This window comes from Mchenga conophoros, linkage group LG17 (assembly GCF_057382185.1).
Source record: "Mchenga conophoros isolate Kocher_MC1m ecotype Shallow Benthic linkage group LG17, M_conophoros_male_GT1.1, whole genome shotgun sequence".
Lineage (NCBI taxonomy): Eukaryota > Metazoa > Chordata > Actinopteri > Cichliformes > Cichlidae > Mchenga > Mchenga conophoros.
Window position 1 is genome coordinate 3,108,678 of NC_140542.1, and position 67,718 is coordinate 3,176,395.

At 41.6% G+C, this 67,718-nt stretch overlaps 7 protein-coding genes and 1 long non-coding RNA gene across 20 annotated transcripts; all 8 read left to right on the forward strand.

Annotated features, from left to right (window-relative positions):
• The first annotated feature begins 1,241 nt into the window (after positions 1-1,241).
• On the forward strand, positions 1,242-4,909 carry LOC146554883 (uncharacterized). 3 transcript variants are annotated; one of them, XR_014889299.1, is made up of 5 exons: positions 1,242-1,278; positions 1,400-2,016; positions 2,385-2,537; positions 2,899-2,986; positions 3,567-4,909. It is a non-coding gene; the product is annotated as an uncharacterized LOC146554883 (long non-coding RNA). The 3 variants fall into 3 exon arrangements; XR_014889300.1 differs by having other exon boundaries at positions 1,249-1,532; positions 1,953-2,016; XR_014889298.1 differs by having other exon boundaries at positions 1,249-2,016.
• A 10,519-nt stretch (positions 4,910-15,428) lies between these two features.
• Positions 15,429-19,644, forward strand: LOC146554884 (serine/threonine-protein kinase pim-2-like). Of its 3 annotated transcripts, none has more exons than XM_085252743.1 (10): positions 15,429-15,617; positions 15,719-15,898; positions 16,145-16,333; positions 16,599-16,693; positions 16,779-16,826; positions 17,135-17,356; positions 17,438-17,618; positions 17,708-17,884; positions 17,974-18,089; positions 18,212-19,644. In XM_085252743.1, the coding sequence occupies exons 1-9, from the start codon at positions 15,545-15,547 to the stop codon at positions 18,063-18,065; spliced, it is 1,257 nt and encodes a 418-aa protein (XP_085108869.1). In that variant the 5' UTR covers positions 15,429-15,544; the 3' UTR covers positions 18,066-18,089; positions 18,212-19,644. The 3 variants fall into 3 exon arrangements, 2 of the variants coding, with proteins under 2 accessions (XP_085108869.1, XP_085108868.1); XR_014889311.1 differs by having other exon boundaries at positions 15,447-15,617; positions 17,974-18,411; positions 18,921-19,644; XM_085252742.1 differs by having other exon boundaries at positions 15,447-15,617; positions 17,974-19,644.
• Positions 19,645-22,288: 2,644 nt separating this feature from the next.
• Positions 22,289-25,994, forward strand: LOC146554885 (serine/threonine-protein kinase pim-2-like). Its single transcript, XM_085252037.1, has 9 exons — positions 22,289-22,475; positions 22,577-22,756; positions 23,003-23,191; positions 23,457-23,551; positions 23,637-23,684; positions 25,019-25,240; positions 25,322-25,502; positions 25,592-25,768; positions 25,858-25,994. The coding sequence occupies exons 1-9, from the start codon at positions 22,403-22,405 to the stop codon at positions 25,947-25,949; spliced, it is 1,257 nt and encodes a 418-aa protein (XP_085108163.1). The 5' UTR covers positions 22,289-22,402; the 3' UTR covers positions 25,950-25,994.
• A 161-nt stretch (positions 25,995-26,155) lies between these two features.
• LOC146554886 (serine/threonine-protein kinase pim-2-like) lies at positions 26,156-34,922 on the forward strand. 4 transcript variants are annotated; one of them, XR_014889210.1, is made up of 12 exons: positions 26,156-26,295; positions 27,775-27,976; positions 30,782-30,890; positions 30,992-31,171; positions 31,416-31,604; positions 31,870-31,964; positions 32,050-32,097; positions 32,406-32,627; positions 32,709-32,889; positions 32,979-33,155; positions 33,245-33,682; positions 34,192-34,922. XR_014889210.1 is itself a non-coding variant. In XM_085252034.1 (12 exons), the coding sequence occupies exons 4-12, from the start codon at positions 30,818-30,820 to the stop codon at positions 33,334-33,336; spliced, it is 1,257 nt and encodes a 418-aa protein (XP_085108160.1). In that variant the 5' UTR covers positions 26,156-26,295; positions 27,775-27,976; positions 28,616-28,649; positions 30,782-30,817; the 3' UTR covers positions 33,337-34,922. The 4 variants fall into 4 exon arrangements, 3 of the variants coding, with proteins under 3 accessions (XP_085108160.1, XP_085108161.1, XP_085108162.1); XM_085252034.1 differs by adding an exon at positions 28,616-28,649 and having other exon boundaries at positions 33,245-34,922; XM_085252035.1 differs by having other exon boundaries at positions 33,245-34,922.
• A 3,647-nt stretch (positions 34,923-38,569) lies between these two features.
• Positions 38,570-42,740, forward strand: LOC146554887 (serine/threonine-protein kinase pim-2-like). Of its 2 annotated transcripts, XR_014889297.1 has the most exons (10): positions 38,570-38,718; positions 38,820-38,999; positions 39,244-39,432; positions 39,698-39,792; positions 39,878-39,925; positions 40,234-40,455; positions 40,537-40,717; positions 40,807-40,983; positions 41,073-41,510; positions 42,020-42,740. XR_014889297.1 is itself a non-coding variant. In XM_085252666.1 (9 exons), the coding sequence occupies exons 1-9, from the start codon at positions 38,646-38,648 to the stop codon at positions 41,162-41,164; spliced, it is 1,257 nt and encodes a 418-aa protein (XP_085108792.1). In that variant the 5' UTR covers positions 38,570-38,645; the 3' UTR covers positions 41,165-42,740. The 2 variants fall into 2 exon arrangements, 1 of the variants encoding a protein (XP_085108792.1); XM_085252666.1 differs by having other exon boundaries at positions 41,073-42,740.
• A 3,646-nt stretch (positions 42,741-46,386) lies between these two features.
• On the forward strand, positions 46,387-50,560 carry LOC146554888 (serine/threonine-protein kinase pim-2-like). Of its 2 annotated transcripts, XR_014889301.1 has the most exons (10): positions 46,387-46,535; positions 46,637-46,816; positions 47,061-47,249; positions 47,515-47,609; positions 47,695-47,742; positions 48,051-48,272; positions 48,354-48,534; positions 48,624-48,800; positions 48,890-49,327; positions 49,837-50,560. XR_014889301.1 is itself a non-coding variant. In XM_085252670.1 (9 exons), the coding sequence occupies exons 1-9, from the start codon at positions 46,463-46,465 to the stop codon at positions 48,979-48,981; spliced, it is 1,257 nt and encodes a 418-aa protein (XP_085108796.1). In that variant the 5' UTR covers positions 46,387-46,462; the 3' UTR covers positions 48,982-50,560. The 2 variants fall into 2 exon arrangements, 1 of the variants encoding a protein (XP_085108796.1); XM_085252670.1 differs by having other exon boundaries at positions 48,890-50,560.
• Positions 50,561-54,236: 3,676 nt separating this feature from the next.
• Positions 54,237-58,388, forward strand: LOC146554889 (serine/threonine-protein kinase pim-2-like). Of its 2 annotated transcripts, XR_014889308.1 has the most exons (10): positions 54,237-54,366; positions 54,468-54,647; positions 54,892-55,080; positions 55,346-55,440; positions 55,526-55,573; positions 55,882-56,103; positions 56,185-56,365; positions 56,455-56,631; positions 56,721-57,158; positions 57,668-58,388. XR_014889308.1 is itself a non-coding variant. In XM_085252717.1 (9 exons), exons 1-9 carry the CDS (start codon positions 54,294-54,296, stop codon positions 56,810-56,812), a joined length of 1,257 nt encoding a protein of 418 aa, XP_085108843.1. In that variant the 5' UTR covers positions 54,237-54,293; the 3' UTR covers positions 56,813-58,388. The 2 variants fall into 2 exon arrangements, 1 of the variants encoding a protein (XP_085108843.1); XM_085252717.1 differs by having other exon boundaries at positions 56,721-58,388.
• A 2,705-nt stretch (positions 58,389-61,093) lies between these two features.
• Positions 61,094-65,242, forward strand: LOC146554890 (serine/threonine-protein kinase pim-2-like). 3 transcript variants are annotated; one of them, XR_014889313.1, is made up of 10 exons: positions 61,094-61,223; positions 61,320-61,499; positions 61,744-61,932; positions 62,198-62,292; positions 62,378-62,425; positions 62,734-62,955; positions 63,037-63,217; positions 63,307-63,483; positions 63,573-64,010; positions 64,520-65,242. XR_014889313.1 is itself a non-coding variant. In XM_085252752.1 (10 exons), exons 1-9 carry the CDS (start codon positions 61,151-61,153, stop codon positions 63,662-63,664), a joined length of 1,257 nt encoding a protein of 418 aa, XP_085108878.1. In that variant the 5' UTR covers positions 61,094-61,150; the 3' UTR covers positions 63,665-63,688; positions 63,811-65,242. The 3 variants fall into 3 exon arrangements, 2 of the variants coding, with proteins under 2 accessions (XP_085108878.1, XP_085108876.1); XM_085252752.1 differs by having other exon boundaries at positions 63,573-63,688; positions 63,811-65,242; XM_085252750.1 differs by having other exon boundaries at positions 63,573-65,242.
• Positions 65,243-67,718: the final 2,476 nt, after the last annotated feature.

The following is a 67,718-nucleotide window of genomic DNA, read 5'->3' on the forward strand; positions in this document are numbered from 1 at the left end:
GGTAGGGGGGTGAGTGGAGGAAGACAAGACAGAGAGCCAGAGATGAATAACAGCTAATGATTAAATGGAGATTGGTGTATAAATACATAGTGTTGTTGTCTGAAGTATGAAAGATATCATGTACCCGACCTTGTGGCGGCTGAGCTGAATCAGTCTGTCTGCCTGTCCAGCAAGTGGTGCAGAGGGTGGTCAGGCTTATCAGGTGACCTCTTCTCCACCGCAGCTTCAAAAGAGTCAATTTTGTAGAAAATCACAGAGCCAGTCTTCCCAATCAGTTCATCCAGTCTGTCGCTGTCACCTTGTGCTCTCCCAGCACACCACAGGAAAATGCACTGTTACAAAATCTCCAACATTTTGCTGTACACATTGAAGAATCTGATTTTCCTTAGGATATAGAGCCTCGTACACAGCCTCAATACTGGTCTTTGATTTTAGTCTTTATGAGTGTGGAATGTCCTGGTACATTTAAAAAGATTAAAGCCGCTGGCTTATAACAATTAGCTGTCGTTATTTTTTGGGGGGGGAGTTTAATGAAAAATACAAAATGGGCGGCTGCAGCTCGGGAGTTCGGTTGTTTGATCCCTGGTTTCTACAGTGTTTTCATATTTCTTAAAAGCATAGAATAAAGTGCTGTATGAATGTAGCTTGTAATAAAAAGGGCTTTAAGCACTTATGTAGTGTTTTGTTTTTTTTATCTAAGTCAGTCCGTTTAGCAAAGTAGCAGCTATGACAGACATTTTACTGTAGTTATTCCAAGGGAACACTTCTTGGCCTCATTTCCCCCAGTACAAGTGCATGCATGTTAGTAATATTACTTACTGGTATTATTAATACTGCTTTTAACATGATTGTTGCTGCTACTGTTATAGCTACTGTTACTACCATTATTATAACTTAATTTCCACGGTGACCCGAGAGGTCAAACGAATTGCAACTTCAAAAAAACACCAGTAATTAGAAAAACACTTCATAAGCAGGCAAAACACAGCATTAATAGAATTATAACATCAGTCAAAGTATCAAAAAAACTGAACAGAATCGTGGAAGTCACAATTCAGTTCGTTCAATTCAGTTTTATTTATCACAAAAGTTACCTCAGTACAGTTGCACAATCAGATGAACCCCTATGAGTAAGCACTTGGCAACAGTGGAAAGGGAAAAAATCTTTTAACAGGAAGACCCTTGTGATTTTTATTATGTTGCTGTGCATTCAACCTCTCACAGTCACTGTAAATTTCCCACACTGAAAAAAAGGGACTGGCCATCTCTTGGATTTATGTAAGCATCTTGCATGTATTTAACACAATTGCCTCATGTTTTAAAGATAAATGTAACTATATAGTGTAAAAACTACATGATATGCAGAAAGGGTGTATTAAATTGTTTATATCATGTTCAGGTGAAGTAAGTCAATAAGATAGCAACGTTAAATCTCGTGAAACCACGCGTGATTTCATCTCGCGGGCTTTGGATCGTGGTTTAAAAAATGCATCCATCTCAGTCAAGTCGAGCAGCCAACTCTACGTTTTTTGGTATGTCTTGATTTTTTGAATTAATATTTACCATATTTCAGCCAAATGTAGTTAAACGTCTAAAGTGCCGCCATGTAACATGCTAAAAAAGAGCCGTTAGCTTATTTGCTGTTTTATCTGTTATCAAAGAATTGGCGCTTTTTCATTTGAATTTGTCTTTGGCACAAGAGCCATAATATCACATTAAACCTAATTACAAGGCACTCATAACATAATTTGGTTTTCTGTGTGAATAGATTTGTCAACTGACTCTTCAGTTACATTGTGTATTTACTGCACCGTGGTGTTAGTGAGATTTTGGACATCGAACAGCTTTAGCTAATATCATCAGCGGCATTATGCTAGCTTACATCCCTACCCCTCCTGCCCTCACCTGCTGTCCTTTTGTTTTTGTTTTTGTTTTTGTTGATGCACATTGAGAGACCACATCTATTCTGCATTTCACCAGGAGTCAGCTGATGGATTGTGGGTTCAAGGTGTTATGGTAAGAAAGTATATTCTATTTTCGCTTAAGGTTTCTGTAACTTAATTATAATAGGTTTTTTATAATTATTAGGTGCATGCATACTCAAATAGACCACCCTATTAATACAACTGAGAAATCCAAAATCTGCCATAGGTTTAACTTATACCTGTATGTATTGCCAGAAAGGTGATTACTGGACTCACATTAATGCACACTTGAACTAAAATGAGGTTGTAACTTGTGGGTTCTTGGGTTGCAAATCAGAAATAAACATTTTTTTAATCCCATAAGATCTGGAAACACAGTTTTTATTCAACAAAACATTACTGATTATTAACCAAGCACAGTGCCTGCTGTTATTTCAAAATAATTTTATGTCATTTCAGATGAAATGCAGCATTCCAGTGCATCCCAACCATGCCTTTACAGTCAAGGTTTCTGACGGAGCTGAGTTTCTCTCTGACAGTCTGCTGAAAGTGTTTGCAAAGTGATCGGGGGAACAGGGCACAAAGCTAAAGGATGTAGCTGCCATGATGACAGTAAGAACTTTAAAATTCTTTAACTACAAAGTGTATATGTATTGCATTAGGTCAGTAAAAGATTTTTATGCTGCATCCATTGAAACAGTCAACTATTACCTGTGAGTACTGATTCCACCGAAAGGATGCCATAATTTTCGTCATGCATTTACTGGCCCACTGAGAAAAATTGATCTTTTTAAAAAAATAAATGTTCTGGAAACTATATATCCATAAAGTGGATGTCAAACAGGAACTTTTGATATTGCTTTGTAGATGCTGGTGTTGCATGTTGACTGGTTTAAGTTTTGGTCTGGGATCATTTTCTTCTGTGCTACTGAAAAGTTCACAAATCTCTGTTTTCTTTGTTATAATACTTTAGGATGACATTAATGCTCAAAGGGAGTCTCATCAAAGTGCTCCGCATCTGTGTGAAAGACAATTGCAACATCTTGGTGCAGGAGTTCATGGTGAGTGTTTTATGAGTAGATTGTGGCTTTGCAACATTTAAAAATGCATTTAGTTATCCACTTGATCCTCATTGGACCAGTTAGGACCAGTAGTCCTCTTTAATAATTTGAAGTTCACATGAGGCCTGGTAGTGAACTCAGCCGCCGGCCCTTGAGGCCCCACCCCTGTATTAGGGGTCACATCAGTGTGAAAAAACTTTAAATTTGTCATTCTAGTGAACAAAGGAAAATCCCACCAATATTTACATTAGCTTTTGTTTGAAAAAAAAAAGACCAACAGCTAACCAAATTGTGGGGCTGAAAGTCTAAATTCTAACATCTTCTGAGTGACAAAACCTGGATTTCTGATGGGCCAGTGTCTTTCTAAGAAAAACTAATGTAAAGCATTTGAAATTATGTTTTTCACCCTCTCTTAGAAACTCTGTTAGACCATGAATGGCAGCATGGCAGGCCACTCTTTGGCTATAGCTATTTACTATGTTGCTTGCATTGGTTTAAATTACTCTAACATTAGAACTGGTAGATTCAAAAGAGATGAGTTTAAAAAGGAATCTTAAAGAAATGTTTTGTTTTTAACCAGGACTTGACTGAGGCCACTGCACAGATTGAGAAAACCACAATGAACATCTGTCTCCAGAGGATGCACCAGGCAATGACTTTTCTGACGTTGGCATCATCATCGAGGGTATAGTAGTTCTTCAAGATCTGGATAACGTGACCTTTGCAGTAGCCATGCTGTTTGGACCTTTTTTATTCCTTCAATATGAGTTACCCATCACAACTCTGCTACACTTTTGAGGTGATTCAAAGGGTGGTAATGGAGTTGGAAGCAACTCAGCTCTCAAGAAAAGCTCACAACTAAGACAAAACTGCTCCTGCAACGAAGCTCACTGTTATGCATGTGAGGTGACCAGCTCTAGGTGAGAAGACATTTAAATCTCACACTTGTTCTGCTGCATTTTTGAAGCTCAATTCCAGGAACAGATCGCAGGGTTAATTTTTATATACACTGCAACTGCCATGAGGACGAGCTGTTTTTTTGTTGTTGTTGTTGTTTGTTTTTCCTTTTGCTCTGTACAAGTTCTCTGTCTGTTTGGCAGCATTTTTAAATTTCTCTTTGTATTTTTTCTTTCTTTTACTAGTGAAGAGATGTAGCGTGAACAGTTATACAGTCTAAATATCCCATATGGGCCGTGTGAAATGGTATTTTCAGTTTCATTCAGTTGAAGTAAGGAACGTTGAATATTTCTAAGCTTGCTGTTTTGAACCAAGATGTCACAGTATGATCAGTGCCGTAATTTTTGACAGTCACTGTATCAATGTTATTTTTGCATCTCTTGAATAAAGGTTTTGACCTGCAAGTGCTAATTTCTTTAGTTATTGGGGTAAAATGGGTAATGTTAATAGGAAGGTGTTTGCCAATTCAGTAACCTAATTTAATGTTAATGGAAACTAACATTACCTCAAATTGTTTAGTTATAATTGTTGTTTAACTGAATCTTGACGTTAGAGGCCTTAAATAGAATGTTTTGTATTGTTCTTTCCCAACATTTTTCAAAAGAAAGAGTCTAATTTCTTTGCTGTGATTGATTCCAGAGAACACGGAAGAACTGACATTATTTAACTGTTGGTTTATATAGATTCAGTAGTGGAGTAATGTCAGTTTAATTCTTTACCTACTGTCAATGCAGTGAAATTAGACATTTTGTTTTGAAAGGTTACTGGTGGATGCCAGCAACCATCTTGGAAGAGAACAATATAATCTGTTATAAGGCCTCCATTTGAAAATTGTGTATTTGATACTAGAATATAATAGCAAAATGTAATTTGAAGATAACATGTAGTATTTAAGTGACCAAGTAGTATTGGGTAAAAGTTATTGAATGGTGTTGGGATAAAGTGAGAAAATTGTGAAGGATTAAAATATTCCAAGAGATCAAATTACTTCATCAAAACATGTTTAAGTCACATTTTATCAACACAAATTGCACAGGTTTATTGAACATGAATAAATTGTGTTAATTTAACTCAATTGTTTAAGTTGCTGCCAAAGCAAAACATCTGTGTGCAACAAATGTCCACCATTGAATTAAGTAAATCCAACAACATATTTTTTTCAGTGCAGGAATGAGACAAATATTCCTATTTTCTTCTGTTATCCTGTAATCCTCTATCAGGATTACTAAAGCAGAAAATAAACGAACAAACAACCAAACCAACTGTGAAATCCCACTGAACATGCTGAAAAAAGACAGCATTTGAGATTATTCTATCTCCAAGCATGAAATTAGCTTTTACATTAATTTTTGGAGGCTTCCTTCTGCTTTGTAGCAGGTACTAATTTTGTTGCAGCATGTCAAAACAAGAATGGCATTTTAACACAATTAGGCATTCATTTCAATGATGATGACACCACAGACCTTCCAAATAACACAGAGCTTTATGACTCATTTATTCCTGTTACTATCTAAAAGTCTAGAACAAAATGGCAAAACAGAGTAAATGCACTACCAAAAACCAATCCAGTGAAGAATGTTCAGTTACGTGTTCAGAGTTTAGATCTGTCCTGGATGTTGATGCAACTGTCATTAGCAGTTTATAAAAGAACAGCACAAGGGCCAACAGAAGACAGGTGATGGACAAGGGAGGCGGCAAAGCCAAAAGGTTTGGCTGTGTTGAGTAAATTTATCGTCCCGTCCAGGAGCCTGGAGCTGCGCTGCTGACGGGCGAGACAGTTCAAGGTGCACCTGGCTGCTCCTTAAGTTAACTGCACTGCTCATCAGTGACAGTCCCAGAGGCCGGTGGGTTTTATGGACCCTGAAATAAAGTTAGTTTATGAGGCCATTTCCTCTTTATGTGGAATAATCGTGTCAGTAAGCACTCAGAGCAGCACAGAATTTTAATACAGAGTCTAAACAGCTGTGGCCCTGTCCTTGAGGTTGAATGAAAATGACCTGCAAATGCTCCAATCTGTCAACAAGTATTAGCTCCTCATCTTGCCTCAACCTGCTGGCCACTCAGATCTTTCTTCTCTAGAGCACTCAGTCAAATGAATTGCAGTCAGAGCAAAACTGCTCCATTTGTATTCACCATTTCTCTCCAAGTGTTTTAATATAGGGTTAAGTGTCTGTCAAATTATTGGAGGTTGGGCCCAAACAACTGCATCTGCAACCTCCTTCTGGTTACATACTACTGCCTCTGCACACTGTTGTAAACTAATGCAAGTGTTTTAGGAGTAAACAATGTTGCTGACACCATGATCTGGATTTTTTATTAATTAATGTTAGGTTCTTTTTGCAGTGATTCATGCTCTTTATCTAGTCCTCTTGAGACATGAACCAGTGCAGCAAATTTTGACTGGAGCACCATTTTTGTGTATTAGCCCAAATGCAACAGCTGTATTTCATCTGTAAACTTGCAAATATACTTATATTTTCTCATTTTTGTCTATTGAGAAATTAGAGGACTGGAAGCTGAGCTGGAGATAGCATTGCTCAATATGTTAAGATTAACATTAAGATTGGAAATTAGAACATCAGAGGGAAAGCTTTCGGGACAAAGTTAGAGAGTCAAGATTGAAATGGTTTGAATATGTGCAGAGGACGGATATAATGTTGAAGACAGAACAGTGAGGCAGGAGCAGAGTAGCCACAGTCGCTGGCCACAGTATTTTATTATGAAGTACCTATGTTCAGAAATGTCAGTTTTGCACATGTAAAAAGGACTTTCATGCTTATGAATAAAAATAAAATGTCAAATCTGACGTCATCTTCAAGATCAACAGATTTATCTGAGGGTCACAGTGACACTAATACTACATAGAGCTATTTAAACATTGCTCAACATATAGACATATAGGAAATTACACATGGAGGATTCTAAATATCACATTACTTTGAACCTTTGACCTCTGCGTCAGTGTCACGTAGTCAAAATTTCATAAAACGTCTTATTTAGGGCTAGACAGATAAGATAAGATAACCTTTATTAGTCCCACACGTGGGAAATTTGTTTTGTCACAGCAGAAAGTGGAAAGTGCAAAAGTTATGAGGCAAAAATTAGAATACAATATGAATAATATATTGTACACAACTGTACAGAACAGAATAGAATAGAATAAAATACTATATACAGTAGAATAAAACAGAATAAAATATACAACAGGATAAAAATAGAATACAAATACTATATACAACTGAGTAAAAATACAACTTTGTCAGAAAAGAGTATTGCACTTAGTCTTATTTCACATGTGTGGGTTTGTGTGTGTTTGATCAGCTGCAAAAGTCTTTGTTGTGGAGTCTGACACCATGGGGGAAACCTGTGAAATCTCTCCGTCCCACACCGTGGGTGCCGCAGCTGCCACCGAAGGAGCTGCTCAATGCTGTCAGAGTCTCCTGCATGGGGTGGGAGATGTTGTCCAACAGGGATGACAGCTTAGCCACCATTCTCCTGTCACTCACCACCTCCACTGAGTCCAGAGGGCATCCTAGAACAGAGCTGGACCTTCTGATCAGCCTGTTCAGTCTCATCCTGTCCCCGGTAGAGATGCTGCTGCCCCAGCAGACCACACCGTAAAAGATGGCAGAGGCCACCACAGAGTCATAGAAGGTCTTCAGGAGTGGGCCCTCCACTCCAAACGACCTGAGTCTCCACAGCAGGTACAGCCTGCTCTGCCCTTTCCTGTAGAGGGTGTTTGTTGTTCAGATGAACACCAAGGTACCTGTAGGTGTCTACAGCCTCAATGTCCATACCTTGGATGTTCAGTGGTTGCAGTGGGGGATGTTTGTGCCTGCGGAAGTCTACCACCAGCTCCTTGGTTTTACTGGTGTTGATCTGGAGGTAATTCTGCTGGCACCAGTCCACAAAGCCTTGGGTCAGTTCTCTGTACTCCTTGTCGTCCCCATCAGTGATGAGGCCAACTATTGCAGAGTCATCAGAGAACTTCTGCAGGAAGCACTGGGTGGAGTTGTGGGAGAAGTCTGCAGTGTAGATGGTGAAGAGGAACGGAGCCAGAACCGTTCCCTGTGGGGCCCCCGTACTGCAGACGACCCTGTCCGACACACAGCCCTGAGTTCTCACATACTGTGGTCGGTCGGTGAGGTAGTCCAGAATCCAGGTAGTGAGGTGATGGTCCACTCCAGAGTTCTCCAGCTTGTCCTTCAGGACTGTGGGAAGAATGGTGTTGAAGGCACTGGAGAAATCAAAGAACATGATTCTCACAGTGCTCCCAGCGGTCTCCAGGTGAGAGAGGGAACGATGCAGGAGGTGAATGACGGCATCATCCGCTCCAATGCCAGGTTGGTAGGCAAACTGAAGTGGGTCCAGTGATGAGGTTCAAGGTTCAAGGTTCAAGGTTCTTTATTTGTCACATGCATAGTTATACAAGTATAACACACAGTGAAATGTAGCCTGACACGCTCCTCGACATGTTCAAAAATTGGGGGGGGGGGGGGGGTGTAGAGGAAGAACATTATATATATATATATATAAAAACACCCAGCACGCCCCTGCGGGCGGTCTATCCTTCCAGCTCGGGTCCTCTACCAGAGGCCTGGGAGCTTGAGGGTCCTGCGCAGTATCTTAGCTGTTCCCAGGACTGCGCTCTTCTGGACAGAGATCTCCGATGTTATTCCCGGGATCTGCTGGAGCCACTCGCCTAGCTTGGGAGTCACCGCACCTAGTGCTCCGATTACCACGGGGACCACCGTTACCTTCACCCTCCACATCCTCTCGAGCTCTTCTCTGAGCCCTTGGTATTTCTCCAGCTTCTCATGTTCCTTCTTCCTGATATTGCTGTCATTCGGAACCGCTACATCGATCACTACGGCCGTCTTCTTCTGTTTGTCTACCACCACTATGTCCGGTTGGTTAGCCACCACCATTTTGTCCGTCTGTATCTGGAAGTCCCACAGGATCTTAGCTCGGTCATTCTCCACCACCCTTGGGGGCATCTCCCATTTTGACCTCGGGACTTCCAGGTTATACTCGGCACAGATGTTCCTGTACACTATGCCGGCCACTTGGTTATGGCGCTCCATGTATGCCTTGCCTGCTAGCATCTTGCACCCTGCTGTTATGTGCTAGATTGTCTCTGGGGCATCTTTACACAGCCTGCACCTGGGGTTTTGCCTGGTGTGATAGACCCCAGCCTCTATGGATCTTGTGCTCAGAGCTTGTTCTTGTGCTGCCATGATTAGTGCCTCTGTGCTGTCTTTCAGTCCAGCTTTGTCCAGCCACTGGTAGGATTTCTGGATATCAGCCACCTCCTCTATCTGCCGGTGGTACATACCGTGCAGGGGCCTGTCCTTCCATGATGGTTCCTCGTCTCCCTCCTCTTTCTTGGGTTTCTGCTGCCTGAGGTATTCACTGAGCACTCGGTCAGTTGGGGCCATCTTCCCAATGTATTCTTGGATGTTCGTTGTCTCATCCTGGACTGTGGTGCTGACACTCACCAGTCCCCGGCCCCCTTCCTTCCGCTTAGCGTACAGCCTCAGGGTGCTGGACTTGGGGTGAAACCCTCCATGCATGGTAAGGAGCTTTCTTGTCTTTATGTCAGTGGCTTCTATCTCCTCCTTTGGCCAGCCTATTACCCCAGCAGGGTACCTGATCACGGGCAGGGCGTACGTGTTGATGGCCCGGATCTTGTTCTTACCATTCAGCTGACTCCTCAGGACTTGCCTGACCCTCTGCAGGTACTTGGTGGTTGCAGCCTTTCTAGCGGCCTCTTCATGGTTCCCATTTGCCTGCGGGATCCCCAGGTACTTGTAACTGTCCTCTATGTCTGCAATGTTGCCTTCTGGTAGTTCAATCCCCTCAGTTCTGACTACCTTCCCTCTCATATATATATATATATATATATATATATATATATATATATATATATATATATATATATATATATATATATATATATACACATATAGTATATACACTGGGTGAATGTGCAGTAGTAGCAGCAAGCAGGTGAATTCTGTACATTAATATGAATAGACATCTGACTATTTTACAGGATAGACAATATAAACATATTTAAAATTAAAGGAATTGAAATGTACATTGTGCCTTGGTTTAGTGTCTGGAAGAGTCCTGTCTCAGTCAATTATAGATGATGTGAGAGGGCGGGTGTGTGTGTTTAGGGCACGGATGGCTTGGGGATAGAAGCTCCTCTTGAGTCTCTCTGTCCTTGCCCGGATGATGCGGAACCTTCTACCAGATTGCAGAAGTTGGAACAGTTTGTTGCCAGGATGGGACGGGTCCTTCAGTATCTGCGCTGCTCTAGTCCGGCATCTCCTGGTGTAGGTGTCCTGAAGCGGGGGGAGAGCAATCCTGCAGCAGTGTTCTGCTGTACGGATCACTCTCTGGAGAGCTTTTTGGTCCTTCACACAGCTGTTCCCAAACCACGATGTCATGTTCTGTGTGAGGATGCTCTCCACAGCCCCTGTATAGAAAATCCTGAGGATCTTTGGAGAGACCCTGAACTTCCTCAGTTGTCGTAGGTGATACAGGCGCTGCCTAGCCTTTTTGGTCTGGACCTGAATGTGGGCAGCCCATGTCAGGTCTGAGGAGATGTGGACACCAAGATACTTGAAGGACTGCACCCTCTCCACTGGAGCTCCATTGATGATAATGGGCTTGTAGTCTCTGTGCTGACCCCTTCTGAAGTCCACCACCAGCTCCTTGGTCTTGCTGACGTTCAGCTGGAGGTGGTTGTCCTGGCACCACGATGCCAGATTCTTCACTTCATCCATGTAGGCCGCCTCATCGTTGTTGGAGATGGCACCCAACACCACTGTGTCGTCAGCAAACTTCACAATGGTGTTGGAGCCATGGGTGGCCACACAGTCTGAAGTGTAGAGGGAGTAGAGCAGTGGCGAGAGGACACATCCCTGAGGTGCTCCTGTGTTGATGGTGATGCTGTTGGAGAAGCACCTGCCCACCCTCACCACCTGAGTTCTGCCAGTGAGGAAGTCCAACACCCATGCACACAGACGGCTGTTAAGTCCCAGATCCCTCAGCTTTGTGAACAGTCTGCAGGGCACTATTGTGTTAAACGCTGAACTGTAATCAACAATCAGCATTCGCACATAGTTACCCTGTTTCTTGTCCACGTGGCTGAGAGTGGTGTGTAGGACGTGGGCGATGGCATTCTCTGTGGATCTGTTGGATCTGTAGGCGAACTGCAGCGGATCTGTGGTGTCTGGGATGGAGGAGGAGATGATGTTCTTCAGCAGCCTCTCAAACACCTTCATTACTACCGAAGTCAGTGCAACTGGCCGGTAATCGTTCAGGGATGAGGGTTTGCTGTTCTTGGGCACAGGGATGATGGTGGATCTTTTGAAGCATGTGGGGACCACAGACTTCGCCAGGGACTCGTTGAAGATGTAAGTGAACACACCTGCCAGCTGGTCAGCACAGCAGCGCAGCAGACGGCCGGTGATGCCGTCTGGCCCCGCCGCTTTCCTTGTGTTCACTCTCCTCAGTGCCGCTCGGACGTCATGCTCCGCGATGCTGGTCACTGGTCTCTTGCTGATGACGTCACTGTCCTCACCATGCGCCGAAGCTGAGCCAGGACCAGCCGCTCCAGGGTCTTCATCAGGTGGGATGTCATCTGGGCTGTAGCTGTTGAGGTCCTTGGGGTGTGAAGTCTTTGGCACTGGTACAACACAGGAGGTTTTCCAGAGCTGTGGAACTCTCCCCAGCCTCAGGTTGAAGATGCGCTCCATCACCCCACACAGTTGGTCCGCGCAGGACCTGACGACCCTTGAGCTGATGCCATCTGGGCCCGCTGCCTTCTTGGCTTTAATTCCCCCTCAGTTCCCTCCTAACCTGTGTGGTTGAGAGAGGCAGGCTGGAGCCTTGTGTTGAGTGTGTATTGGATGCTGTTGTTGGGGGTGGGGAGGAGTGAGCAGGGTGAGTAGAGGAGGTGTGAAGTATCTGAGGTGTCAGAGGTGGAACAGCAGCAGGGCTCATACACAGGGACAAGGTGCACCATGTTGTGGAGATCAACTAAGTAATAAGGCACCATTTTATTATTTACATATTACAACCATTTAAATACAATTGAGGCTTGAGCCTAAATACAGTTTGCATACATGTAACTGTACAAGTTTTGTTTTTTGGAGGTTTGTTCTCTCAAAGTGCTTCGTGTTTATTCTGGTTGGGACAAAGTAGGCATCATTATGTTAGCTTGTTAGATTACTCAACACCATCCTCGAACCTCTCCTACAAACTGACACCTAGTCACAACCTGCTGGTATCATATTTTAACACGTGAGGTATCCCTCTAACATCATTTGATTTAGTTTGATTGAACTGTCTTGATACAGATAGAGGGCATGAGGAATTATGTTAACCAAATTAAATGCTGGAGAAGCTTGTTTCAGATGGGAAAACACTGTGAAATTTTGTATTTTAACTTAACTAGGATCTTTTACTAAAGCTAACCAATTAGTTTGGACACCCAAACCTAACCAAAGTGACAGAAAACAATATTAAAAATGTAAATGCAAAATTTTATCGGCTGTTCTCATCTGACCCACCTGGACTTGAGTTGGTTGTTATTCTTCATCATCAATTAGGATGGTACTGAGGAGAACTGCGCTACACTAAAGCTAACTGTGTATAGCCCTGTAATGCCAAGTGCATTAAGTTTGATACATTTTTTGAGACCTGCACATCATCAGTATGATTTTTCCCCTTTAAAAAAAAAAACATAAAGAATTGCATGCACAGTACATTTTTCATCAATGAATTGCTTTAAAAAATTGCAAAAACTCTGGCAAATACAAAAATAAAAACTGGATAAGCTCTGGGTTTGTTCAAGGAACGTTATATTAATCAGAAGGTTGGAGCTGCACTTCTGACCTTTATACTTTTTTTGTTGTTGGTTTGTGATTTTTTCTAAGGATATTCTGACAGAAATATTCTCTGAGTAGAGAATCATGGCACATGTTTTCTGCAGTAAAATTACCGTATGTTAGTTCAGCTGCAATTAGAATATTATCCAGTTTTCCCAACAAAAACTCTTATAATCACTGGCAGATACAGAGAGACAGTGACAGCTCAGTATAGATTTGAAAGAAAATAAATAGTGCTTTCATTATACTTGTTGGAATTGTCTCTCCTAAATTCATCCAGAGTCTCTCTAAGGCACAATCTAGCCCATCTTAATAGTAAGGCAATATACAGAAACAAGCCGAAAAGAGTAGAAATCAGATTTCATTTGAATATTAACTGTAGTTTTTGCCCCCTGGCAACAAAATTATTGAGTGGAAAACCATAAATTGTTTAGAAATGAACATCTGCATATTTTAATAAAGAGATTGTTTTGTAGCTTGAAATGACTGACAGTTTCCACATCCCACCCACTCAGTGCAGTTCCAGCTCATTATGAAGTGACTGATGTGCGCATAAAAGCAGACAGACGTTGTCAGTCACACAAAGAGGAGGAGAAAGAAGAACTAAAAGAAGCTAGAAGAAGACGCTAGTTTAGAGAATAATGAAGACTGACTGGAAACTAGTACAGCTCCCACAGAACCCAGTCTGTTCCTAGAAACCCTTATATTGTTGTGGCTTGCCTGGTGTGGCAACACTCTCACTATCATCCTGCATGTAACCACCCTGACCTTCAAAGATGACCTTCCATCTAATTACTGCCATCACAGCAGGAGGGACACTGCTGGGAGCTGGATGCTCTAACCCATCATCCTATAAAGCAGTCTAGCACAAGTGCTGAATGGAAACCTCAAGCTGAAGTAATCTGCAGTTCTGTGGAGCTGGCTGGTTGCAGGGACAGTCGTGACTCAACTGATAGACATTTCCTCTGCATCATAATGATGTCATTAACCACTGTACTCTTTACTTCTGTTTGACATTTTTTTTCAAGATTTCTCACCATTTGTTCAATAAACTCAAGCCCTGTGCAGTGGCGTCTTATATGTTATACCATCTATATTAGGTAAATTGGCACGAGGTAGATGTGCCCAATGTTTTCTATGCTAAATTTGTAGTGTTTGAATTGAATTGGCATCCACAGCCTACATTTTATGTCGGTATATACTGTCTTTCAAAAATTTATTTTAGTGTTCTCATACATACAATACCATCGTCTTTTTTCTTGTGTTTTTCTCTGTCTACATTATCTCATTCAGCAATACATATGTGATGTAATAACTAAATGACAACAAATTAATCTGAATCTGAAGAGTTTGTGCATACCTATACATCAAATCTCAAAATATTGCGCATTTATCTGGTGCACCTGGTGGTTTATTATTTTTGAAGTATTGATGTATTATCAAAGGTGTTACCAAAATGTCAACTATAAACAACTGGGTAAGCTAGATGTAAGTCATTGTCTCTTTAGGACTTTATTTATTACAGCAAAATGTCAGCTTGATATAACCATGACTATAAGCATTAAAATGCACTTTTTAGAAAATAAATATATATGTTTTAAAATTGTATTTATCCACTGTATTTATGCAGTCACTTAACACTTAACCTGTGCTGTTAGCTTTTAGCCTGCAAAGCTATCCATTCACTACTGCCTTACAAGTAAATGCTGCCCAAAGAGAGTCCTTCTTGTTGGTATAATAGCTACAATTGTTAGGTGACGGCTGTGTGCAGACAGGAATAGGACCCAAGGTGCAGACTCCGGAGACAGAACTTAAACCAAAACAGCTTTAATGCTGAACGCAAACATAACATAACTGGAAAAAAAGTCAAAATAAACTAACACCGGTGGATGGGCAAAACACACAGCAAACTAAACGGTAGATCGCGACACGGACACAGAGAAACACAGGGCTTAAATACACAGAGGGAGCAATCAGGGAATGGGTAACAGGAGGGAAACACAGCTGGGGCAAATCAGACACATTAACATCAGACATGGACTTTCAAAGTAAAACAGGAAACACATAAAACAGACTGAACAAAGACACAGACTCGCACGCACTGCAACAGAGGGAACAGAGACGTGGGACCAGGGCAGACACAGACACTGACTGGAGACGGGGATATAGCCACTAAGGACACACAGAGACGCGAACTAGACAAGGGGATACAGCTGACAGGGGAGACAGAGCAGCTAGAGAAGACAGAGACATAAACTATAAGACAGAACTCAAAGAAACCAAAGACTAGAAAGTATAAATAATATAATAAACTCAAAACCCCAGGGTCAACGACCCAGGCATTCTAACAACAATATTATCTATAATATCCATTGCTTGTTCCTAACTAGTTTTATGGCCTTTGTTGTAGAAGCACAGTTCCCACCTTGAAGCAGCCCTCTATAAACATGCATTTATGCAGCTGCGCTACAGTTTTTGCAATATTGCACCCCTAAATAAATCTTTACAGAACTTTGCCTTCACCAGAAACTACTGCCTAGCCCAGGCTGATGTTCTGTAGCTATGGAAACCAAGAATTCCAAAATCTTGTGATGTCATCACCTCGTTGTTATAAGACACTAAAGATCATAGTTCTCACACACAGCTCATTGCATCTTTGCAGAGTGAAGAGTGAAATCCTGAAACTAAATTAACCTAAATGAATCACACAATGTCAAAGTCTTGGCCAACTTATACTGCACCACGTCCTGTGGATCTGAATAACCCTCTAGGTAAGTCAAATGGGATTCATATGGTAATTATGCATGCTTCTGGGTTTTTATTTGAGGCAACTGAATTTGACTTAAACAAAATCATCTTTTGTTGATTTCAGGACACCAAACAGAGCCTTGCATCTCCACACTGGTGAAGATGACTCCAGATGGAAGAATAGAGGGAAGAAAGAGAAGGGACTTACCTGAAAGACTGGACAAATCCCCCAAAAAAAGCAAAAGCAGTGGAGGTCCAAAACCGGGTCCCAGCCACTTTGTTTCTGGGGAATCCAGTTTGAAATGTAAGTGATAAGACCTGTTTTAGCTGTGACATTATCTTGGCTATGTAGTTTATTTTGTGACTTTAACTGTGTACTTAACGGTCTTTAACTTTGTAGTTGGTTCATTTAGCCTTCTTTGTGTTGATTTTCAGTGTGCAGTTATTGCTTTAATGCACGATTGCCAGACCTTAGAAAGTCAGTAGAAAGCAGTTGACACACAGAGTTGGACTGAAAATGCTTAAAGTCAAACTACTTTTTCCATTTTAGTTGGCCTTCTCATAGTGCCTTCAAGCGACTCTAGTATAATTAAGAGGAGCAACAAACGGAAGAGCACTAGTGACGAATCTGAGGGACCATCCAGCAAAAAAAGCAGGACAACGAGCCCAGAGGAGAGTCCCACCCAGGAACCCTCTGAAACATGTGACTCACCGAGGATATCCGGCACTGACAGAAAAGGTAAGATAATGGCAATATTTCTGAGCTGGATCACAAGATCCTTTAGAATTTGTCCTGGGGTTTGAGATTGGGTTTGATTCCTGTGGGACCAATCGACAATAAGAGACACTCTGGGCAGTAGTGACGTTACCTACCTACTAATCTGCTAAAATGTAGCTGCTATTTACCAATTAATAGAAATGTTATAACAAAGCTCTATAGGACTGTGCCAGCTGTTTTCTGTGTAACAAGTCATAACCTGTATGTTTTTCCTGTGTGTCTGCAGAAGACTTCCTGGAAAAATATCAAGAGCTGGAGGTGCTGGGTCATGGAGGCTTTGCCACCGTGTTTTCTGGAATACGCATAAAAGACAGTTTTCCAGTATGGCTTCTTACATTTGCATTTCACAGATCTTCAGTTTATTCCTGTTTGTACTTCTCTAACCCAGAAAATGTCTTTAATGCAGGTGGCAATCAAACATGTTCAACAGCGCAGACTTGCGCGCACAACAATGGTAAGCGTCTTTTCTTATTCCAGCAGGTATTTATATTATTTCAGGCCTTCTCAGGCATCAAGCATAAGGCACGTATTTCCTCCGTGCATGAACCAGACTGGTCTCACAGTTGTGTGTGAAATCGTCAGGAAATATGGTCGAATTCTATGAACAGTGGGTCACCTTATTGTTTAAACTGACATGTTTCAGTGGAAAGAATGCTTTTTAAAGATCAGGTCATTTTGTGACTATTTCAAAACTGTCTGTACGCTGATAGCTACTTTTGTTGAAATTCTGAATACTGACCTGAAGTAACTTTCCTTCTGAAGGATTGGAATGGGAAAAGTACTGATGTTCCCCTGGAGGTGGCGCTACTGATACAAGTTGGGGCTGGACCACATGATACGGAAAGCAGTATAACCCCACTTCTACTTGACTGGTTTGATCTGGAAGATGAGCTTATTATGGTTTTTGAGAAACCAGAAAATTGCATGGACTTAGACAATTACCTCAAAACTACAGATAAACCTCTGTCAGAAACACATGTTAAGGTAAGTGACGAGCATTTGGAGCTTACAGCAGTTTTTCATAGAGAATGTCCTGTGCTCCAAATATGGCTTCCTTTCTTTTAGGTCATAATGAAGCAACTAGTTGACGCAGCCATTACGATGGATAACAAGGGGGTTTTCCACCGAGATATTAAACCACACAACATTCTAATTGAAACATCTTCGGAGGAACCCCGAGTGCGATACATCGATTTTGGCTGTGGAGTCACGTTTACTCCGGGACAAAGGTTCAGGAGGAACGCAGGTATGTTTTCAGCCACAGCGTTGTGCTGTCATGAACTGTCTCCACATCATGTTCCCTCCCCATTAATTCTTCTTATCTTTGTGTTTTAGGAACCAGGATCTACTATAGTCCAGAGTGGTTCATGTACGGCTTCTGCTCTGCAGAATATACTACAGCCTGGCAGCTGGGTGTTGTGATGTACCAGCTGTTACACAACAAGTTACCATTTGACTGCGACTACAAGATCATCAACCAAAACCCACCGATTTTAGCTGACATTTCAAACAGTAAGATTTCTGCCAAAAGGGCTGTTGATATAAGAAAGGTGAAATAACTTTGTGGATAACTTTAACAAGAGTATTTCATTTCTGTAAAGAATGCAGGGATTTTTTGACGGGGTGTCTGAGGAAGCACTACAAGGACCGCTTCACCCTGGAGGATCTTCGGAATCACATGTGGCTCAAATGATTTCTGCGCACCATGAACTAAAAGGTTATGGAGCAAAAGCTCCAACACATCACAAGTCATCAACAAGTCACTTTTCAAATTTAGTAGCAATGTTGCAGTTGCTGTCACGTGGCTCTTTTTTGGTGTTTTCTTTTCCAATCCAGCAGCAAGCAGTCTGAGACCTCCATCTGACCTTCATCTAAATATAGTGTCAAGCGGCGGCTGTGTGAAGGCAAGAGAGGACCCAAATGCACAGCTCTAGACACACGGTGATGACCTCAAAGGCAGGTCTTTATTAACAGGAACGTAAGAAGCCATACAATAACTAACCTGGGAGCAACTAAAGCTGAGGCGCTGGGAAGACACGGTAAATGCACACAACCTAGAGGGACGACGCAACACAGAACAAAGGGACACTCTGACATAAATACACAGAAGGTAATGAGAGAAGTGGGAACACACGGGGAACACAGCTGAAGACAATTAGCGAGCAGGGAGGACACGAAACTGAAAATACTGACACCAAGATGTGGACCTTAAACACAACACAGTACACAGAGATGAGCACAGAGAGAGAGAGGCAGAGAAGAAGGATGAATATGGGGGGATGAGGAGAACACAGAACACAAAGGATGGGAACACGGTACCAGAACAAACACCACAATAAAAACATGGACACAGGGGGAATCCAAATACCAAACCAACCAATCCAATGGACATAAGGAACAAAATACAAAACTACAGGAAAACTAAGAACACTGGGTCAAAATGACCCAGGACCATGACATATAGGCTTTTGTAGGCTTGCTTTATGAAAAATGTCATTGATGAAAATGTAGTGTATATCTGTTATTAACCTCTGTCTCTCTTCCACAGCATGTCTTTATCCTGTCTTCCTTCTCTCACCCCAACCGGTCGCAGCAGATGGCCGCCCCTCCCTGAGCCTGGTTCTGCCGGAGGTTTCTTCCTGTTAAAAAGGGAGTTTTTCCTTCCCACTGTCGCCAAAGTGCTTGCTCAAAGGGGGTCATATGATTGTTGGGTTTTTCTCTGTATCTATGAAGCGCCTTGAGGCGACTTTTGTTGTGATTTGGCGCTATATAAATACAATTGAATTGAATTGGGCAGCACGGTGGCACGGTGGTTAGCACTGTTGCCGCACAGCAAGAAGGTCCTGAGTTCAATTCCAACATCAGGCCGGGGTCTTTCTGTGTGGAGTTTGCATGTTCTCCCCGTGTTTGCGTGGGTTCCCTCCGGGTACTCCGGCTTCCTCCCACCGTCCAAAGACATGCAGCTTGTGGGGATAGGTTAATTGGATAATCCAAATTGCCATTAGGTGTGAACGTGAGTGTGAATGGTTGTCTGTCCCTGTGTGTTGGCCCTGCGACAGACTGGCGACCTGTCCAGGGTGTACCCTGCCTCTCGCCCTATGACAGCTGGGATAGGCTCCAGCGCCCCCCGCGACCCTTGAATTGAATTGAGGCCATGATGCATTTTATTGTAGCTCATCATCATCCGACCCTGCCCTGAAAGTAGCTGAAGAAATGTTGGCATACCGAAAGGTTTGCTTTGGGGGTACTATTTGGTGCCATTTTAAGTTAACAACTATTAAAAAAAAAAAAAAAGAGTCATATTTTGTGTGATTTTTTCATTACTGTTGTATATACTATATTAATGTTTGACCACATTTGGGAATCAGAGCAGAGAGAAGATGACAACAGGTGGCGCCATATTGCCAACTGACTAGTCTTCTTCATAAAATATGATACAAAAGCATGATTACAAATACAATAAATGCTTCTGGATGGCAAATGCTCTGTTCAGTACACACGTTTTACTTTGAACACATAGGTATGCAGCATGCACACAACATGCATTCATCCTTTTTGGTTGAGTCCATGGTGATGGCCTGTGTCTTTCCGAGTTCTCCTCAAACACTTTGGCTTCCCTCTACAATGTTAGGCCTCTTATTAACCTTTGTCATGTCATGCACACATTGCTCAAGAGCTGTTGCCATATTGGATGTGATAACCTGTAGCGATCACATCCAATAACTCATGTGTTGTTTACATACAAATGATCACTGCTTTTTTTTTCACTGCTGTGCTGCTGGTTGCAGCAATCACCAGGGATAGAGAATCTTTTTTGTTGCCTTTCAGGTGATTTGGATAGAAGAGGAGCATCACATAAATGGTAGTATCAGTTCTAAATTATTTGAAATCCAAGTATCTGTTTCAAACAATATTTGACTGTGAGGCTTGGTTACCGGTTGTTGCTGGTTCTCACTGGTTGTCACTAGTTGTTACCGCTTGCTGCTGGTGCAGCAGCACTGACAGCTAACATGGCGGTTAAATCGACACATTTTGCTGCACCCATTTTTAGTTTTAATTGTTTTATGTCAGCTTTTCAGCTCCACCTTCTCCACTTCTTCCACACTAAACTTTTTCTACAAGCTGCGTGAGCGCACACCAAAGGTAGGGGAGGTGCTCAGGTTCACTGTCATTGATCATAATCGATCGATAGTGAAAAGTCCCCGCTCAATGCTCAGCTCAAATGCACAAATATATACAATTATGAGATATTCATGAAGTATTTTTATTTTATTTTGCCATTTATATATGTTGGCACTAACAGTGCTCAAGACAATACTTATATACTGTCAATATGTGACATATTGAAATCGCGTTTGAATTTGCGCTTGTTTTTTGCTTTCACTTTGCAATCGCACGAACTGTGTATAGAGAGCGACAGCACTGATTGGTGAGTGATGATAATTTGCGCACCAATTCCTCTGACATCGTCTTATCAATCGTTAGCTTACTATGCAAACATGACAAGTGAAATCTCCTGCAGCTTAAACATGTGAGAGGTTGATCGCGCAGAGAATCGCTGAGCGTTATGTGAGTGCGTGTGTAAAAGCAGCAGGATATATATTTTAGTTCTGCTGAGCCAAATAAGACAGGTCAGGGTGAAGAAGTGACAGCCAAAGAAAAGCTTACCACAAAACGGAGAAGTTATGACAAATCAGACTATAAGGCAAAAAGAAAGTGCAGCTTTATGGTTTCATGGACAAAAGAATTTCTGTGGCTGCGATATGATGAGCTAAATAACCAGGGCTGCACATAAGTGGTCCGCAGGTGCGCATTCGCTGTCAAAATAAAAAACACGCACAAGGGTTAGGGTTAAATTTAAAAACTGTACTTTTGAGTTAAAATATATATTTATAATTTTAATAAATGACAAATTAAAAAGGCATGAACATTTTTTTTGTATCGAAAAAATATCGAACCGTGACACCAAAGTATCGAACCGAACCGTGAATTTTGTGTATTGTTGCACCCCTAATATATATATATATGTGTGTAATTTTAACAAGAACTTTATTGAACAATCAGTGAGTATACAACATACAAACAGATGAGGTATACAAGTGGAACATAAATATGAACAACCAGCGGTTAAAGAAAAAAAGAAAAAAAACCCCCACACCGATAGAGTTGGGAAGCAGGTACCATGCTTGTTACATCAGCTAACAATACTAACTTCCACAACACTCACCAAGACAGTCGGAGGTTAGGTAAAACAGAGCAAATAAATTATTGAGAAATTATAAGAAAATACATTAGGCAGGAAAGGAAAAAGAATAACTGTGGAAGTTCAAATTCACTGGGCTACACGTGCTTTCTTTCTATAGCCTTTGAACCTTGAAAAATATAACCTCATCACAGTAACACATAATTTTATTATGCATTACATCCAATACTGCTCATACATTTAGTGAGTAACTAGTCACAATAATGCGCACAGATACGATTTATAGATCAGTCAACACATTCCAGCACCTTTAGGCAACTGTTTTTGTGATTTGGTGCTGTAAATAAAACTGAAATCAAGTGAATTTTGACTTAACCTGTGCTGCTAGCTTTTAGCCTGCAAAGCTATCCATTAGCCTTCACTACTGCCTTACAAGTAAATGCTGCCCAAAGAGAGTCCTTCTTGTTGGTATAATAGCTACAATATTATCTATAATATCCATTGCTTGTTCCTAACTAGTTTTATGGCCTTTGTTGTAGAAGCACAGTTCCCACCTTGAAGCAGCCCTCTATAAACATGCATTTATGCAGCTGCGCTACAGTTTTTGCAATATTGCACCCCTAAATAAATCTTTACAGAACTTTGCCTTCACCAGAAACTACTGCCTAGCCCAGGCTGATGTTCTGTAGCTATGGAAACCAAGAATTCCAAAATCTTGTGATGTCATCACCTCGTTGTTATAAGACACTAAAGATCATAGTTCTCACACACAGCTCATTGCATCTTTGCAGAGTGAAGAGTGAAATCCTGAAACTAAATTAACCTAAATGAATCACACAATGTCAAAGTCTTGGCCAACTTATACTGCACCACGTCCTGTGGATCTGAATAACCCTCTAGGTAAGTCAAATGGGATTCATATGGTAATTATGCATGCTTCTGGGTTTTTATTTGAGGCAACTGAATTTGACTTAAACAAAATCATCTTTTGTTGATTTCAGGACACCAAACAGAGCCTTGCATCTCCACACTGGTGAAGATGACTCCAGATGGAAGAATAGAGGGAAGAAAGAGAAGGGACTTACCTGAAAGACTGGACAAATCCCCCAAAAAAAGCAAAAGCAGTGGAGGTCCAAAACCGGGTCCCAGCCACTTTGTTTCTGGGGAATCCAGTTTGAAATGTAAGTGATAAGACCTGTTTTAGCTGTGACATTATCTTGGCTATGTAGTTTATTTTGTGACTTTAACTGTGTACTTAACGGTCTTTAACTTTGTAGTTGGTTCATTTAGCCTTCTTTGTGTTGATTTTCAGTGTGCAGTTATTGCTTTAATGCACGATTGCCAGACCTTAGAAAGTCAGTAGAAAGCAGTTGACACACAGAGTTGGACTGAAAATGCTTAAAGTCAAACTACTTTTTCCATTTTAGTTGGCCTTCTCATAGTGCCTTCAAGCGACTCTAGTATAATTAAGAGGAGCAACAAACGGAAGAGCACTAGTGACGAATCTGAGGGACCATCCAGCAAAAAAAGCAGGACAACGAGCCCAGAGGAGAGTCCCACCCAGGAACCCTCTGAAACATGTGACTCACCGAGGATATCCGGCACTGACAGAAAAGGTAAGATAATGGCAATATTTCTGAGCTGGATCACAAGATCCTTTAGAATTTGTCCTGGGGTTTGAGATTGGGTTTGATTCCTGTGGGACCAATCGACAATAAGAGACACTCTGGGCAGTAGTGACGTTACCTACCTACTAATCTGCTAAAATGTAGCTGCTATTTACCAATTAATAGAAATGTTATAGCAAAGCTCTATAGGACTGTGCCAGCTGTTTTCTGTGTAACAAGTCATAACCTGTATGTTTTTCCTGTGTGTCTGCAGAAGACTTCCTGGAAAAATATCAAGAGCTGGAGGTGCTGGGTCATGGAGGCTTTGCCACCGTGTTTTCTGGAATACGCATAAAAGACAGTTTTCCAGTATGGCTTCTTACATTTGCATTTCACAGATCTTCAGTTTATTCCTGTTTGTACTTCTCTAACCCAGAAAATGTCTTTAATGCAGGTGGCAATCAAACATGTTCAACAGCGCAGACTTGCGCGCACAACAATGGTAAGCGTCTTTTCTTATTCCAGCAGGTATTTATTAGGGCTGCCACGATTTGTCGACTAGTCACGATTACGTCGACTATCAAAATCGTCGACGACTGATTTAATAGTCGACGCGTCGTTTGAAGCTTTGTAAGATCACAAAAGACGCAGGAGTAAGTGGCAGGATTTAAGAGTGTAATAACGGACTGAAACAGAAGATGGCAGCATTGCATGTACAAGGATGTCAGCTACCGTTAAACCCCGAAGAAGAAGAAGAAGAAGCAGCTGTGTCCCAGAATTCATAGCGCGGCCCAGCGCAGTTTCCAACAATGGCGGCAGCTAGTTAGTTTTAATGTTACTCTTATTATTCTTTCTGGGTCACAAAATAAACGTTTAACATATTTTCAGGCAGGAATGTAGCTGTGTAAACCTCAAATATCTGCTCAGTTTATCAGGACACCACATATTTTCAAAAGCGCTCCGACGTTTTCGGAGACATCTGTTACCCACTAGCTCGTTAGCGAGCCGGGGGCTAGGCTCACTAGCGCCGTGAGAACACCGGACTCCCCGCAAATCGTTTTCAAACCCACCGCCGTCTTTCGCTGCTCAGGTTAAATATATATGAGTCACTTAGATAACTTAAAATGTTATTGTTTGGCCTTTTTTTTATCATTTTATTTGTTCCTGAGTAAATCAGTTTGTCTGAGATTAAAGTTATAGTTTTTACACAGCTGAATAAACATCAAGCAGACAACTGATTATCAGAAGTGTGAGATGCTCCAGAATATACTCCAGTGTCCTGTTATATTTTAGATAGCAAGGAGTTTATTAAACTTCACCGAAACAATCTGCAAATTTCATTAAAATGTAATAAACTATCATCTTGTCTTTATTTTTAGTTAGCACAGACCTTAAACACTTAAAGCTGTAAGCTAATGATAGTTATATAAGAGCAGATGCTGCTGGTGCAATAAGCTGCAGTTTTGCGTCCAATGGATGATCTGATTAGTCGACTAATCGCAAAAATAATCGGTGACTAGTCGACTATCAAAACGATCGTTTGTGGCAGCCCTAGTATTTATATTATTTCAGGCCTTCTCAGGCATCAAGCATAAGGCACGTATTTCCTCCGTGCATGAACCAGACTGGTCTCACAGTTGTGTGTGAAATCGTCAGGAAATATGGTCGAATTCTATGAACAGTGGGTCACCTTATTGTTTAAACTGACATGTTTCAGTGGAAAGAATGCTTTTTAAAGATCAGGTCATTTTGTGACTATTTCAAAACTGTCTGTACGCTGATAGCTACTTTTGTTGAAATTCTGAATACTGACCTGAAGTAACTTTCCTTCTGAAGGATTGGAATGGGAAAAGTACTGATGTTCCCCTGGAGGTGGCGCTACTGATACAAGTTGGGGCTGGACCACACGATACGGAAAGCAGTATAACCCCACTTCTACTTGACTGGTTTGATCTGGAAGATGAGCTTATTATGGTTTTTGAGAAACCAGAAAATTGCATGGACTTAGACAATTACCTCAAAACTACAGATAAACCTCTGTCAGAGACACATGTTAAGGTAAGTGACGAGCATTTGGAGCTTACAGCAGTTTTTCATAGAGAATGTCCTGTGCTCCAAATATGGCTTCCTTTCTTTTAGGTCATAATGAAGCAACTAGTTGACGCAGCCATTACGATGGATAACAAGGGGGTTTTCCACCGAGATATTAAACCACACAACATTCTAATTGAAACATCTTCGGAGGAACCCCGAGTGCGATACATCGATTTTGGCTGTGGAGTCACGTTTACTCCGGGACAAAGGTTCAGGAGGAACGCAGGTATGTTTTCAGCCACAGCGTTGTGCTGTCATGAACTGTCTCCACATCATGTTCCCTCCCCATTAATTCTTCTTATCTTTGTGTTTTAGGAACCAGAATCTACAATAGTCCAGAGTGGTTCATGTACGGCTTCTGCTCTGCAGAATATACTACAGCCTGGCAGCTGGGTGTTGTGATGTACCAGCTGTTACACAACAAGTTACCATTTGACTGCGACTACAAGATCATCAACCAAAACCCACCGATTTTAGCTGACATTTCAAACAGTAAGATTTCTGCCAAAAGGGCTGTTGATATAAGAAAGGTGAAATAACTTTGTGGATAACTTTAACAAGAGTATTTCATTTCTGTAAAGAATGCAGGGATTTTTTGACGGGGTGTCTGAGGAAGCACTACAAGGACCGCTTCACCCTGGAGGATCTTCGGAATCACATGTGGCTCAAATGATTTCTGCGCACCATGAACTAAAAGGTTATGGAGCAAAAGCTCCAACACATCACAAGTCATCAACAAGTCACTTTTCAAATTTAGTAGCAATGTTGCAGTTGCTGTCACGTGGCTCTTTTTTGGTGTTTTCTTTTCCAATCCAGCAGCAAGCAGTCTGAGACCTCCATCTGACCTTCATCTAAATATAGTGTCAAGCGGCGGCTGTGTGAAGGCAAGAGAGGACCCAAATGCACAGCTCTAGACACACGGTGATGACCTCAAAGGCAGGTCTTTATTAACAGGAACGTAAGAAGCCATACAATAACTAACCTGGGAGCAACTAAAGCTGAGGCGCTGGGAAGACACGGTAAATGCACACAACCTAGAGGGACGACGCAACACAGAACAAAGGGACACTCTGACATAAATACACAGAAGGTAATGAGAGAAGTGGGAACACACGGGGAACACAGCTGAAGACAATTAGCGAGCAGGGAGGACACGAAACTGAAAATACTGACACCAAGATGTGGACCTTAAACACAACACAGTACACAGAGATGAGCACAGAGAGAGAGAGGCAGAGAAGAAGGATGAATATGGGGGGATGAGGAGAACACAGAACACAAAGGATGGGAACACGGTACCAGAACAAACACCACAATAAAAACATGGACACAGGGGGAATCCAAATACCAAACCAACCAATCCAATGGACATAAGGAACAAAATACAAAACTACAGGAAAACTAAGAACACTGGGTCAAAATGACCCAGGACCATGACATATAGGCTTTTGTAGGCTTGCTTTATGAAAAATGTCATTGATGAAAATGTAGTGTATATCTGTTATTAACCTCTGTCTCTCTTCCACAGCATGTCTTTATCCTGTCTTCCTTCTCTCACCCCAACCGGTCGCAGCAGATGGCCGCCCCTCCCTGAGCCTGGTTCTGCCGGAGGTTTCTTCCTGTTAAAAGGGAGTTTTTCCTTCCCACTGTCGCCAAAGTGCTTGCTCAAAGGGGGTCATATGATTGTTGGGTTTTTCTCTGTATCTATGAAGCGCCTTGAGGCGACTTTTGTTGTGATTTGGCGCTATATAAATACAATTGAATTGAATTGAATTGGGCAGCACGGTGGCACAGTGGTTAGCACTGTTGCCGCACAGCAAGAAGGTCCTGAGTTCAATTCCAACATCAGGCCGGGGTCTTTCTGTGTGGAGTTTGCATGTTCTCCCCGTGTTTGCGTGGGTTCCCTCCGGGTACTCCGGCTTCCTCCCACCGTCCAAAGACATGCAGCTTGTGGGGATAGGTTAATTGGATAATCCAAATTGCCATTAGGTGTGAATGTGAGTGCGAATGGTTGTCTGTCCCTGTGTGTTGGCCCTGCGACAGACTGGCGACCTGTCCAGGGTGTACCCTGCCTCTCGCCCTATGACAGCTGGGATAGGCTCCAGCGCCCCCCGCGACCCTTGAATTGAATTGAAGTGAGGCCATGATGCATTTTATTGTAGCTCATCATCATCCGACCCTGCCCTGAAAATAGCTGAAGAAATGTTGGCATACCGAAAGGTTTGCTTTGGGGGTACTATTTGGTGCCATTTTAAGTTAAAAACTATTAAAAAAAAAAAAAAAAGAGTCATATTTTGTGTGATTTTTTCATTACTGTTGTTGTCCCAAGAAGCAAGATGGCGCCTGTGTTTGGCTGTGCCGCTGCCTCCGTCCGTGTGTTTGTTTACTTCATATGTTATCCAAGTGTTCTTGCTACAGCTTTGTCCGATGTCATCTCCCTTCGGATTTATGATCGCCATGCGTTACTGGCGATCAAATCTGCTATGGATAACTTTCAGAGTCAACGATACGACGTTGTTTTCCCACCGCCGCTTGAGCGCGACGCAGCACCCGGTTCACCTCCACTCTTGCCGGTCAGCTCAATTTTGCTTCAGAGGCCTCGTCGGAGGAAGCGGGGGAAGAGAGCCGGCTTTGTTGTCCTGCTCCGTCGTCTTCGGAAAGAGGCAGATCTTCGGGGGCTTTATTCCTGGGCTGCTAGCGGTAAGATCCGCCTGAGACTTGTCGGAGCTGGATTAATCCCCACAACCCACTGTGTTTGAACTGAGCCCTTAGCCCTATATGTGCCTTTAAATGAGCACATTGCCCCAGAAACCTTTGTTTCTCCAAGTACTTGTGTATAAAAAACTATATATTAATGTTTGACCACATTTGGGAATCAGAGCAGAGAGAAGATGACAACAGGTGGCGCCATATTGCCAACTGACTAGTCTTCTTCATAAAATATGATACAAAAGCATGATTACAAATACAATAAATGCTTCTGGATGGCAAATGCTCTGTTCAGTACACACGTTTTACTTTGAACACATAGGTATGCAGCATGCACACAACATGCATTCATCCTTTTTGGTTGAGTCCATGGTGATGGCCTGTGTCTTTCCGAGTTCTCCTCAAACACTTTGGCTTCCCTCTACAATGTTAGGCCTCTTATTAACCTTTGTCATGTCATGCACACATTGCTCAAGAGCTGTTGCCATATTGGATGTGATAACCTGTAGCGATCACATCCAATAACTCATGTGTTGTTTACATACAAATGATCACTGCTTTTTTTTTCACTGCTGTGCTGCTGGTTGCAGCAATCACCAGGGATAGAGAATCTTTTTTGTTGCCTTTCAGGTGATTTGGATAGAAGAGGAGCATCACATAAATGGTAGTATCAGTTCTAAATTATTTGAAATCCAAGTATCTGTTTCAAACAATATTTGACTGTGAGGCTTGGTTACCGGTTGTTGCTGGTTCTCACTGGTTGTCACTAGTTGTTACCGCTTGCTGCTGGTGCAGCAGCACTGACAGCTAACATGGCGGTTAAATCGACACATTTTGCTGCACCCATTTTTAGTTTTAATTGTTTTATGTCAGCTTTTCAGCTCCACCTTCTCCACTTCTTCCACACTAAACTTTTTCTACAAGCTGCGTGAGCACACACCAAAGGTAGGGGAGGTGCTCAGGTTCACTGTCATTGATCATAATCGATCGATAGTGAAAAGTCCCCGCTCAATGCTCAGCTCAAATGCACAAATATATACAATTATGAGATATTCATGAAGTATTTTTATTTTATTTTGCCATTTATATATGTTGGCACTAACAGTGCTCAAGACAATACTTATATACTGTCAATATGTGACATATTGAAATCGCGTTTGAATTTGCGCTTGTTTTTTGCTTTCACTTTGCAATCGCACGAACTGTGTATAGAGAGCGACAGCACTGATTGGTGAGTGATGATAATTTGCGCACCAATTCCTCTGACATCGTCTTATCAATCGTTAGCTTACTATGCAAACATGACAAGTGAAATCTCCTGCAGCTTAAACATGTGAGAGGTTGATCGCGCAGAGAATCGCTGAGCGTTATGTGAGTGCGTGTGTAAAAGCAGCAGGATATATATTTTAGTTCTGCTGAGCCAAATAAGACAGGTCAGGGTGAAGAAGTGACAGCCAAAGAAAAGCTTACCACAAAACGGAGAAGTTATGACAAATCAGACTATAAGGCAAAAAGAAAGTGCAGCTTTATGGTTTCATGGACAAAAGAATTTCTGTGGCTGCGATATGATGAGCTAAATAACCAGGGCTGCACATAAGTGGTCCGCAGGTGCGCATTCGCTGTCAAAATAAAAAACACGCACAAGGGTTAGGGTTAAATTTAAAAACTGTACTTTTGAGTTAAAATATATATTTATAATTTTAATAAATGACAAATTAAAAAGGCATGAACATTTTTTTTGTATCGAAAAAATATCGAACCGTGACACCAAAGTATCGAACCGAACCGTGAATTTTGTGTATTGTTGCACCCCTAATATATATATATATGTGTGTAATTTTAACAAGAACTTTATTGAACAATCAGTGAGTATACAACATACAAACAGATGAGGTATACAAGTGGAACATAAATATGAACAACCAGCGGTTAAAGAAAAAAAGAAAAAAAACCCCCACACCGATAGAGTTGGGAAGCAGGTACCATGCTTGTTACATCAGCTAACAATACTAACTTCCACAACACTCACCAAGACAGTCGGAGGTTAGGTAAAACAGAGCAAATAAATTATTGAGAAATTATAAGAAAATACATTAGGCAGGAAAGGAAAAAGAATAACTGTGGAAGTTCAAATTCACTGGGCTACACGTGCTTTCTTTCTATAGCCTTTGAACCTTGAAAAATATAACCTCATCACAGTAACACATAATTTTATTATGCATTACATCCAATACTGCTCATACATTTAGTGAGTAACTAGTCACAATAATGCGCACAGATACGATTTATAGATGAGTCAACACATTCCAGCACCTTTAGGCAACTGTTTTTGTGATTTGGTGCTGTAAATAAAACTGAAATCAAGTGAATTTTGACTTAACCTGTGCTGCTAGCTTTTAGCCTGCAAAGCTATCCATTAGCCTTCACTACTGCCTTACAAGTAAATGCTGCCCAAAGAGAGTCCTTCTTGTTGGTATAATAGCTACAATATTATCTATAATATCCATTGCTTGTTCCTAACTAGTTTTATGGCCTTTGTTGTAGAAGCACAGTTCCCACCTTGAAGCAGCCCTCTATAAACATGCATTTATGCAGCTGCGCTACAGTTTTTGCAATATTGCACCCCTAAATAAATCTTTACAGAACTTTGCCTTCACCAGAAACTACTGCCTAGCCCAGGCTGATGTTCTGTAGCTATGGAAACCAAGAATTCCAAAATCTTGTGATGTCATCACCTCGTTGTTATAAGACACTAAAGATCATAGTTCTCACACACAGCTCATTGCATCTTTGCAGAGTGAAGAGTGAAATCCTGAAACTAAATTAACCTAAATGAATCACACAATGTCAAAGTCTTGGCCAACTTATACTGCACCACGTCCTGTGGATCTGAATAACCCTCTAGGTAAGTCAAATGGGATTCATATGGTAATTATGCATGCTTCTGGGTTTTTATTTGAGGCAACTGAATTTGACTTAAACAAAATCATCTTTTGTTGATTTCAGGACACCAAACAGAGCCTTGCATCTCCACACTGGTGAAGATGACTCCAGATGGAAGAATAGAGGGAAGAAAGAGAAGGGACTTACCTGAAAGACTGGACAAATCCCCCAAAAAAAGCAAAAGCAGTGGAGGTCCAAAACCGGGTCCCAGCCACTTTGTTTCTGGGGAATCCAGTTTGAAATGTAAGTGATAAGACCTGTTTTAGCTGTGACATTATCTTGGCTATGTAGTTTATTTTGTGACTTTAACTGTGTACTTAACGGTCTTTAACTTTGTAGTTGGTTCATTTAGCCTTCTTTGTGTTGATTTTCAGTGTGCAGTTATTGCTTTAATGCACGATTGCCAGACCTTAGAAAGTCAGTAGAAAGCAGTTGACACAGAGTTGGACTGAAAATGCTTAAAGTCAAACTACTTTTTCCATTTTAGTTGGCCTTCTCATAGTGCCTTCAAGCGACTCTAGTATAATTAAGAGGAGCAACAAACGGAAGAGCACTAGTGACGAATCTGAGGGACCATCCAGCAAAAAAAGCAGGACAACGAGCCCAGAGGAGAGTCCCACCCAGGAACCCTCTGAAACATGTGACTCACCGAGGATATCCGGCACTGACAGAAAAGGTAAGATAATGGCAATATTTCTGAGCTGGATCACAAGATCCTTTAGAATTTGTCCTGGGGTTTGAGATTGGGTTTGATTCCTGTGGGACCAATCGACAATAAGAGACACTCTGGGCAGTAGTGACGTTACCTACCTACTAATCTGCTAAAATGTAGCTGCTATTTACCAATTAATAGAAATGTTATAACAAAGCTCTATAGGACTGTGCCAGCTGTTTTCTGTGTAACAAGTCATAACCTGTATGTTTTTCCTGTGTGTCTGCAGAAGACTTCCTGGAAAAATATCAAGAGCTGGAGGTGCTGGGTCATGGAGGCTTTGCCACCGTGTTTTCTGGAATACGCATAAAAGACAGTTTTCCAGTATGGCTTCTTACATTTGCATTTCACAGATCTTCAGTTTATTCCTGTTTGTACTTCTCTAACCCAGAAAATGTCTTTAATGCAGGTGGCAATCAAACATGTTCAACAGCGCAGACTTGCGCGCACAACAATGGTAAGCGTCTTTTCTTATTCCAGCAGGTATTTATATTATTTCAGGCCTTCTCAGGCATCAAGCATAAGGCACGTATTTCCTCCGTGCATGAACCAGACTGGTCTCACAGTTGTGTGTGAAATCGTCAGGAAATATGGTCGAATTCTATGAACAGTGGGTCACCTTATTGTTTAAACTGACATGTTTCAGTGGAAAGAATGCTTTTTAAAGATCAGGTCATTTTGTGACTATTTCAAAACTGTCTGTACGCTGATAGCTACTTTTGTTGAAATTCTGAATACTGACCTGAAGTAACTTTCCTTCTGAAGGATTGGAATGGGAAAAGTACTGATGTTCCCCTGGAGGTGGCGCTACTGATACAAGTTGGGGCTGGACCACATGATACGGAAAGCAGTATAACCCCACTTCTACTTGACTGGTTTGATCTGGAAGATGAGCTTATTATGGTTTTTGAGAAACCAGAAAATTGCATGGACTTAGACAATTACCTCAAAACTACAGATGAACCTCTGTCAGAGACACATGTTAAGGTAAGTGACGAGCATTTGGAGCTTACAGCAGTTTTTCATAGAGAATGTCCTGTGCTCCAAATATGGCTTCCTTTCTTTTAGGTCATAATGAAGCAACTAGTTGACGCAGCCATTACGATGGATAACAAGGGGGTTTTCCACCGAGATATTAAACCACACAACATTCTAATTGAAACATCTTCGGAGGAACCCCGAGTGCGATACATCGATTTTGGCTGTGGAGTCACGTTTACTCCGGGACAAAGGTTCAGGAGGAACGCAGGTATGTTTTCAGCCACAGCGTTGTGCTGTCATGAACTGTCTCCACATCATGTTCCCTCCCCATTAATTCTTCTTATCTTTGTGTTTTAGGAACCAGGATCTACTATAGTCCAGAGTGGTTCATGTACGGCTTCTGCTCTGCAGAATATACTACAGCCTGGCAGCTGGGTGTTGTGATGTACCAGCTGTTACACAACAAGTTAACATTTGACTGCGACTACAAGATCATCAACCAAAACCCACCGATTTTAGCTGACATTTCAAACAGTAAGATTTCTGCCAAAAGGGCTGTTGATATAAGAAAGGTGAAATAACTTTGTGGATAACTTTAACAAGAGTATTTCATTTCTGTAAAGAATGCAGGGATTTTTTGACGGGGTGTCTGAGGAAGCACTACAAGGACCGCTTCACCCTGGAGGATCTTCGGAATCACATGTGGCTCAAATGATTTCTGCGCACCATGAACTAAAAGGTTATGGAGCAAAAGCTCCAACACATCACAAGTCATCAACAAGTCACTTTTCAAATTTAGTAGCAATGTTGCAGTTGCTGTCACGTGGCTCTTTTTTGGTGTTTTCTTTTCCAATCCAGCAGCAAGCAGTCTGAGACCTCCATCTGACCTTCATCTAAATATAGTGTCAAGTGGCAGCTGTGTAAAGGCAAGAGAGGACCCAAATGCACAGCTCTAGACACACGGTGATGACCTCAAAGGCAGGTCTTTATTAACAGGAACATAAGAAGCCATACAATAACTAACCTGGGAGCAACTAAAGCTGAGGCGCTGGGAAGACACGGTAAATGCACACAACCTAGAGGGACGACGCAACACAGAACAAAGGGACACTCTGACATAAATACACAGAAGGTAATGAGAGAAGTGGGAACACACGGGGAACACAGCTGAAGACAATTAGCGAGCAGGGAGGACACGAAACTGAAAATACTGACACCAAGATGTGGACCTTAAACACAACACAGTACACAGAGATGAGCACAGAGAGAGAGAGGCAGAGAAGAAGGATGAATATGGGGGGATGAGGAGAACACAGAACACAAAGGATGGGAACACGGTACCAGAACAAACACCACAATAAAAACATGGACACAGGGGGAATCCAAATACCAAACCAACCAATCCAATGGACATAAGGAACAAAATACAAAACTACAGGAAAACTAAGAACACTGGGTCAAAATGACCCAGGACCATGACATATAGGCTTTTGTAGGCTTGCTTTATGAAAAATGTCATTGATGAAAATGTAGTGTATATCTGTTATTAACCTCTGTCTCTCTTCCACAGCATGTCTTTATCCTGTCTTCCTTCTCTCACCCCAACCGGTCGCAGCAGATGGCCGCCCCTCCCTGAGCCTGGTTCTGCCGGAGGTTTCTTCCTGTTAAAAAGGGAGTTTTTCCTTCCCACTGTCGCCAAAGTGCTTGCTCATAGGGGGTCATATGATTGTTGGGTTTTTCTCTGTATCTATGAAGCGCCTTGAGGCGACTTTTGTTGTGATTTGGCGCTATATAAATACAATTGAATTGAATTGGGCAGCACGGTGGCACGGTGGTTAGCACTGTTGCCGCACAGCAAGAAGGTCCTGAGTTCAATTCCAACATCAGGCCGGGGTCTTTCTGTGTGGAGTTTGCATGTTCTCCCCGTGTTTGCGTGGGTTCCCTCCGGGTACTCCGGCTTCCTCCCACCGTCCAAAGACATGCAGCTTGTGGGGATAGGTTAATTGGATAATCCAAATTGCCATTAGGTGTGAACGTGAGTGTGAATGGTTGTCTGTCCCTGTGTGTTGGCCCTGCGACAGACTGGCGACCTGTCCAGGGTGTACCCCGCCTCTCGCCCTATGACAGCTGGGATAGGCTCCAGCGCCCCCCACGACCCTTGAATTGAATTGAATTGAAGTGAGGCCATGATGCATTTTATTGTAGCTCATCATCATCCGACCCTGCCCTGAAAATAGCTGAAGAAATGTTGGCATACCGAAAGGTTTGCTTTGGGGGTACTATTTGGTGCCATTTTAAGTTAACAACTATTAAAAAAAAAAAAAAAAGAGTCATATTTTGTGTGATTTTTTCATTACTGTTGTATATACTATATTAATGTTTGACCACATTTGGGAATCAGAGCAGAGAGAAGATGACAACAGGTGGCGCCATATTGCCAACTGACTAGTCTTCTTCATAAAATATGATACAAAAGCATGATTACAAATACAATAAATGCTTCTGGATGGCAAATGCTCTGTTCAGTACACACGTTTTACTTTGAACACATAGGTATGCAGCATGCACACAACATGCATTCATCCTTTTTGGTTGAGTCCATGGTGATGGCCTGTGTCTTTCCGAGTTCTCCTCAAACACTTTGGCTTCCCTCTACAATGTTAGGCCTCTTATTAACCTTTGTCATGTCATGCACACATTGCTCAAGAGCTGTTGCCATATTGGATGTGATAACCTGTAGCGATCACATCCAATAACTCATGTGTTGTTTACATACAAATGATCACTGCTTTTTTTTCACTGCTGTGCTGCTGGTTGCAGCAATCACCAGGGATAGAGAATCTTTTTTGTTGCCTTTCAGGTGATTTGGATAGAAGAGGAGCATCACATAAATGGTAGTATCAGTTCTAAATTATTTGAAATCCAAGTATCTGTTTCAAACAATATTTGACTGTGAGGCTTGGTTACCGGTTGTTGCTGGTTCTCACTGGTTGTCACTAGTTGTTACCGCTTGCTGCTGGTGCAGCAGCACTGACAGCTAACATGGCGGTTAAATCGACACATTTTGCTGCACCCATTTTTAGTTTTAATTGTTTTATGTCAGCTTTTCAGCTCCACCTTCTCCACTTCTTCCACACTAAACTTTTTCTACAAGCTGCGTGAGCGCACACCAAAGGTAGGGGAGGTGCTCAGGTTCACTGTCATTGATCATAATCGATCGATAGTGAAAAGTCCCCGCTCAATGCTCAGCTCAAATGCACAAATATATACAATTATGAGATATTCATGAAGTATTTTTATTTTATTTTGCCATTTATATATGTTGGCACTAACAGTGCTCAAGACAATACTTATATACTGTCAATATGTGACATATTGAAGTCGCGTTTGAATTTGCGCTTGTTTTTTGCTTTCACTTTGCAATCGCACGAACTGTGTATAGAGAGCGACAGCACTGATTGGTGAGTGATGATAATTTGTGCACCAATTCCTCTGACATCGTCTTATCAATCGTTAGCTTACTATGCAAACATGACAAGTGAAATCTCCTGCAGCTTAAACATGTGAGAGGTTGATCGCGCAGAGAATCGCTGAGCGTTATGTGAGTGCGTGTGTAAAAGCAGCAGGATATATATTTTAGTTCTGCTGAGCCAAATAAGACAGGTCAGGGTGAAGAAGTGACAGCCAAAGAAAAGCTTACCACAAAACGGAGAAGTTATGACAAATCAGACTATAAGGCAAAAAGAAAGTGCAGCTTTATGGTTTCATGGACAAAAGAATTTCTGTGGCTGCGATATGATGAGCTAAATAACCAGGGCTGCACATAAGTGGTCCGCAGGTGCGCATTCGCTGTCAAAATAAAAAACACGCACAAGGGTTAGGGTTAAATTTAAAAACTGTACTTTTGAGTTAAAATATATATTTATAATTTTAATAAATGACAAATTAAAAAGGCATGAACATTTTTTTTGTATCGAAAAAATATCGAACCGTGACACCAAAGTATCGAACCGAACCGTGAATTTTGTGTATTGTTGCACCCCTAATATATATATATATGTGTGTAATTTTAACAAGAACTTTATTGAACAATCAGTGAGTATACAACATACAAACAGATGAGGTATACAAGTGGAACATAAATATGAACAACCAGCGGTTAAAGAAAAAAAGAAAAAACCCTACACCGATAGAGTTGGGAAGCAGGTACCATGCTTGTTACATCAGCTAACAATACTAACTTCCACAACACTCACCAAGACAGTCGGAGGTTAGGTAAAACAGAGCAAATAAATTATTGAGAAATTATAAGAAAATACATTAGGCAGGAAAGGAAAAAGAATAACTGTGGAAGTTCAAATTCACTGGGCTACACGTGCTTTCTTTCTATAGCCTTTGAACCTTGAAAAATATAACCTCATCACAGTAACGCATAATTTTATTATGCATTACATCCAATACTGCTCATACATTTAGTGAGTAACTAGTCACAATAATGCGCACAGATACGATTTATAGATCAGTCAACACATTCCAGCACCTTTAGGCAACTGTTTTTGTGATTTGGTGCTGTAAATAAAACTGAAATCAAGTGAATTTTGACTTATGGAGTCACACAAACCACCTGCAACTCAACACCTCAAAGACTAAGGAACTGGTTGTGGACTTCGGGAGGTCTAGAGAAGGTCCACTGCCGGTTCAGATAGAGGGGGAGGAGGTGGTCAACAAGTACAAGTACCTCGGGCTGTGGGTGGACAATAAACTGGACTGGTCATGCAACACAGAGCACCTGTATAAAAAAGCCCAAAGCCGACTGTACTTCCTCAGGAGGCTGAGGTCTTTTAACATCTGCAGGAAGCTCCTGAGGATGTTTTACCAGTCAGTGGTTGCTGGAGTACTTTTCTATGCTGTGGTGTGCTGGGGGAGCAGCACAGCAAAGAAGGACTCATCCAGGCTGGAGAAACTGATCAGGAGGGCTAGCTCTGTGGTCGGCATGAAGCTGGACACTCTGGTGACAGTGGCAGAGAAAAGGACATTAAAGAAACTGATGGACATTATGGACAATGCTGGGCATCCTCTGCACACGGCCATAAACAACCAGAAGAGTCTGTTCAGTGACAGGTTGCTTCTCCCCAAGACAAGAACTAACAGACTTAAAAACTCCTTTGTCCCACACGCCATCAGACTGTTTAACTCCTCTCTGGAGGGGAGAGGGAGGGGAAACAGGAGGACAAAGGAGGGGGGAACAACTAAGCTGTAGTGCCTCTTCACCTCACTGTACAATACCTTGTGCAATACTTTTTGTAAATAGTCAACAGACTCAATACTTGAAATGTGCAATTCACTTGTATTTTTATTTTTTTATTCCTATTTATTCTATTTATCCCCTTTGTATATTTTATTTATATTTGTCTCTGTATTTATATATGTGTATGTGTGTATATATATATAACAGTTCTGTAACTGTAACTTTGGTCGTTGCTGTGCTTTTTTTGGAAGTCGAATTTCCCAGAGGAACCCACCCGAGGGATTAATAAAGTTCTATCTTATCTTATCTTATCTTATCTCTTAACCTGTGCTGCTAGCTTTTAGCCTGCAAAGCTATCCATTAGCCTTCACTACTGCCTTACAAGTAAATGCTGCCCAAAGAGAGTCCTTCTTGTTGGTATAATAGCTACAATATTATCTATAATATCCATTGCTTGTTCCTAACTAGTTTTATGGCCTTTGTTGTAGAAGCACAGTTCCCACCTTGAAGCAGCCCTCTATAAACATGCATTTATGCAGCTGCGCTACAGTTTTTGCAATATTGCACCCCTAAATAAATCTTTACAGAACTTTGCCTTCACCAGAAACTACTGCCTAGCCCAGGCTGATGTTCTGTAGCTATGGAAACCAAGAATTCCAAAATCTTGTGATGTCATCACCTCGTTGTTATAAGACACTAAAGATCATAGTTCTCACACACAGCTCATTGCATCTTTGCAGAGTGAAGAGTGAAATCCTGAAACTAAATTAACCTAAATGTATCACACAATGTCAAAGTCTTGGCCAACTTATACTGCACCACGTCCTGTGGATCTGAATAACCCTCTAGGTAAGTCAAATGGGATTCATATGGTAATTATGCATGCTTCTGGGTTTTTATTTGAGGCAACTGAATTTGACTTAAACAAAATCATCTTTTGTTGATTTCAGGACACCAAACAGAGCCTTGCATCTCCACACTGGTGAAGATGACTCCAGATGGAAGAATAGAGGGAAGAAAGAGAAGGGACTTACCTGAAAGACTGGACAAATCCCCCAAAAAAAGCAAAAGCAGTGGAGGTCCAAAACCGGGTCCCAGCCACTTTGTTTCTGGGGAATCCAGTTTGAAATGTAAGTGATAAGACCTGTTTTAGCTGTGACATTATCTTGGCTATGTAGTTTATTTTGTGACTTTAACTGTGTACTTAACGGTCTTTAACTTTGTAGTTGGTTCATTTAGCCTTCTTTGTGTTGATTTTCAGTGTGCAGTTATTGCTTTAATGCACGATTGCCAGACCTTAGAAAGTCAGTAGAAAGCAGTTGACACAGAGTTGGACTGAAAATGCTTAAAGTCAAACTACTTTTTCCATTTTAGTTGGCCTTCTCATAGTGCCTTCAAGCGACTCTAGTATAATTAAGAGGAGCAACAAACGGAAGAGCACTAGTGACGAATCTGAGGGACCATCCAGCAAAAAAAGCAGGACAACGAGCCCAGAGGAGAGTCCCACCCAGGAACCCTCTGAAACATGTGACTCACCGAGGATATCCGGCACTGACAGAAAAGGTAAGATAATGGCAATATTTCTGAGCTGGATCACAAGATCCTTTAGAATTTGTCCTGGGGTTTGAGATTGGGTTTGATTCCTGTGGGACCAATCGACAATAAGAGACACTCTGGGCAGTAGTGACGTTACCTACCTACTAATCTGCTAAAATGTAGCTGCTATTTACCAATTAATAGAAATGTTATAACAAAGCTCTATAGGACTGTGCCAGCTGTTTTCTGTGTAACAAGTCATAACCTGTATGTTTTTCCTGTGTGTCTGCAGAAGACTTCCTGGAAAAATATCAAGAGCTGGAGGTGCTGGGTCATGGAGGCTTTGCCACCGTGTTTTCTGGAATACGCATAAAAGACCGTTTTCCAGTATGGCTTCTTACATTTGCATTTCACAGATCTTCAGTTTATTCCTGTTTGTACTTCTCTAACCCAGAAAATGTCTTTAATGCAGGTGGCAATCAAACATGTTCAACAGCGCAGACTTGCGCGCACAACAATGGTAAGCGTCTTTTCTTATTCCAGCAGGTATTTATATTATTTCAGGCCTTCTCAGGCATCAAGCATAAGGCACGTATTTCCTCCGTGCATGAACCAGACTGGTCTCACAGTTGTGTGTGAAATCGTCAGGAAATATGGTCGAATTCTATGAACAGTGGGTCACCTTATTGTTTAAACTGACATGTTTCAGTGGAAAGAATGCTTTTTAAAGATCAGGTCATTTTGTGACTATTTCAAAACTGTCTGTACGCTGATAGCTACTTTTGTTGAAATTCTGAATACTGACCTGAAGTAACTTTCCTTCTGAAGGATTGGAATGGGAAAAGTACTGATGTTCCCCTGGAGGTGGCGCTACTGATACAAGTTGGGGCTGGACCACATGATACGGAAAGCAGTATAACCCCACTTCTACTTGACTGGTTTGATCTGGAAGATGAGCTTATTATGGTTTTTGAGAAACCAGAAAATTGCATGGACTTAGACAATTACCTCAAAACTACAGATAAACCTCTGTCAGAGACACATGTTAAGGTAAGTGACGAGCATTTGGAGCTTACAGCAGTTTTTCATAGAGAATGTCCTGTGCTCCAAATATGGCTTCCTTTCTTTTAGGTCATAATGAAACAACTAGTTGACGCAGCCATTACGATGGATAACAAGGGGGTTTTCCACCGAGATATTAAACCACACAACATTCTAATTGAAACATCTTCGGAGGAACCCCGAGTGCGATACATCGATTTTGGCTGTGGAGTCACGTTTACTCCGGGACAAAGGTTCAGGAGGAACGCAGGTATGTTTTCAGCCACAGCGTTGTGCTGTCATGAACTGTCTCCACATCATGTTCCCTCCCCATTAATTCTTCTTATCTTTGTGTTTTAGGAACCAGGATCTACAATAGTCCAGAGTGGTTCATGTACGGCTTCTGCTCTGCAGAATATACTACAGCCTGGCAGCTGGGTGTTGTGATGTACCAGCTGTTACACAACAAGTTACCATTTGACTGCGACTACAAGATCATCAACCAAAACCCACCGATTTTAGCTGACATTTCAAACAGTAAGATTTCTGCCAAAAGGGCTGTTGATATAAGAAAGGTGAAATAACTTTGTGGATAACTTTAACAAGAGTATTTCATTTCTGTAAAGAATGCAGGGATTTTTTGACGGGGTGTCTGAGGAAGCACTACAAGGACCGCTTCACCCTGGAGGATCTTCGGAATCACATGTGGCTCAAATGATTTCTGCGCACCATGAACTAAAAGGTTATGGAGCAAAAGCTCCAACACATCACAAGTCATCAACAAGTCACTTTTCAAATTTAGTAGCAATGTTGCAGTTGCTGTCACGTGGCTCTTTTTTGGTGTTTTCTTTTCCAATCCAGCAGCAAGCAGTCTGAGACCTCCATCTGACCTTCATCTAAATATAGTGTCAAGTGGCAGCTGTGTAAAGGCAAGAGAGGACCCAAATGCACAGCTCTAGACACACGGTGATGACCTCAAAGGCAGGTCTTTATTAACAGGAACGTAAGAAGCCATACAATAACTAACCTGGGAGCAACTAAAGCTGAGGCGCTGGGAAGACACGGTAAATGCACACAACCTAGAGGGACGACGCAACACAGAACAAAGGGACACTCTGACATAAATACACAGAAGGTAATGAGAGAAGTGGGAACACACGGGGAACACAGCTGAAGACAATTAGCGAGCAGGGAGGACACGAAACTGAAAATACTGACACCAAGATGTGGACCTTAAACACAACACAGTACACAGAGATGAGCACAGAGAGAGAGAGGCAGAGAAGAAGGATGAATATGGGGGGATGAGGAGAACACAGAACACAAAAGATGGGAACACGGTACCAGAACAAACACCACAATAAAAACATGGACACAGGGGGAATCCAAATACCAAACCAACCAATCCAATGGACTTAAGGAACAAAATACAAAACTACAGGAAAACTAAGAACACTGGGTCAAAATGACCCAGGACCATGACATATAGGCTTTTGTAGGCTTGCTTTATGAAAAATGTCATTGATGAAAATGTAGTGTATATCTGTTATTAACCTCTGTCTCTCTTCCACAGCATGTCTTTATCCTGTCTTCCTTCTCTCACCCCAACCGGTCGCAGCAGATGGCCGCCCCTCCCTGAGCCTGGTTCTGCCGGAGGTTTCTTCCTGTTAAAAAGGGAGTTTTTCCTTCCCACTGTCGCCAAAGTGCTTGCTCAAAGGGGGTCATATGATTGTTGGGTTTTTCTCTGTATCTATGAAGCGCCTTGAGGCGACTTTTGTTGTGATTTGGCGCTATATAAATACAATTGAATTGAATTGGGCAGCACGGTGGCACGGTGGTTAGCACTGTTGCCGCACAGAAAGAAGGTCCTGAGTTCAATTCCAACATCAGGCCGGGGTCTTTCTGTGTGGAGTTTGCATGTTCTCCCCGTGTTTGCGTGGGTTCCCTCCGGGTACTCCGGCTTCCTCCCACCGTCCAAAGACATGCAGCTTGTGGGGATAGGTTAATTGGATAATCCAAATTGCCATTAGGTGTGAACGTGAGTGTGAATGGTTGTCTGTCCCTGTGTGTTGGCCCTGCGACAGACTGGCGACCTGTCCAGGGTGTACCCTGCCTCTCGCCCTATGACAGCTGGGATAGGCTCCAGCGCCCCCCGCGACCCTTGAATTGAAGTGAGGCCATGATGCATTTTATTGTAGCTCATCATCATCCGACCCTGCCCTGAAAGTAGCTGAAGAAATGTTGGCATACCGAAAGGTTTGCTTTGGGGGTACTATTTGGTGCCATTTTAAGTTAACAACTATTAAAAAAAAAAAAAAAGAGTCATATTTTGTGTGATTTTTTCATTACTGTTGTATATACTATATTAATGTTTGACCACATTTGGGAATCAGAGCAGAGAGAAGATGACAACAGGTGGCGCCATATTGCCAACTGACTAGTCTTCTTCATAAAATATGATACAAAAGCATGATTACAAATACAATAAATGCTTCTGGATGGCAAATGCTCTGTTCAGTACACACGTTTTACTTTGAACACATAGGTATGCAGCATGCACACAACATGCATTCATCCTTTTTGGTTGAGTCCATGGTGATGGCCTGTGTCTTTCCGAGTTCTCCTCAAACACTTTGGCTTCCCTCTACAATGTTAGGCCTCTTATTAACCTTTGTCATGTCATGCACACATTGCTCAAGAGCTGTTGTCATATTGGATGTGATAACCTGTAGCGATCACATCCAATAACTCATGTGTTGTTTACATACAAATGATCACTGCTTTTTTTTCACTGCTGTGCTGCTGGTTGCAGCAATCACCAGGGATAGAGAATCTTTTTTGTTGCCTTTCAGGTGATTTGGATAGAAGAGGAGCATCACATAAATGGTAGTATCAGTTCTAAATTATTTGAAATCCAAGTATCTGTTTCAAACAATATTTGACTGTGAGGCTTGGTTACCGGTTGTTGCTGGTTCTCACTGGTTGTCACTAGTTGTTACCGCTTGCTGCTGGTGCAGCAGCACTGACAGCTAACATGGCGGTTAAATCGACACATTTTGCTGCACCCATTTTTAGTTTTAATTGTTTTATGTCAGCTTTTCAGCTCCACCTTCTCCACTTCTTCCACACTAAACTTTTTCTACAAGCTGCGTGAGCGCACACCAAAGGTAGGGGAGGTGCTCAGGTTCACTGTCATTGATCATAATCGATCGATAGTGAAAAGTCCCCGCTCAATGCTCAGCTCAAATGCACAAATATATACAATTATGAGATATTCATGAAGTATTTTTATTTTATTTTGCCATTTATATATGTTGGCACTAACAGTGCTCAAGACAATACTTATATACTGTCAATATGTGACATATTGAAGTCGCGTTTGAATTTGCGCTTGTTTTTTGCTTTCACTTTGCAATCGCACGAACTGTGTATAGAGAGCGACAGCACTGATTGGTGAGTGATGATAATTTGTGCACCAATTCCTCTGACATCGTCTTATCAATCGTTAGCTTACTATGCAAACATGACAAGTGAAATCTCCTGCAGCTTAAACATGTGAGAGGTTGATCGCGCAGAGAATCGCTGAGCGTTATGTGAGTGCGTGTGTAAAAGCAGCAGGATATATATTTTAGTTCTGCTGAGCCAAATAAGACAGGTCAGGGTGAAGAAGTGACAGCCAAAGAAAAGCTTACCACAAAACGGAGAAGTTATGACAAATCAGACTATAAGGCAAAAAGAAAGTGCAGCTTTATGGTTTCATGGACAAAAGAATTTCTGTGGCTGCGATATGATGAGCTAAATAACCAGGGCTGCACATAAGTGGTCCGCAGGTGCGCATTCGCTGTCAAAATAAAAAACACGCACAAGGGTTAGGGTTAAATTTAAAAACTGTACTTTTGAGTTAAAATATATATTTATAATTTTAATAAATGACAAATTAAAAAGGCATGAACATTTTTTTTGTATCGAAAAAATATCGAACCGTGACACCAAAGTATCGAACCGAACCGTGAATTTTGTGTATTGTTGCACCCCTAATATATATATATATGTGTGTAATTTTAACAAGAACTTTATTGAACAATCAGTGAGTATACAACATACAAACAGATGAGGTATACAAGTGGAACATAAATATGAACAACCAGCGGTTAAAGAAAAAAAGAAAAAACCCTACACCGATAGAGTTGGGAAGCAGGTACCATGCTTGTTACATCAGCTAACAATACTAACTTCCACAACACTCACCAAGACAGTCGGAGGTTAGGTAAAACAGAGCAAATAAATTATTGAGAAATTATAAGAAAATACATTAGGCAGGAAAGGAAAAAGAATAACTGTGGAAGTTCAAATTCACTGGGCTACACGTGCTTTCTTTCTATAGCCTTTGAACCTTGAAAAATATAACCTCATCACAGTAACGCATAATTTTATTATGCATTACATCCAATACTGCTCATACATTTAGTGAGTAACTAGTCACAATAATGCGCACAGATACGATTTATAGATCAGTCAACACATTCCAGCACCTTTAGGCAACTGTTTTTGTGATTTGGTGCTGTAAATAAAACTGAAATCAAGTGAATTTTGACTTATGGAGTCACACAAACCACCTGCAACTCAACACCTCAAAGACTAAGGAACTGGTTGTGGACTTCGGGAGGTCTAGAGAAGGTCCACTGCCGGTTCAGATAGAGGGGGAGGAGGTGGTCAACAAGTACAAGTACCTCGGGCTGTGGGTGGACAATAAACTGGACTGGTCATGCAACACAGAGCACCTGTATAAAAAAGCCCAAAGCCGACTGTACTTCCTCAGGAGGCTGAGGTCTTTTAACATCTGCAGGAAGCTCCTGAGGATGTTTTACCAGTCAGTGGTTGCTGGAGTACTTTTCTATGCTGTGGTGTGCTGGGGGAGCAGCACAGCAAAGAAGGACTCATCCAGGCTGGAGAAACTGATCAGGAGGGCTAGCTCTGTGGTCGGCATGAAGCTGGACACTCTGGTGACAGTGGCAGAGAAAAGGACATTAAAGAAACTGATGGACATTATGGACAATGCTGGGCATCCTCTGCACACGGCCATAAACAACCAGAAGAGTCTGTTCAGTGACAGGTTGCTTCTCCCCAAGACAAGAACTAACAGACTTAAAAACTCCTTTGTCCCACACGCCATCAGACTGTTTAACTCCTCTCTGGAGGGGAGAGGGAGGGGAAACAGGAGGACAAAGGAGGGGGGAACAACTAAGCTGTAGTGCCTCTTCACCTCACTGTACAATACCTTGTGCAATACTTTTTGTAAATAGTCAACAGACTCAATACTTGAAATGTGCAATTCACTTGTATTTTTATTTTTTTATTCCTATTTATTCTATTTATCCCCTTTGTATATTTTATTTATATTTGTCTCTGTATTTATATATGTGTATGTGTGTATATATATATAACAGTTCTGTAACTGTAACTTTGGTCGTTGCTGTGCTTTTTTTGGAAGTCGAATTTCCCAGAGGAACCCACCCGAGGGATTAATAAAGTTCTATCTTATCTTATCTTATCTTATCTCTTAACCTGTGCTGCTAGCTTTTAGCCTGCAAAGCTATCCATTAGCCTTCACTACTGCCTTACAAGTAAATGCTGCCCAAAGAGAGTCCTTCTTGTTGGTATAATAGCTACAATATTATCTATAATATCCATTGCTTGTTCCTAACTAGTTTTATGGCCTTTGTTGTAGAAGCACAGTTCCCACCTTGAAGCAGCCCTCTATAAACATGCATTTATGCAGCTGCGCTACAGTTTTTGCAATATTGCACCCCTAAATAAATCTTTACAGAACTTTGCCTTCACCAGAAACTACTGCCTAGCCCAGGCTGATGTTCTGTAGCTATGGAAACCAAGAATTCCAAAATCTTGTGATGTCATCACCTCGTTGTTATAAGACACTAAAGATCATAGTTCTCACACACAGCTCATTGCATCTTTGCAGAGTGAAGAGTGAAATCCTGAAACTAAATTAACCTAAATGTATCACACAATGTCAAAGTCTTGGCCAACTTATACTGCACCACGTCCTGTGGATCTGAATAACCCTCTAGGTAAGTCAAATGGGATTCATATGGTAATTATGCATGCTTCTGGGTTTTTATTTGAGGCAACTGAATTTGACTTAAACAAAATCATCTTTTGTTGATTTCAGGACACCAAACAGAGCCTTGCATCTCCACACTGGTGAAGATGACTCCAGATGGAAGAATAGAGGGAAGAAAGAGAAGGGACTTACCTGAAAGACTGGACAAATCCCCCAAAAAAAGCAAAAGCAGTGGAGGTCCAAAACCGGGTCCCAGCCACTTTGTTTCTGGGGAATCCAGTTTGAAATGTAAGTGATAAGACCTGTTTTAGCTGTGACATTATCTTGGCTATGTAGTTTATTTTGTGACTTTAACTGTGTACTTAACGGTCTTTAACTTTGTAGTTGGTTCATTTAGCCTTCTTTGTGTTGATTTTCAGTGTGCAGTTATTGCTTTAATGCACGATTGCCAGACCTTAGAAAGTCAGTAGAAAGCAGTTGACACAGAGTTGGACTGAAAATGCTTAAAGTCAAACTACTTTTTCCATTTTAGTTGGCCTTCTCATAGTGCCTTCAAGCGACTCTAGTATAATTAAGAGGAGCAACAAACGGAAGAGCACTAGTGACGAATCTGAGGGACCATCCAGCAAAAAAAGCAGGACAACAAGCCCAGAGGAGAGTCCCACCCAGGAACCCTCTGAAACATGTGACTCACCGAGGATATCCGGCACTGACAGAAAAGGTAAGATAATGGCAATATTTCTGAGCTGGATCACAAGATCCTTTAGAATTTGTCCTGGGGTTTGAGATTGGGTTTGATTCCTGTGGGACCAATCGACAATAAGAGACACTCTGGGCAGTAGTGACGTTACCTACCTACTAATCTGCTAAAATGTAGCTGCTATTTACCAATTAATAGAAATGTTATAACAAAGCTCTATAGGACTGTGCCAGCTGTTTTCTGTGTAACAAGTCATAACCTGTATGTTTTTCCTGTGTGTCTGCAGAAGACTTCCTGGAAAAATATCAAGAGCTGGAGGTGCTGGGTCATGGAGGCTTTGCCACCGTGTTTTCTGGAATACGCATAAAAGACAGTTTTCCAGTATGGCTTCTTACATTTGCATTTCACAGATCTTCAGTTTATTCCTGTTTGTACTTCTCTAACCCAGAAAATGTCTTTAATGCAGGTGGCAATCAAACATGTTCAACAGCGCAGACTTGCGCGCACAACAATGGTAAGCGTCTTTTCTTATTCCAGCAGGTATTTATATTATTTCAGGCCTTCTCAGGCATCAAGCATAAGGCACGTATTTCCTCCGTGCATGAACCAGACTGGTCTCACAGTTGTGTGTGAAATCGTCAGGAAATATGGTCGAATTCTATGAACAGTGGGTCACCTTATTGTTTAAACTGACATGTTTCAGTGGAAAGAATGCTTTTTAAAGATCAGGTCATTTTGTGACTATTTCAAAACTGTCTGTACGCTGATAGCTACTTTTGTTGAAATTCTGAATACTGACCTGAAGTAACTTTCCTTCTGAAGGATTGGAATGGGAAAAGTACTGATGTTCCCCTGGAGGTGGCGCTACTGATACAAGTTGGGGCTGGACCACATGATACGGAAAGCAGTATAACCCCACTTCTACTTGACTGGTTTGATCTGGAAGATGAGCTTATTATGGTTTTTGAGAAACCAGAAAATTGCATGGACTTAGACAATTACCTCAAAACTACAGATAAACCTCTGTCAGAGACACATGTTAAGGTAAGTGACGAGCATTTGGAGCTTACAGCAGTTTTTCATAGAGAATGTCCTGTGCTCCAAATATGGCTTCCTTTCTTTTAGGTCATAATGAAACAACTAGTTGACGCAGCCATTACGATGGATAACAAGGGGGTTTTCCACCGAGATATTAAACCACACAACATTCTAATTGAAACATCTTCGGAGGAACCCCGAGTGCGATACATCGATTTTGGCTGTGGAGTCACGTTTACTCCGGGACAAAGGTTCAGGAGGAACGCAGGTATGTTTTCAGCCACAGCGTTGTGCTGTCATGAACTGTCTCCACATCATGTTCCCTCCCCATTAATTCTTCTTATCTTTGTGTTTTAGGAACCAGGATCTACTATAGTCCAGAGTGGTTCATGTACGGCTTCTGCTCTGCAGAATATACTACAGCCTGGCAGCTGGGTGTTGTGATGTACCAGCTGTTACACAACAAGTTACCATTTGACTGCGACTACAAGATCATCAACCAAAACCCACCGATTTTAGCTGACATTTCAAACAGTAAGATTTCTGCCAAAAGGGCTGTTGATATAAGAAAGGTGAAATAACTTTGTGGATAACTTTAACAAGAGTATTTCATTTCTGTAAAGAATGCAGGGATTTTTTGACGGGGTGTCTGAGGAAGCACTACAAGGACCGCTTCACCCTGGAGGATCTTCGGAATCACATGTGGCTCAAATGATTTCTGCGCACCATGAACTAAAAGGTTATGGAGCAAAAGCTCCAACACATCACAAGTCATCAACAAGTCACTTTTCAAATTTAGTAGCAATGTTGCAGTTGCTGTCACGTGGCTCTTTTTTGGTGTTTTCTTTTCCAATCCAGCAGCAAGCAGTCTGAGACCTCCATCTGACCTTCATCTAAATATAGTGTCAAGTGGCAGCTGTGTAAAGGCAAGAGAGGACCCAAATGCACAGCTCTAGACACACGGTGATGACCTCAAAGGCAGGTCTTTATTAACAGGAACGTAAGAAGCCATACAATAACTAACCTGGGAGCAACTAAAGCTGAGGCGCTGGGAAGACACGGTAAATGCACACAACCTAGAGGGACGACGCAACACAGAACAAAGGGACACTCTGACATAAATACACAGAAGGTAATGAGAGAAGTGGGAACACACGGGGAACACAGCTGAAGACAATTAGCGAGCAGGGAGGACACGAAACTGAAAATACTGACACCAAGATGTGGACCTTAAACACAACACAGTACACAGAGATGAGCACAGAGAGAGAGAGGCAGAGAAGAAGGATGAATATGGGGGGATGAGGAGAACACAGAACACAAAAGATGGGAACACGGTACCAGAACAAACACCACAATAAAAACATGGACACAGGGGGAATCCAAATACCAAACCAACCAATCCAATGGACATAAGGAACAAAATACAAAACTACAGGAAAACTAAGAACACTGGGTCAAAATGACCCAGGACCATGACATATAGGCTTTTGTAGGCTTGCTTTATGAAAAATGTCATTGATGAAAATGTAGTGTATATCTGTTATTAACCTCTGTCTCTCTTCCACAGCATGTCTTTATCCTGTCTTCCTTCTCTCACCCCAACCGGTCGCAGCAGATGGCCGCCCCTCCCTGAGCCTGGTTCTGCCGGAGGTTTCTTCCTGTTAAAAAGGGAGTTTTTCCTTCCCACTGTCGCCAAAGTGCTTGCTCAAAGGGGGTCATATGATTGTTGGGTTTTTCTCTGTATCTATGAAGCGCCTTGAGGCGACTTTTGTTGTGATTTGGCGCTATATAAATACAATTGAATTGAATTGGGCAGCACGGTGGCACGGTGGTTAGCACTGTTGCCGCACAGAAAGAAGGTCCTGAGTTCAATTCCAACATCAGGCCGGGGTCTTTCTGTGTGGAGTTTGCATGTTCTCCCCGTGTTTGCGTGGGTTCCCTCCGGGTACTCCGGCTTCCTCCCACCGTCCAAAGACATGCAGCTTGTGGGGATAGGTTAATTGGATAATCCAAATTGCCATTAGGTGTGAACGTGAGTGTGAATGGTTGTCTGTCCCTGTGTGTTGGCCCTGCGACAGACTGGCGACCTGTCCAGGGTGTACCCTGCCTCTCGCCCTATGACAGCTGGGATAGGCTCCAGCGCCCCCCGCGACCCTTGAATTGAAGTGAGGCCATGATGCATTTTATTGTAGCTCATCATCATCCGACCCTGCCCTGAAAATAGCTGAAGAAATGTTGGCATACCGAAAGGTTTGCTTTGGGGGTACTATTTGGTGCCATTTTAAGTTAACAACTATTAAAAAAAAAAAAAAAGAGTCATATTTTGTGTGATTTTTTCATTACTGTTGTATATACTATATTAATGTTTGACCACATTTGGGAATCAGAGCAGAGAGAAGATGACAACAGGTGGCGCCATATTGCCAACTGACTAGTCTTCTTCATAAAATATGATACAAAAGCATGATTACAAATACAATAAATGCTTCTGGATGGCAAATGCTCTGTTCAGTACACACGTTTTACTTTGAACACATAGGTATGCAGCATGCACACAACATGCATTCATCCTTTTTGGTTGAGTCCATGGTGATGGCCTGTGTCTTTCCGAGTTCTCCTCAAACACTTTGGCTTCCCTCTACAATGTTAGGCCTCTTATTAACCTTTGTCATGTCATGCACACATTGCTCAAGAGCTGTTGTCATATTGGATGTGATAACCTGTAGCGATCACATCCAATAACTCATGTGTTGTTTACATACAAATGATCACTGCTTTTTTTTTCACTGCTGTGCTGCTGGTTGCAGCAATCACCAGGGATAGAGAATCTTTTTTGTTGCCTTTCAGGTGATTTGGATAGAAGAGGAGCATCACATAAAAGGTAGTATCAGTTCTAAATTATTTGAAATCCAAGTATCTGTTTCAAACAATATTTGACTGTGAGGCTTGGTTACCGGTTGTTGCTGGTTCTCACTGGTTGTCACTAGTTGTTACCGCTTGCTGCTGGTGCAGCAGCACTGACAGCTAACATGGCGGTTAAATCGACACATTTTGCTGCACCCATTTTTAGTTTTAATTGTTTTATGTCAGCTTTTCAGCTCCACCTTCTCCACTTCTTCCACACTAAACTTTTTCTACAAGCTGCGTGAGCGCACACCAAAGGTAGGGGAGGTGCTCAGGTTCACTGTCATTGATCATAATCGATCGATAGTGAAAAGTCCCCGCTCAATGCTCAGCTCAAATGCACAAATATATACAATTATGAGATATTCATGAAGTATTTTTATTTTATTTTGCCATTTATATATGTTGGCACTAACAGTGCTCAAGACAATACTTATATACTGTCAATATGTGACATATTGAAGTCGCGTTTGAATTTGCGCTTGTTTTTTGCTTTCACTTTGCAATCGCACGAACTGTGTATAGAGAGCGACAGCACTGATTGGTGAGTGATGATAATTTGTGCACCAATTCCTCTGACATCGTCTTATCAATCGTTAGCTTACTATGCAAACATGACAAGTGAAATCTCCTGCAGCTTAAACATGTGAGAGGTTGATCGCGCAGAGAATCGCTGAGCGTTATGTGAGTGCGTGTGTAAAAGCAGCAGGATATATATTTTAGTTCTGCTGAGCCAAATAAGACAGGTCAGGGTGAAGAAGTGACAGCCAAAGAAAAGCTTACCACAAAACGGAGAAGTTATGACAAATCAGACTATAAGGCAAAAAGAAAGTGCAGCTTTATGGTTTCATGGACAAAAGAATTTCTGTGGCTGCGATATGATGAGCTAAATAACCAGGGCTGCACATAAGTGGTCCGCAGGTGCGCATTCGCTGTCAAAATAAAAAACACGCACAAGGGTTAGGGTTAAATTTAAAAACTGTACTTTTGAGTTAAAATATATATTTATAATTTTAATAAATGACAAATTAAAAAGGCATGAACATTTTTTTTGTATCGAAAAAATATCGAACCGTGACACCAAAGTATCGAACCGAACCGTGAATTTTGTGTATTGTTGCACCCCTAATATATATATATATGTGTGTAATTTTAACAAGAACTTTATTGAACAATCAGTGAGTATACAACATACAAACAGATGAGGTATACAAGTGGAACATAAATATGAACAACCAGCGGTTAAAGAAAAAAAGAAAAAACCCTACACCGATAGAGTTGGGAAGCAGGTACCATGCTTGTTACATCAGCTAACAATACTAACTTCCACAACACTCACCAAGACAGTCGGAGGTTAGGTAAAACAGAGCAAATAAATTATTGAGAAATTATAAGAAAATACATTAGGCAGGAAAGGAAAAAGAATAACTGTGGAAGTTCAAATTCACTGGGCTACACGTGCTTTCTTTCTATAGCCTTTGAACCTTGAAAAATATAACCTCATCACAGTAACGCATAATTTTATTATGCATTACATCCAATACTGCTCATACATTTAGTGAGTAACTAGTCACAATAATGCGCACAGATACGATTTATAGATGAGTCAACACATTCCAGCACCTTTAGGCAACTGTTTTTGTGATTTGGTGCTGTAAATAAAACTGAAATCAAGTGAATTTTGACTTATGGAGTCACACAAACCACCTGCAACTCAACACCTCAAAGACTAAGGAACTGGTTGTGGACTTCGGGAGGTCTAGAGAAGGTCCACTGCCGGTTCAGATAGAGGGGGAGGAGGTGGTCAACAAGTACAAGTACCTCGGGCTGTGGGTGGACAATAAACTGGACTGGTCATGCAACACAGAGCACCTGTATAAAAAAGCCCAAAGCCGACTGTACTTCCTCAGGAGGCTGAGGTCTTTTAACATCTGCAGGAAGCTCCTGAGGATGTTTTACCAGTCAGTGGTTGCTGGAGTACTTTTCTATGCTGTGGTGTGCTGGGGGAGCAGCACAGCAAAGAAGGACTCATCCAGGCTGGAGAAACTGATCAGGAGGGCTAGCTCTGTGGTCGGCATGAAGCTGGACACTCTGGTGACAGTGGCAGAGAAAAGGACATTAAAGAAACTGATGGACATTATGGACAATGCTGGGCATCCTCTGCACACGGCCATAAACAACCAGAAGAGTCTGTTCAGTGACAGGTTGCTTCTCCCCAAGACAAGAACTAACAGACTTAAAAACTCCTTTGTCCCACACGCCATCAGACTGTTTAACTCCTCTCTGGAGGGGAGAGGGAGGGGAAACAGGAGGACAAAGGAGGGGGGAACAACTAAGCTGTAGTGCCTCTTCACCTCACTGTACAATACCTTGTGCAATACTTTTTGTAAATAGTCAACAGACTCAATACTTGAAATGTGCAATTCACTTGTATTTTTATTTTTTTATTCCTATTTATTCTATTTATCCCCTTTGTATATTTTATTTATATTTGTCTCTGTATTTATATATGTGTATGTGTGTATATATATATAACAGTTCTGTAACTGTAACTTTGGTCGTTGCTGTGCTTTTTTTGGAAGTCGAATTTCCCAGAGGAACCCACCCGAGGGATTAATAAAGTTCTATCTTATCTTATCTTATCTTATCTCTTAACCTGTGCTGCTAGCTTTTAGCCTGCAAAGCTATCCATTAGCCTTCACTACTGCCTTACAAGTAAATGCTGCCCAAAGAGAGTCCTTCTTGTTGGTATAATAGCTACAATATTATCTATAATATCCATTGCTTGTTCCTAACTAGTTTTATGGCCTTTGTTGTAGAAGCACAGTTCCCACCTTGAAGCAGCCCTCTATAAACATGCATTTATGCAGCTGCGCTACAGTTTTTGCAATATTGCACCCCTAAATAAATCTTTACAGAACTTTGCCTTCACCAGAAACTACTGCCTAGCCCAGGCTGATGTTCTGTAGCTATGGAAACCAAGAATTCCAAAATCTTGTGATGTCATCACCTCGTTGTTATAAGACATTGTTATAAGACACTAAAGATCATAGTTCTCACACACAGCTCATTGCATCTTTGCAGAGTGAAGAGTGAAATCCTGAAACTAAATTAACCTAAATGTATCACACAATGTCAAAGTCTTGGCCAACTTATACTGCACCACGTCCTGTGGATCTGAATAACCCTCTAGGTAAGTCAAATGGGATTCATATGGTAATTATGCATGCTTCTGGGTTTTTATTTGAGGCAACTGAATTTGACTTAAACAAAATCATCTTTTGTTGATTTCAGGACACCAAACAGAGCCTTGCATCTCCACACTGGTGAAGATGACTCCAGATGGAAGAATAGAGGGAAGAAAGAGAAGGGACTTACCTGAAAGACTGGACAAATCCCCCAAAAAAAGCAAAAGCAGTGGAGGTCCAAAACCGGGTCCCAGCCACTTTGTTTCTGGGGAATCCAGTTTGAAATGTAAGTGATAAGACCTGTTTTAGCTGTGACATTATCTTGGCTATGTAGTTTATTTTGTGACTTTAACTGTGTACTTAACGGTCTTTAACTTTGTAGTTGGTTCATTTAGCCTTCTTTGTGTTGATTTTCAGTGTGCAGTTATTGCTTTAATGCACGATTGCCAGACCTTAGAAAGTCAGTAGAAAGCAGTTGACACAGAGTTGGACTGAAAATGCTTAAAGTCAAACTACTTTTTCCATTTTAGTTGGCCTTCTCATAGTGCCTTCAAGCGACTCTAGTATAATTAAGAGGAGCAACAAACGGAAGAGCACTAGTGACGAATCTGAGGGACCATCCAGCAAAAAAAGCAGGACAACAAGCCCAGAGGAGAGTCCCACCCAGGAACCCTCTGAAACATGTGACTCACCGAGGATATCCGGCACTGACAGAAAAGGTAAGATAATGGCAATATTTCTGAGCTGGATCACAAGATCCTTTAGAATTTGTCCTGGGGTTTGAGATTGGGTTTGATTCCTGTGGGACCAATCGACAATAAGAGACACTCTGGGCAGTAGTGACGTTACCTACCTACTAATCTGCTAAAATGTAGCTGCTATTTACCAATTAATAGAAATGTTATAACAAAGCTCTATAGGACTGTGCCAGCTGTTTTCTGTGTAACAAGTCATAACCTGTATGTTTTTCCTGTGTGTCTGCAGAAGACTTCCTGGAAAAATATCAAGAGCTGGAGGTGCTGGGTCATGGAGGCTTTGCCACCGTGTTTTCTGGAATACGCATAAAAGACAGTTTTCCAGTATGGCTTCTTACATTTGCATTTCACAGATCTTCAGTTTATTCCTGTTTGTACTTCTCTAACCCAGAAAATGTCTTTAATGCAGGTGGCAATCAAACATGTTCAACAGCGCAGACTTGCGCGCACAACAATGGTAAGCGTCTTTTCTTATTCCAGCAGGTATTTATATTATTTCAGGCCTTCTCAGGCATCAAGCATAAGGCACGTATTTCCTCCGTGCATGAACCAGACTGGTCTCACAGTTGTGTGTGAAATCGTCAGGAAATATGGTCGAATTCTATGAACAGTGGGTCACCTTATTGTTTAAACTGACATGTTTCAGTGGAAAGAATGCTTTTTAAAGATCAGGTCATTTTGTGACTATTTCAAAACTGTCTGTACGCTGATAGCTACTTTTGTTGAAATTCTGAATACTGACCTGAAGTAACTTTCCTTCTGAAGGATTGGAATGGGAAAAGTACTGATGTTCCCCTGGAGGTGGCGCTACTGATACAAGTTGGGGCTGGACCACACGATACGGAAAGCAGTATAACCCCACTTCTACTTGACTGGTTTGATCTGGAAGATGAGCTTATTATGGTTTTTGAGAAACCAGAAAATTGCATGGACTTAGACAATTACCTCAAAACTACAGATAAACCTCTGTCAGAGACACATGTTAAGGTAAGTGACGAGCATTTGGAGCTTACAGCAGTTTTTCATAGAGAATGTCCTGTGCTCCAAATATGGCTTCCTTTCTTTTAGGTCATAATGAAGCAACTAGTTGACGCAGCCATTACGATGGATAACAAGGGGGTTTTCCACCGAGATATTAAACCACACAACATTCTAATTGAAACATCTTCGGAGGAACCCCGAGTGCGATACATCGATTTTGGCTGTGGAGTCACGTTTACTCCGGGACAAAGGTTCAGGAGGAACGCAGGTATGTTTTCAGCCACAGCGTTGTGCTGTCATGAACTGTCTCCACATCATGTTCCCTCCCCATTAATTCTTCTTATCTTTGTGTTTTAGGAACCAGGATCTACTATAGTCCAGAGTGGTTCATGTACGGCTTCTGCTCTGCAGAATATACTACAGCCTGGCAGCTGGGTGTTGTGATGTACCAGCTGTTACACAACAAGTTACCATTTGACTGCGACTACAAGATCATCAACCAAAACCCACCGATTTTAGCTGACATTTCAAACAGTAAGATTTCTGCCAAAAGGGCTGTTGATATAAGAAAGGTGAAATAACTTTGTGGATAACTTTAACAAGAGTATTTCATTTCTGTAAAGAATGCAGGGATTTTTTGACGGGGTGTCTGAGGAAGCACTACAAGGACCGCTTCACCCTGGAGGATCTTCGGAATCACATGTGGCTCAAATGATTTCTGTGCACCATGAACTAAAAGGTTATGGAGCAAAAGCTCCAACACATCACAAGTCATCAACAAGTCACTTTTCAAATTTAGTAGCAATGTTGCAGTTGCTGTCACGTGGCTCTTTTTTGGTGTTTTCTTTTCCAATCCAGCAGCAAGCAGTCTGAGACCTCCATCTGACCTTCATCTAAATATAGTGTCAAGTGGCAGCTGTGTAAAGGCAAGAGAGGACCCAAATGCACAGCTCTAGACACACGGTGATGACCTCAAAGGCAGGTCTTTATTAACAGGAACGTAAGAAGCCATACAATAACTAACCTGGGAGCAACTAAAGCTGAGGCGCTGGGAAGACACGGTAAATGCACACAACCTAGAGGGACGACGCAACACAGAACAAAGGGACACTCTGACATAAATACACAGAAGGTAATGAGAGAAGTGGGAACACACGGGGAACACAGCTGAAGACAATTAGCGAGCAGGGAGGACACGAAACTGAAAATACTGACACCAAGATGTGGACCTTAAACACAACACAGTACACAGAGATGAGCACAGAGAGAGAGAGGCAGAGAAGAAGGATGAATATGGGGGGATGAGGAGAACACAGAACACAAAGGATGGGAACACGGTACCAGAACAAACACCACAATAAAAACATGGACACAGGGGGAATCCAAATACCAAACCAACCAATTCAATGGACATAAGGAACAAAATACAAAACTACAGGAAAACTAAGAACACTGGGTCAAAATGACCCAGGACCATGACATATAGGCTTTTGTAGGCTTGCTTTATGAAAAATGTCATTGATGAAAATGTAGTGTATATCTGTTATTAACCTCTGTCTCTCTTCCACAGCATGTCTTTATCCTGTCTTCCTTCTCTCACCCCAACCGGTCGCAGCAGATGGCCGCCCCTCCCTGAGCCTGGTTCTGCCGGAGGTTTCTTCCTGTTAAAAAGGGAGTTTTTCCTTCCCACTGTCGCCAAAGTGCTTGCTCAAAGGGGGTCATATGATTGTTGGGTTTTTCTCTGTATCTATGAAGCGCCTTGAGGCGACTTTTGCTGTGATTTGGCGCTATATAAATACAATTGAATTGAATTGGGCAGCACGGTGGCACGGTGGTTAGCACTGTTGCCGCACAGCAAGAAGGTCCTGAGTTCAATTCCAACATCAGGCTGGGGTCTTTCTGTGTGGAGTTTGCATGTTCTCCCCGTGTTTGCGTGGGTTCCCTCCGGGTACTCCGGCTTCCTCCCACCGTCCAAAGACATGCAGCTTGTGGGGATAGGTTAATTGGATAATCCAAATTGCCATTAGGTGTGAACGTGAGTGTGAATGGTTGTCTGTCCCTGTGTGTTGGCCCTGCGACAGACTGGCGACCTGTCCAGGGTGTACCCTGCCTCTCGCCCTATGACAGCTGGGATAGGCTCCAGCGCCCCCCGCGACCCTTGAATTGAAGTGAGGCCATGATGCATTTTATTGTAGCTCATCATCATCCGACCCTGCCCTGAAAGTAGCTGAAGAAATGTTGGCATACCGAAAGGTTTGCTTTGGGGGTACTATTTGGTGCCATTTTAAGTTAACAACTATTAAAAAAAAAAAAAAAGAGTCATATTTTGTGTGATTTTTTCATTACTGTTGTATATACTATATTAATGTTTGACCACATTTGGGAATCAGAGCAGAGAGAAGATGACAACAGGTGGCGCCATATTGCCAACTGACTAGTCTTCTTCATAAAATATGATACAAAAGCATGATTACAAATACAATAAATGCTTCTGGATGGCAAATGCTCTGTTCAGTACACACGTTTTACTTTGAACACATAGGTATGCAGCATGCACACAACATGCATTCATCCTTTTTGGTTGAGTCCATGGTGATGGCCTGTGTCTTTCCGAGTTCTCCTCAAACACTTTGGCTTCCCTCTACAATGTTAGGCCTCTTATTAACCTTTGTCATGTCATGCACACATTGCTCAAGAGCTGTTGCCATATTGGATGTGATAACCTGTAGCGATCACATCCAATAACTCATGTGTTGTTTACATACAAATGATCACTGCTTTTTTTTCACTGCTGTGCTGCTGGTTGCAGCAATCACCAGGGATAGAGAATCTTTTTTGTTGCCTTTCAGGTGATTTGGATAGAAGAGGAGCATCACATAAATGGTAGTATCAGTTCTAAATTATTTGAAATCCAAGTATCTGTTTCAAACAATATTTGACTGTGAGGCTTGGTTACCGGTTGTTGCTGGTTCTCACTGGTTGTCACTAGTTGTTACCGCTTGCTGCTGGTGCAGCAGCACTGACAGCTAACATGGCGGTTAAATCGACACATTTTGCTGCACCCATTTTTAGTTTTAATTGTTTTATGTCAGCTTTTCAGCTCCACCTTCTCCACTTCTTCCACACTAAACTTTTTCTACAAGCTGCGTGAGCACACACCAAAGGTAGGGGAGGTGCTCAGGTTCACTGTCATTGATCATAATCGATCGATAGTGAAAAGTCCCCGCTCAATGCTCAGCTCAAATGCACAAATATATACAATTATGAGATATTCATGAAGTATTTTTATTTTATTTTGCCATTTATATATGTTGGCACTAACAGTGCTCAAGACAATACTTATATACTGTCAATATGTGACATATTGAAATCGCGTTTGAATTTGCGCTTGTTTTTTGCTTTCACTTTGCAATCGCACGAACTGTGTATAGAGAGCGACAGCACTGATTGGTGAGTGATGATAATTTGTGCACCAATTCCTCTGACATCGTCTTATCAATCGTTAGCTTACTATGCAAACATGACAAGTGAAATCTCCTGCAGCTTAAACATGTGAGAGGTTGATCGCGCAGAGAATCGCTGAGCGTTATGTGAGTGCGTGTGTAAAAGCAGCAGGATATATATTTCAGTTCTGCTGAGCCAAATAAGACAGGTCAGGGTGAAGAAGTGACAGCCAAAGAAAAGCTTACCACAAAACGGAGAAGTTATGACAAATCAGACTATAAGGCAAAAAGAAAGTGCAGCTTTATGGTTTCATGGACAAAAGAATTTCTGTGGCTGCGATATGATGAGCTAAATAACCAGGGCTGCACATAAGTGGTCCGCAGGTGCGCATTCGCTGTCAAAATAAAAAACACGCACAAGGGTTAGGGTTAAATTTAAAAACTGTACTTTTGAGTTAAAATATATATTTATAATTTTAATAAATGACAAATTAAAAAGGCATGAACATTTTTTTTGTATCGAAAAAATATCGAACCGTGACACCAAAGTATCGAACCGAACCGTGAATTTTGTGTATTGTTGCACCCCTAATATATATATATATGTGTGTAATTTTAACAAGAACTTTATTGAACAATCAGTGAGTATACAACATACAAACAGATGAGGTATACAAGTGGAACATAAATATGAACAACCAGCGGTTAAAGAAAAAAAACCACACCGATAGAGTTGGGAAGCAGGTACCATGCTTGTTACATCAGCTAACAATACTAACTTCCACAACACTCACCAAGACAGTCGGAGGTTAGGTAAAACAGAGCAAATAAATTATTGAGAAATTATAAGAAAATACATTAGGCAGGAAAGGAAAAAGAATAACTGTGGAAGTTCAAATTCACTGGGCTACACGTGCTTTCTTTCTATAGCCTTTGAACCTTGAAAAATATAACCTCATCACAGTAACGCATAATTTTATTATGCATTACATCCAATACTGCTCATACATTTAGTGAGTAACTAGTCACAATAATGCGCACAGATACGATTTATAGATCAGTCAACACATTCCAGCACCTTTAGGCAACTGTTTTTGTGATTTGGTGCTGTAAATAAAACTGAAATCAAGTGAATTTTGACTTAACCTGTGCTGCTAGCTTTTAGCCTGCAAAGCTATCCATTAGCCTTCACTACTGCCTTACAAGTAAATGCTGCCCAAAGAGAGTCCTTCTTGTTGGTATAATAGCTACAATATTATCTATAATATCCATTGCTTGTTCCTAACTAGTTTTGTGGCCTTTGTTGTAGAAGCACAGTTCCCACCTTGAAGCAGCCCTCTATAAACATGCATTTATGCAGCTGCGCTACAGTTTTTGCAATATTGCACCCCTAAATAAATCTTTACAGAACTTTGCCTTCACCAGAAACTACTGCCTAGCCCAGGCTGATGTTCTGTAGCTATGGAAACCAAGAATTCCAAAATCTTGTGATGTCATCACCTCGTTGTTATAAGACATTGTTATAAGACACTAAAGATCATAGTTCTCACACACAGCTCATTGCATCTTTGCAGAGTGAAGAGTGAAATCCTGAAACTAAATTAACCTAAATGTATCACACAATGTCAAAGTCTTGGCCAACTTATACTGCACCACGTCCTGTGGATCTGAATAACCCTCTAGGTAAGTCAAATGGGATTCATATGGTAATTATGCATGCTTCTGGGTTTTTATTTGAGGCAACTGAATTTGACTTAAATCATCTTTTGTTGATTTCAGGACACCAAACAGAGCCTTGCATCTCCACACTGGTGAAGATGACTCCAGATGGAAGAATAGAGGGAAGAAAGAGAAGGGACTTACCTGAAAGACTGGACAAATCCCCCAAAAAAAGCAAAAGCAGTGGAGGTCCAAAACCGGGTCCCAGCCACTTTGTTTCTGGGGAATCCAGTTTGAAATGTAAGTGATAAGACCTGTTTTAGCTGTGACATTATCTTGGCTATGTAGTTTATTTTGTGACTTTAACTGTGTACTTAACGGTCTTTAACTTTGTAGTTGGTTCATTTAGCCTTCTTTGTGTTGATTTTCAGTGTGCAGTTATTGCTTTAATGCACGATTGCCAGACCTTAGAAAGTCAGTAGAAAGCAGTTGACACAGAGTTGGACTGAAAATGCTTAAAGTCAAACTACTTTTTCCATTTTAGTTGGCCTTCTCATAGTGCCTTCAAGCGACTCTAGTATAATTAAGAGGAGCAACAAACGGAAGAGCACTAGTGACGAATCTGAGGGACCATCCAGCAAAAAAAGCAGGACAACGAGCCCAGAGGAGAGTCCCACCCAGGAACCCTCTGAAACATGTGACTCACCGAGGATATCCGGCACTGACAGAAAAGGTAAGATAATGGCAATATTTCTGAGCTGGATCACAAGATCCTTTAGAATTTGTCCTGGGGTTTGAGATTGGGTTTGATTCCTGTGGGACCAATCGACAATAAGAGACACTCTGGGCAGTAATGACGTTACCTACCTACTAATCTGCTAAAATGTAGCTGCTATTTACCAATTAATAGAAATGTTATAACAAAGCTCTATAGGACTGTGCCAGCTGTTTTCTGTGTAACAAGTCATAACCTGTATGTTTTTCCTGTGTGTCTGCAGAAGACTTCCTGGAAAAATATCAAGAGCTGGAGGTGCTGGGTCATGGAGGCTTTGCCACCGTGTTTTCTGGAATACGCATAAAAGACAGTTTTCCAGTATGGCTTCTTACATTTGCATTTCACAGATCTTCAGTTTATTCCTGTTTGTACTTCTCTAACCCAGAAAATGTCTTTAATGCAGGTGGCAATCAAACATGTTCAACAGCGCAGACTTGCGCGCACAACAATGGTAAGCGTCTTTTCTTATTCCAGCAGGTATTTATATTATTTCAGGCCTTCTCAGGCATCAAGCATAAGGCACGTATTTCCTCCGTGCATGAACCAGACTGGTCTCACAGTTGTGTGTGAAATCGTCAGGAAATATGGTCGAATTCTATGAACAGTGGGTCACCTTATTGTTTAAACTGACATGTTTCAGTGGAAAGAATGCTTTTTAAAGATCAGGTCATTTTGTGACTATTTCAAAACTGTCTGTACGCTGATAGCTACTTTTGTTGAAATTCTGAATACTGACCTGAAGTAACTTTCCTTCTGAAGGATTGGAATGGGAAAAGTACTGATGTTCCCCTGGAGGTGGCGCTACTGATACAAGTTGGGGCTGGACCACACGATACGGAAAGCAGTATAACCCCACTTCTACTTGACTGGTTTGATCTGGAAGATGAGCTTATTATGGTTTTTGAGAAACCAGAAAATTGCATGGACTTAGACAATTACCTCAAAACTACAGATAAACCTCTGTCAGAGACACATGTTAAGGTAAGTGACGAGCATTTGGAGCTTACAGCAGTTTTTCATAGAGAATGTCCTGTGCTCCAAATATGGCTTCCTTTCTTTTAGGTCATAATGAAGCAACTAGTTGACGCAGCCATTACGATGGATAACAAGGGGGTTTTCCACCGAGATATTAAACCACACAACATTCTAATTGAAACATCTTCGGAGGAACCCCGAGTGCGATACATCGATTTTGGCTGTGGAGTCACGTTTACTCCGGGACAAAGGTTCAGGAGGAACGCAGGTATGTTTTCAGCCACAGCGTTGTGCTGTCATGAACTGTCTCCACATCATGTTCCCTCCCCATTAATTCTTCTTATCTTTGTGTTTTAGGAACCAGGATCTACTATAGTCCAGAGTGGTTCATGTACGGCTTCTGCTCTGCAGAATATACTACAGCCTGGCAGCTGGGTGTTGTGATGTACCAGCTGTTACACAACAAGTTACCATTTGACTGCGACTACAAGATCATCAACCAAAACCCACCGATTTTAGCTGACATTTCAAACAGTAAGATTTCTGCCAAAAGGGCTGTTGATATAAGAAAGGTGAAATAACTTTGTGGATAACTTTAACAAGAGTATTTCATTTCTGTAAAGAATGCAGGGATTTTTTGACGGGGTGTCTGAGGAAGCACTACAAGGACCGCTTCACCCTGGAGGATCTTCGGAATCACATGTGGCTCAAATGATTTCTGCGCACCATGAACTAAAAGGTTATGGAGCAAAAGCTCCAACACATCACAAGTCATCAACAAGTCACTTTTCAAATTTAGTAGCAATGTTGCAGTTGCTGTCACGTGGCTCTTTTTTGGTGTTTTCTTTTCCAATCCAGCAGCAAGCAGTCTGAGACCTCCATCTGACCTTCATCTAAATATAGTGTCAAGCGGCGGCTGTGTGAAGGCAAGAGAGGACCCAAATGCACAGCTCTAGACACACGGTGATGACCTCAAAGGCAGGTCTTTATTAACAGGAACGTAAGAAGCCATACAATAACTAACCTGGGAGCAACTAAAGCTGAGGCGCTGGGAAGACACGGTAAATGCACACAACCTAGAGGGACGACGCAACACAGAACAAAGGGACACTCTGACATAAATACACAGAAGGTAATGAGAGAAGTGGGAACACACGGGGAACACAGCTGAAGACAATTAGCGAGCAGGGAGGACACGAAACTGAAAATACTGACACCAAGATGTGGACCTTAAACACAACACAGTACACAGAGATGAGCACAGAGAGAGAGAGGCAGAGAAGAAGGATGAATATGGGGGGATGAGGAGAACACAGAACACAAAGGATGGGAACACGGTACCAGAACAAACACCACAATAAAAACATGGACACAGGGGGAATCCAAATACCAAACCAACCAATCCAATGGACATAAGGAACAAAATACAAAACTACAGGAAAACTAAGAACACTGGGTCAAAATGACCCAGGACCATGACATATAGGCTTTTGTAGGCTTGCTTTATGAAAAATGTCATTGATGAAAATGTAGTGTATATCTGTTATTAACCTCTGTCTCTCTTCCACAGCATGTCTTTATCCTGTCTTCCTTCTCTCACCCCAACCGGTCGCAGCAGATGGCCGCCCCTCCCTGAGCCTGGTTCTGCCGGAGGTTTCTTCCTGTTAAAAGGGAGTTTTTCCTTCCCACTGTCGCCAAAGTGCTTGCTCAAAGGGGGTCATATGATTGTTGGGTTTTTCTCTGTATCTATGAAGCGCCTTGAGGCGACTTTTGTTGTGATTTGGCGCTATATAAATACAATTGAATTGAATTGGGCAGCACGGTGGCACGGTGGTTAGCACTGTTGCCGCACAGCAAGAAGGTCCTGAGTTCAATTCCAACATCAGGCCGGGGTCTTTCTGTGTGGAGTTTGCATGTTCTCCCCGTGTTTGCGTGGGTTCCCTCCGGGTACTCCGGCTTCCTCCCACCGTCCAAAGACATGCAGCTTGTGGGGATAGGTTAATTGGATAATCCAAATTGCCATTAGGTGTGAACGTGAGTGTGAATGGTTGTCTGTCCCTGTGTGTTGGCCCTGCGACAGACTGGCGACCTGTCCAGGGTGTACCCTGCCTCTCGCCCTATGACAGCTGGGATAGGCTCCAGCGCCCCCCGCGACCCTTGAATTGAATTGAGGCCATGATGCATTTTATTGTAGCTCATCATCATCCGACCCTGCCCTGAAAGTAGCTGAAGAAATGTTGGCATACCGAAAGGTTTGCTTTGGGGGTACTATTTGGTGCCATTTTAAGTTAACAACTATTAAAAAAAAAAAAAAAGAGTCATATTTTGTGTGATTTTTTCATTACTGTTGTATATACTATATTAATGTTTGACCACATTTGGGAATCAGAGCAGAGAGAAGATGACAACAGGTGGCGCCATATTGCCAACTGACTAGTCTTCTTCATAAAATATGATACAAAAGCATGATTACAAATACAATAAATGCTTCTGGATGGCAAATGCTCTGTTCAGTACACACGTTTTACTTTGAACACATAGGTATGCAGCATGCACACAACATGCATTCATCCTTTTTGGTTGAGTCCATGGTGATGGCCTGTGTCTTTCCGAGTTCTCCTCAAACACTTTGGCTTCCCTCTACAATGTTAGGCCTCTTATTAACCTTTGTCATGTCATGCACACATTGCTCAAGAGCTGTTGCCATATTGGATGTGATAACCTGTAGCGATCACATCCAATAACTCATGTGTTGTTTACATACAAATGATCACTGCTTTTTTTTCACTGCTGTGCTGCTGGTTGCAGCAATCACCAGGGATAGAGAATCTTTTTTGTTGCCTTTCAGGTGATTTGGATAGAAGAGGAGCATCACATAAATGGTAGTATCAGTTCTAAATTATTTGAAATCCAAGTATCTGTTTCAAACAATATTTGACTGTGAGGCTTGGTTACCGGTTGTTGCTGGTTCTCACTGGTTGTCACTAGTTGTTACCGCTTGCTGCTGGTGCAGCAGCACTGACAGCTAACATGGCGGTTAAATCGACACATTTTGCTGCACCCATTTTTAGTTTTAATTGTTTTATGTCAGCTTTTCAGCTCCACCTTCTCCACTTCTTCCACACTAAACTTTTTCTACAAGCTGCGTGAGCGCACACCAAAGGTAGGGGAGGTGCTCAGGTTCACTGTCATTGATCATAATCGATCGATAGTGAAAAGTCCCCGCTCAATGCTCAGCTCAAATGCACAAATATATACAATTATGAGATATTCATGAAGTATTTTTATTTTATTTTGCCATTTATATATGTTGGCACTAACAGTGCTCAAGACAATACTTATATACTGTCAATATGTGACATATTGAAATCGCGTTTGAATTTGCGCTTGTTTTTTGCTTTCACTTTGCAATCGCACGAACTGTGTATAGAGAGCGACAGCACTGATTGGTGAGTGATGATAATTTGTGCACCAATTCCTCTGACATCGTCTTATCAATCGTTAGCTTACTATGCAAACATGACAAGTGAAATCTCCTGCAGCTTAAACATGTGAGAGGTTGATCGCGCAGAGAATCGCTGAGCGTTATGTGAGTGCGCGTGTAAAAGCAGCAGGATATATATTTTAGTTCTGCTGAGCCAAATAAGACAGGTCAGGGTGAAGAAGTGACAGCCAAAGAAAAGCTTACCACAAAACGGAGAAGTTATGACAAATCAGACTATAAGGCAAAAAGAAAGTGCAGCTTTATGGTTTCATGGACAAAAGAATTTCTGTGGCTGCGATATGATGAGCTAAATAACCAGGGCTGCACATAAGTGGTCCGCAGGTGCGCATTCGCTGTCAAAATAAAAAACACGCACAAGGGTTAGGGTTAAATTTAAAAACTGTACTTTTGAGTTAAAATATATATTCATAATTTTAATAAATGACAAATTAAAAAGGCATGAACATTTTTTTTGTATCGAAAAAATATCGAACCGTGACACCAAAGTATCGAACCGAACCGTGAATTTTGTGTATTGTTGCACCCCTAATATATATATATATATGTGTGTAATTTTAACAAGAACTTTATTGAACAATCAGTGAGTATACAACATACAAACAGATGAGGTATACAAGTGGAACATAAATATGAACAACCAGCGGTTAAAGAAAAAAAGAAAAAAAACCCCACACCGATAGAGTTGGGAAGCAGGTACCATGCTTGTTACATCAGCTAACAATACTAACTTCCACAACACTCACCAAGACAGTCGGAGGTTAGGTAAAACAGAGCAAATAAATTATTGAGAAATTATAAGAAAATACATTAGGCAGGAAAGGAAAAAGAATAACTGTGGAAGTTCAAATTCACTGGGCTACACGTGCTTTCTTTCTATAGCCTTTGAACCTTGAAAAATATAACCTCATCACAGTAACGCATAATTTTATTATGCATTACATCCAATACTGCTCATACATTTAGTGAGTAACTAGTCACAATAATGCGCACAGATACGATTTATAGATCAGTCAACACATTCCAGCACCTTTAGGCAACTGTTTTTGTGATTTGGTGCTGTAAATAAAACTGAAATCAAGTGAATTTTGACTTAACCTGTGCTGCTAGCTTTTAGCCTGCAAAGCTATCCATTAGCCTTCACTACTGCCTTACAAGTAAATGCTGCCCAAAGAGAGTCCTTCTTGTTGGTATAATAGCTACAATATTATCTATAATATCCATTGCTTGTTCCTAACTAGGTTTATGGCCTTTGTTGTAGAAGCAC

Excerpts from the sequence above, each read along its gene's own strand:
- LOC146554889 (XM_085252717.1), top strand. The coding sequence starts at position 54,294 with ATGTATCACACAATGTCAAAGTCTTGGCCAACTTATACTGCACCACGT. Across the intron at positions 55,441-55,525 it reads GCATAAAAGACAGTTTTCCA|GTGGCAATCAAACATGTTCA; the intron begins GTATGGCTTCTT and ends TCTTTAATGCAG. Across the intron at positions 56,632-56,720 it reads TTTAGCTGACATTTCAAACA|AATGCAGGGATTTTTTGACG; the intron begins GTAAGATTTCTG and ends ATTTCTGTAAAG.
- LOC146554885 (XM_085252037.1), top strand. The coding sequence starts at position 22,403 with ATGAATCACACAATGTCAAAGTCTTGGCCAACTTATACTGCACCACGT. Across the intron at positions 23,192-23,456 it reads ATCCGGCACTGACAGAAAAG|AAGACTTCCTGGAAAAATAT; the intron begins GTAAGATAATGG and ends GTGTGTCTGCAG. Across the intron at positions 23,552-23,636 it reads GCATAAAAGACAGTTTTCCA|GTGGCAATCAAACATGTTCA; the intron begins GTATGGCTTCTT and ends TCTTTAATGCAG.
- LOC146554886 (XM_085252034.1), top strand. The coding sequence starts at position 30,818 with ATGAATCACACAATGTCAAAGTCTTGGCCAACTTATACTGCACCACGT. Across the intron at positions 31,605-31,869 it reads ATCCGGCACTGACAGAAAAG|AAGACTTCCTGGAAAAATAT; the intron begins GTAAGATAATGG and ends GTGTGTCTGCAG. Across the intron at positions 32,628-32,708 it reads TGTCAGAGACACATGTTAAG|GTCATAATGAAGCAACTAGT; the intron begins GTAAGTGACGAG and ends CCTTTCTTTTAG.
- LOC146554890 (XM_085252750.1), top strand. The coding sequence starts at position 61,151 with ATGTATCACACAATGTCAAAGTCTTGGCCAACTTATACTGCACCACGT. Across the intron at positions 61,224-61,319 it reads GGATCTGAATAACCCTCTAG|GACACCAAACAGAGCCTTGC; the intron begins GTAAGTCAAATG and ends TGTTGATTTCAG. Across the intron at positions 63,484-63,572 it reads TTTAGCTGACATTTCAAACA|AATGCAGGGATTTTTTGACG; the intron begins GTAAGATTTCTG and ends ATTTCTGTAAAG.
- LOC146554887 (XM_085252666.1), top strand. The coding sequence starts at position 38,646 with ATGTATCACACAATGTCAAAGTCTTGGCCAACTTATACTGCACCACGT. Across the intron at positions 38,719-38,819 it reads GGATCTGAATAACCCTCTAG|GACACCAAACAGAGCCTTGC; the intron begins GTAAGTCAAATG and ends TGTTGATTTCAG. Across the intron at positions 40,718-40,806 it reads AAGGTTCAGGAGGAACGCAG|GAACCAGGATCTACAATAGT; the intron begins GTATGTTTTCAG and ends TTTGTGTTTTAG.
- LOC146554888 (XM_085252670.1), top strand. The coding sequence starts at position 46,463 with ATGTATCACACAATGTCAAAGTCTTGGCCAACTTATACTGCACCACGT. Across the intron at positions 46,536-46,636 it reads GGATCTGAATAACCCTCTAG|GACACCAAACAGAGCCTTGC; the intron begins GTAAGTCAAATG and ends TGTTGATTTCAG. Across the intron at positions 47,250-47,514 it reads ATCCGGCACTGACAGAAAAG|AAGACTTCCTGGAAAAATAT; the intron begins GTAAGATAATGG and ends GTGTGTCTGCAG.
- LOC146554884 (XM_085252743.1), top strand. The coding sequence starts at position 15,545 with ATGAATCACACAATGTCAAAGTCTTGGCCAACTTATACTGCACCACGT. Across the intron at positions 15,618-15,718 it reads GGATCTGAATAACCCTCTAG|GACACCAAACAGAGCCTTGC; the intron begins GTAAGTCAAATG and ends TGTTGATTTCAG. Across the intron at positions 17,357-17,437 it reads TGTCAGAAACACATGTTAAG|GTCATAATGAAGCAACTAGT; the intron begins GTAAGTGACGAG and ends CCTTTCTTTTAG.